The sequence below is a fragment of the Emys orbicularis genome, chromosome 7 (assembly GCF_028017835.1).
Source record: "Emys orbicularis isolate rEmyOrb1 chromosome 7, rEmyOrb1.hap1, whole genome shotgun sequence".
Classification (NCBI taxonomy): domain Eukaryota; kingdom Metazoa; phylum Chordata; order Testudines; family Emydidae; genus Emys; species Emys orbicularis.
This window is the reverse complement of record NC_088689.1, coordinates 60,722,198-60,794,286: the sequence shown is the minus strand read 5'-3', so window position 1 is coordinate 60,794,286 and position 72,089 is coordinate 60,722,198. Positions and strand designations below refer to the sequence as shown.

The 72,089-nt window shown below is 42.2% G+C and overlaps 1 protein-coding gene across 1 annotated transcript; it reads left to right on the top strand.

Moving 5' to 3' along the window:
- The first annotated feature begins 23,823 nt into the window (after positions 1-23,823).
- BMS1 (BMS1 ribosome biogenesis factor) lies at positions 23,824-65,374 on the top strand. Its single transcript, XM_065407712.1, has 23 exons — positions 23,824-23,876; positions 25,669-25,912; positions 26,334-26,524; positions 29,622-29,701; positions 32,885-33,073; positions 33,939-34,081; positions 35,787-35,908; positions 36,566-36,762; positions 37,474-37,613; positions 40,853-41,670; positions 42,644-42,745; positions 44,129-44,283; positions 45,593-45,674; positions 46,718-46,779; positions 50,665-50,847; positions 54,256-54,444; positions 55,389-55,569; positions 56,171-56,229; positions 60,189-60,311; positions 61,502-61,649; positions 62,670-62,845; positions 63,810-63,971; positions 65,015-65,374. Exons 2-23 carry the CDS (start codon positions 25,737-25,739, stop codon positions 65,243-65,245), a joined length of 3,909 nt encoding a protein of 1,302 aa, XP_065263784.1. The 5' UTR covers positions 23,824-23,876; positions 25,669-25,736; the 3' UTR covers positions 65,246-65,374.
- Positions 65,375-72,089: the final 6,715 nt, after the last annotated feature.

The following is a 72,089-nucleotide window of genomic DNA, read 5'->3' as shown; positions in this document are numbered from 1 at the left end:
GGCCTCCTGGGGATTACCGGGTTTGCAGGGGTGAGTCCCAAAGCCTATTCCATGATGATGGAGAGATGCAAATCCACAGCACCAGCAGATGTGAGGGAATCCTCATTGAGGTTTTCTCCCACATAGCCTCCTACTACAGGTTTTTCCACAAAAGGGGATGAGATGGGCCCATTCTTGAGATTTATACCCTTCAAATACCCGGTATAGGATTACCACTTTAGCCATCCCTTAGTCTAGCAATACAGCTAACCACAATCTTATGAGCAGCCATTTAGCTACTCCTTTCTAATCCAAATTTTAAAAACAATACAGAGATGGCAGTGGCTTACCTAAAGCTCTGGGTTTTCAAATATTCTAAAATAGTCCTTAAAGACCTTTGCAAAACTGGGGTCATCATTAGCTCCTTTAATTGCCTCACAAGTCAATTCACCCAGTCCTTTAATTATTTTTGCTTCCCTTCTCTTTATTTCATCCAGTTTATCTAAATCTTTCTGCTGGTGGCTGTCTGGAAGAAACCTGGAACTACATTCAGATCTCTTTAGAAGTGACTCTGAAATTCAGAGGATTTATATCTATCTCTATAGGTATTTGATCAGTTTACTGAATAACCATTTGATTTATTTCCCCCCACCACTGAATTGGCTTAATACTAGATGAAGTGTGTGAAATACTGTGTGCTGTTGCTGCAAACTGACACAGTGGTACATGTAGGAAAACAGCTTGTATTAGCTGTTGCTGATATCTATCACAGTCCATGGAAGAAAATCAGCTGTAGGAATGATAGCTGACAAAAATGGGAAATCTTTTCTCCAGTTGGGGAGCAGAGGCCAGCCCTTGAGCCCTTCCACTTCCAAATATCAACTAGGGAATGGAGTGTGCCCTGTGACAGGCTGCCCTTTGTTGAAGTTCTCTTCTATAGCTCAGTGGTTTGAGCATTGGCCTGCTAAACCCAGGGTTGTGAATTCAATCCTTAAGGAGGCAATTTAGGGATCTGGGGCAAAAATCTGTCTGGGGATTGGTCCTGCTTTGAGCAGGGGCTTAGACTACATGATGATCTGAGGTCCCTTCCAACCCTGATATTCTATTCTATGATTCTACAGTTAGGAGGTGTAGATCCTTGGATTCTCCCCCAAAAGATTGTTCTAAGGCTGTCTTTGCTGGCCAAAAAGATGTGTTTTTACAGTGGGATAATTAAAGTGAGTTACAGAGTAGCAGCCGTGTTAGTCTGTATCCGCAAAAAGAACAGGAGTACTTGTGGCACCTTAATTTGTTAGTCTCTAAGGTGCCACAAGTACTCCTGTTTTTTTAAAGTGAGTTAGTTATCCCACTGTGAATTTTAGCAGAGACCAGCCTCAGTAGTTCTTACAGCGATGCAGCTATGTGATGTCAATTATGGGTATAGTGTTGACCTTGCCTGGATATAAAACTGAACTGAACTACCACAAAAACTACATGTGCCTTGTCTCCGCTAGGTTTTTATAGCAAGATAGCTAACGTGTGTTAGTCATCTCGTTAACAAAATCACCTTTTTTGGCAGAGAAGACATAGTCTGAATGTGTGTTGGCCTTAGAAAATTAAAGGAGAAAGCAATCTTTAGAGACTGGAGAGGGGGGGAAATGTGTCTCCATTGCTATATAATGCACAGTAACTGTTTTATCTTTCGTTCTTCAATAACATTTAATCTGCAGTTCATATTTACGGAAGTAGATAAAATTTAAGGCTAGAATGGATCATTTGGCAAGATCAACACAGAGTATAACTCACCCTGAACAAGACTGCAAAGACAGAACACCCACTCTAAAACCTGCTTCCATTGAGAGGCCTCTGGGGTTGCAGGGCTCACAGGTACCAGTTTTCACAGCGACTGAGGTCATATCTACACTATGGTGACTATACTGGCATAACTAGGGTACTGTAGCTATGTCAGCATAACCCCATACTGTAGACAAGTTTACACCAGCAGAAGGATTTTTTTCTGTCATTGGAACACCACTTCCCCTAGTGAAGGTAGCTAGGTGGATCCAGACCAAAGCATTCTTCCATACACGTACGTGCATTTACACTGCAGTTAGGCTGACATAACTATGTTGCTTGGTGGTGTGGATTTTTCATACCCCGAGCAACATAGCTTGGTCAACCTAAATTTTAAGTTTAGACCAGGCCCAAGTTTAAAAGCTGATTGATGGGTTTGTCCCGCTGAAAGGCAGTTAAAGTATAGTAGATGGAGCAGTGCTGCTTCTACATTTCTGCTGCTCATTTCACACATTGTTTACAACATTAAATTAGTCTTTCAGATTTTAAATGCTAAAGCCATGTGTGTTGTTTCTAGTACAGTGGAAAACTTGTTCTCCCTCCAAGTTAGAGACATGGGTTTAGGACTATCTGGGAACAAAAGCTATTTGTCAGGCAGTCTGTCACTTGTATTTTGTGCTCTTGATAGATGCCAGAGACTAGATAGCAAGAGGCAGGGTTTCTTCTTTTGTGTCTTTTTTTTGGGGGGGGGGGAGGAGGAAGGGTTAGGGGGGAAAGGTTAGGTTTTAGGAGTTTGATTCCATCTAAAGAATTTTGAAACATGGTTTGGGCTAATCTGGGGTTTCAGGATTGGGCCCCATGTTAGGAAATTATTTAGCTGCCGCCAATTTTGAACTGAGTTGAAAGGCTAGTGTAGATGAGACAAAATATGTATTTATTCCGTGTAAGTTCTGTAAGGAGATGGACTTAACAAAAGATTTCTACTACTCGGAGTTAAATAACAAACAAGGCTGTAATGAGAGTGTTGCAAGCATTTCCGTACTATTAAACTAATTTACTATGCATTTTTAAAAAAATAACCTCCCTCACAATCTCATTCCTCTTACAAAAATATTTTTTTCTTTTAATTAATGGTTGGTTTAAAATGATCACTATTGCTTTTAAGTTCTAAGATGAGACCCAAACTAAGCAAAAACACTATCCTTTTTAATTTTCTGTCTTATAACTTCACAAAGATTTACAATACTATATATAATGGCCAAGATTTTCAACAATAGAAGCCCAATGTTACCTTCCTAAATCTATATTTAAGCAATTAAACATGTGGTCAAATTTTCAAATGTATTGAGAAATACATTAGACAGAAATAAATAGAAAAACGAAAGGGTGTTTTCTCCCTTCAATTTGTGGGTATGTCTACACTGCAAAAAAGGTGTGTTCTTAACTCAGGTTAGCTAACTAACTTGAGTTAGCAAACTTGGATTAAAATAGCAACGACTATATGGCAATTCAGCTTTGAACTCAGGTTAGCAAGTCAGGGCCGCCCAGAGGATTCAGGGGGCCCCCCGCCGCCGAATTGCCACCGAAGACCCGGCACTTCGGCGGCAGGTCCCGGGGCAGAAGGACCTCCCGCCGCGGGTCTTCAGGGCACTTCGGCGGCGCGTCCCGGAGCGGAAGGATTCCCCCGCCGCGGAATTGCCGCCGAAGACCCGGAGTGGAAGAAGCTCCGGGGGCCCGGGCCCCACGAGAGTTTTCCGGGGCCCCCGGTGCGAGTGAAGGACCCCGCTCCAGGGGCCCCGAAAAACTCTCGTGGGGGCTCCTGCGGGGCCCGGGGCCTGGGGCAAATTGCCCCACTTGCCCCCCCCCCCGGGCACCCCTGTAGCAAGTCAAGCTAAAGTCTACAGGAGACCTTGAGGGTTGAACTCCAGCTGTCTAACCTGACTGAGTTCAATGGGTAATTGCCATGTGTTTACTTCCATTTTAACCCAAAATAGCTAATCCAAGTTAGGAACACATCTTTTTTTGCAGTGTATGGAAGTTCTTCGTACAAAGAGAATGATAGCTATATATTTGTCATACATAAATTATTAATGTATTAAAATGTGCTGGAAAATTAAACTATTGTAGTTGTTTGGGATCACATTTTGAACAATGATTGTAGGGGCACAATTCATGGCTTGGATCTCATTAGCTATATCAGCCTCAGTCATATGTCATCTTTACAAACATTTAGGATTAAATTCTTCCCTTAAGCATATAAATGTAGAAACCCCATTGATTTCAAAAGAAATTGAGTATGTACATAGGAGAGCAGCATTTGGCTTTTAATTTGTGCCGAAGTCCCATATGCTTAACATATGCTGTATACCATCTCACTGACTAGACATGCAATTATCATCATGGGCTTTTTATTTGAAAAGGAAAAGGGAAAGGAAAAGAAAGATAAACACAAAGAATCCCAGTCACAATTCATTGCCTCTGATATTTGCATGTTCTATTAATTATTAAGCCCTTGCTTACAGTAGAATGACTTAGGAGAACTGGCTACAACATGGTTCCAGTTTGCAGTGTAGACAGGATTTTAAAAATGGTTTGTAATTGGGATTTGCTGATGTATGATGGAAACCTGATTAGTGCTGCCAATTCACTTCTAGTGAATACATTTTGTGTTTCTGTCTCTAAGAATAGACTCAGGGTTTGATTACACTTCAAGCTGGAGCTGTAATTTGCATCCTGGGTAGACATATACACCCTAGCTTTGATTGAGCTAGCATGCTAAAAATAGCAGGGTAGCCCCTACAGCACTACACTTCTATTTGTAGTGCACAAGCTTAATCCAACCTAGCTCACGCACATCTACCTGAGCTGGAAATTTCACTGCCAGCTTGAAGTGTACACATACCCTGAGTCTATCCTGTTATTGTTTTTTAATGCATTGCAGTTTTTTTTAAAAAAAAAGCAAAATAGTAACAAGCAGTTTTATATACACATATATAAAACAACTTTCATCTGACAATCTCCAAGCTCTTTACAAAGATAAATTACACCCAGATATATGGCACATCAAGATGAAGTTGCTTGCCCAGCGTTGTGCAATCAGTGAGTCATGAAACAATCAAAAGGTAAAGGAATGAGTGGGTGATAAAACTACTGGTGAGCTTCCTGACTGCCAGTTTCTTGCTCTAATCACTAGCCTGATTACCTGTACCATTGGTATCCCCAATAAATGACTTCCTGGTCCTGATATAATTTCTTTCATTTTCTAAATGCTGGCTTGCTACCTTGCAGCCCTCCTTTTTGCTGGCCCTTAACCCTTAAGGCAAGATGTTTAACGGGTTGGAGACTGTCCAGATTTTAAAAGCTTGGTGCTGGACACTGGAGAGTATAGTGTTGTGAAAGAGGAAAGGTTTTTGATCACTGAGAGATGGATGCTAGAGTTAACTGCAACCAGCTAGCACATTTTAAGCATGACTGCCCATGAAGGGCAAAATCATGTTCACTAACACGTTTTTCTAATATAATGCATTTTCCCAGTGGGTGTTACATGAATCATGGAGAGAAGGCAGAGTGAGGTGAGGAAAAACAACAACATGGGCCTAGCAACAGAGGCCATTGGTGGAGTAAGATGGATGGGTAGCATGTTCCAGCAGGGGTAGAGCGTATTGCTTTTAAGAAGGGCGAAAACAACAGTGAAAATAAAGGTAGGGCGTCTGCTGTGGGGACAGAGAGGAGAGGAGACTCCAGACGATTTGTCTCCAGTTCCTGTGGAAAAAGCCTTGAGGCCAAGTTTACTTCTCTTCAGGGGCCTAAAGGTTTGTAATCAGGTTTGGCAGACTATGCTGTTGTCTTCCTTAGTATTTCTATAGCATTATGTGAGGGTGTGGTATTTTACAGAAATCAAAGAAAGTCCTACAACACTTGCAGCTTACTATTGTAAGGTGCTGCTGAGGGCCCTCATGTGCCATTGAAGTAACTCTGAGTTGAAAGTGTTGATTGATCATGTTGTAAGATCTATGGCAACAAAAAATCTGTGATAAGGAGAGGGGAGATGGGGGGAAAAGATTACAATAAAGCAATGCAAATTAAGGCTTGCCCATACTGGGGATTTCAGAAGTTAGTGGCCAGATACAGTGCAGCTGTACCAGACCCACTGGCTTCAGTGGAACTGCTGTGTGTGTGTAGGGCTTGTAGAACTGAGCTGCCAATGAAACACATGCAATATGGATCAGATATATATAGGGGAAGAACCCATCTGCACGTGGGGAGGATATTTCGGGGGAAAGCTTGATAGACAAAGTGTTTCTTGGGAAGGGAAGTTGGTTGGTTCCCAAGAGAGGGTTTCACTTTCAGGTAAAAGGTGTTGCATGGAAGACAACATGAAGGCAGTGCTGGATTTGACAATCCTGAACTGCAGGTACACCCGAGTTGGAGCCCCTTTCATGGCCCTGCCCCACCCCTGCACTGAGGTGCTCTCTTGTGCTGGGGCCCTACCCCACCTTGAGCCATCTGGTGGACTGGTGGGTGGCCACCCTCCCTCGTCGTTGGGAAGGCTGAGCATCTCCAATCCCCAGGCCATTGCTCCTTGTCTTCAGGTGGGATCTGTCCCAAAAGAGAGATGTGTATTGGGACGCCTGCTAGCGCTGCCCCAGGAGAGCCATAATTGTCCAGTGGCAGCCAGTCCTCTGCTGAGATGGTGTCAGCATCCTTTCTCATCAAAGCAGAGAGTTTCAGAGTAACTGACCCATAGAGATGAATGGTGTAGCCTACACCTCTCAGAACTATTGTTTCAGGCTGTCTGCAGACTCGGGCACTGCATCAGTTCCACACAGGTCATGTTTTCCTGCCCTTTCTTTCTTTCTTTCTTTCTTTCTTTCTTTCTTTCTTTCTTTCTTTCTTTCTTTCTTTCTTTCACCAGGAAAGCTAGATTTTTAAGAAAACTGTGCTTTGGACATCAGCACATGACTTTGGGAGCCTAGGTACTCGGCAGCAGGCAGGGAAGAGAAAAAGGCCAGCTGTTTTTTCAAACAGCACTCTTTTAGATAACTAATTTCAGGGCTGACCAGAGCCAGGTTTCAGGGATTTACAAGCAATAGAAAGAGGGATTTTAAGGGTTCAGTAAATATAACAGTTAAGGGTGAGATTTTGCCTGAATTCTGTGTGCATTGAAATCAATTGTACAACTCCCTCAGGGGGAGCAGAATTAGTCCAACATTGAACACATCTGAAATTTTAGGGCTGTACATTTTTTTATGTGATCCTGCTCTTATTGACATGGATGCGGAGGAAGTCTGGGCTGCCTGTCAATTATCTGATGTTGGAAAATTCACTTCAGAAGCAGGAACAGAACGCTCCTTGGACACAATGGCACTCTCTACTACACTAAAGGTAAAACTCATATGTGCAAGAGGCTGATCTTCCGCAAGGGTTGGTCCAAGACTCTGGAATGTACTCACCCAGAAACTAAGGATCATAACAAACCTCACTACCTTTCACTCCAAGAGCAAGGTGTACTTCTCCAACATGTCATGGCCTTCTCTAAAAAAACAAGGAGTCTGGTGGCACCTTAAAGACTAACAGTTTTATTTGGGCATAAGCTTTCGTGGGTAAAAACCTCTCCATGTGTCAGTATATAATGCCTGCATCTGTAACTTTCACTCTATGCATCTGAAGAAGTGAGGTTTTTACCCACGAAAGCTTATGCCCCAATAAATCTGTTAGTCTTTAAGGTGCCACCAGACTCCTTGTTGTTTTTGTAGATACAGACTAACACGGCTACCCTCTGATACATGGCCTTCTCTGACATATATACATAACAAAAAAAAGGGGGGGGGGAACTATTAAAATAAGACATTCCCCTGCCCACACTTTTCTCCCTGGAGGGAGGACAAGCAAACAAACAACATGTCAGATGTTAGTAAAGCTGCTTAATGTACTTCTTGAAGGCACTGAGATACTATGGTAATGAGTGTGGCATAAGAACCTATATAGAATAGAATGGACCCATTACAAACACATTATATTAGACTACATTATTACAATACACTTTAATGTGACATCTTTTAGAACACTTCAGACGTCCTTTGACATTTTTATTTCAGTGGCATAAGCTCTCCCTTCTATTGCTGTCTGCATTGGTGTCAAGCCCAGAATCAAAGTGGTGTTGATTAGTAAATAATGGGCTGCAAAATTTTACACCAACAAGATAACGAGGTGTTTCAGATAAGCAGGCATGAGATGAGCCGCTCTTTTATGATGTGTAAATGTCTGAGGGCAAAGTTGTACCACTGATTTTTTAACACAACTCCCTACTGGATGCAATGGAAAGTTCTGCTTACTAACATCTGACACATGTTGGTTGTTACTGGTTCGCTTGTCCTCCCCCCAGGGAGAGAAGTGTGGGCAGTGGAATGTCTTGTTTTAGTAGGTTTTTTACATATTGTTATGTATACAGAATGTGGTGCTCAGACACATTCTGTGCTCTACAACTCAGGACTCCCCTTTGCACCTCCCAGAATCTGAGCTCTTCTGGTGGCTGATGCAGCCCATGGCATAAATTAGAGCAGATGCAGAGCCTTCTCCCCTCAGTTTCCCCACAGCTGCCAATGGGCTGCTCTGTACAGTACTATGATATATTTTACTTTCTGCCACCAACATTCTGTATAACTTTTTTCATGAGTAATGTACCCAATGGATGCTAAATATCTAAACTGTATTCTTAAATTCATTCACCTAAATTTGGGTTATTGCTGATTATGCACTATATGTATCTTATGACTTTAAAAAGCAAAGTTTGTATTTGTGGATAACCTAAGCACTATATCCAGATGTACAGACAGTCTTTTCTCAACCTATGTATTATATAATTTTTTTAACATTAGCTTTAATAAATATTTTTTATCTGTTCCTTGTTAGCTGTTACTGCCACCCAGCATGTCGCTAAGCCTATGCTGCCCCTGTGCTGTAAATATTTTCTGGGTATTTCCTGTCTGTTTCTGCCCTCTCTTAGGCTCCTTTATACCAGCAGACTGGCCTCCCTGAAATCAATGGCAAAAATAGTTTTCAGTGGGACCCTGATTTAGTCCCAGATACCTGAAATCACGGCTCATTTTAGGCCAGGTCACATTGGATCAGTGGTGACCTGTTGTGGTGTTTTTGCAGGGGTGGGAGAGGGAGGAGAGGGACCTTTGAAACTACCATCTTGCTTTCTGGGATCTCACTTTTTTGTTTTTTAAATAAAACTTAAATCTCTAGCCATTAGCATTGCAAAGAAAACCTTGGAAACATGGAAGTGTAAAGAGTCCGCTTGACAATGTGTCTGAAACAATAGCTCTAGGAAGTGTGAACCGCCCTATTCATCTGGATGGTGTGCTAACCAAGGCCTTCTCTTGCTCTGAGTCATCCTCAGTTAATGGCTAGTCACTGCACCAGTTTTGTTGCGAGGCCCAACTGTAGACAAGGAATCCCCTTCCCCTTCTCTCCCCTCTTCCAAAGCAGCAGATATGTAGGCCTGGTCTATACTAATAAATTAGGTTAACATGACTACGTCACTCAGGGGTGTGAAAAATCCACACCCCTGAGCAGCATAGTTAAGCCAAACTAAGTCCCCGTATAGATCAGGCCAGCTATGCTGAGATCACATTGTCAAGCATTTCTTGGCAGCTATGAGGGCTAGAAACATAACTTAAAAATGAAAGTTTCTATTCAGACATCCTCACATCACTGGGAGCTGAAGCTCTATGCACATGCTTATTGTGCCTATGCCTTAATCCAGACCTGCCCCTGGGCATATCTACACCCCAGTAAGGGGGAGCCAAAGCAAGAACACAGATGATCATATTTTAAACATCTGCACAAGATTTCATGAGTACAGTCTCACATGGGGAGAGTGTGGCTTGTGGGCAAAGTTTGGGAGATTATTGCTGTGTTTCCCCCTTCCCCACAATCTGAGCCCTACCTAAAATGTATTTATTTATCATTTGAATGGAAAGGAAAGTCTTCCAGACAGTCCAGAGAGTTGGTGATTGAAGATGGCTTGCATGAAGAAGATTGCATGGAATCGATGTGTGCCATAACTGCCCAAGTTATGGAAGTGATAGGGTAAAAGAAAACAAACATAACAAAACAAAAATCACGCAGGACAGGGACGGGGGTAAGGAGTGGATCATGGAGGGATTGGTCCATTCCATTAGTGCAGAATTGTTGTCTACACAAAATCCACAAATGTTTTTTCTACACTATCATATATGCAGATTCTATTGGATAGTGCATTTGCCTTCTTTTCTAAACTACTATGGTATTGCTGTGTGTTTAAGTTGTTGTGTTGTGACCCAGAGGTGGTTGCACTTCAGTGGTGGGTGATGTGAGCTCTGTGTATACAGCTTTAGGACTTCAAATTTGTACCCGTTGGCTTCTATGTAAGCAGAAACAGACCCCAGATTTTGCAAAATGTTTGGGGACAGTTTGGAACAAAAACCATATACAATAATTATGTTGTTACTCTTGAAACCTCCCCCGTGATAGTCTTCAATGGCCTCTATTGACAAATTATTACACAAACTAATTGACCCACTACTGTAGTAATAATTATTTCCTACTATATAACCCAATATTGAATTTCATATTCGTGCTCCTTGTTAGTTCATATATATATATTTATCATTAACCACTTTAAATAATTCTGATTTCTCTTTTGAGTTAATACTTCAGTCATGATTGTTATATCCCACCTTAGGCCCAGTTCTGTAATCCTTACTAATAGGAACCGTCCCTTGACTTCCTTTAAACTACTCATGTGAGTTTCAGACTCAGGCCCCATATTCCACAGGTTACTTGGTTGAATGAGGAGTATGAGCAGGATTTGGCCATAAACAGATGAAACAATATCCCATTTTTGGGCTCAGTAGGGCAGTGCTTAATCAGAAGACAACACTGTGTGAGTTTTGCTACAGTAAGGGCTATAGGCTGTGGCCGTTAATGTGACTGAAGTATTCATGTTCCACTGTATGTTTTTGATTTTAATACATGTTTGGTAGAACCACTGGCATTTTACCTAACTGATTTCCTTCATATCAATGGTAAAACTCCCCAGATGGAAATAGAACTGAACTAACAGTTCTAAATAGTTAAAATTTATTTTTTTTTTTTTAAAAGAGAAGCAGGAAAAACAAGTATTTATATTATAAAAACAGTAAAATCTGGATTTGTTTTTGTTCTAAAGGAATAAATCCACAGCTGGAAGCCCATCATCATAATTAGAGCTCTACTAATGTTTAACGGAGACCTGGCTTTGCAGAAACAAACAATGCCGGTTTGGTTGGAGCAGGAGACCTGCTCTGCTCACCTTGAATCTGGAAGCAAGGGGAATTTTGTTTGGAGAAGCTACAAGGCCTTCTTTTCTCTGCCCCCTCCCCTGCCCCCATAAAATGTTATATAAGAGGGGGAAATTGTACCCTTGAACGTTTGGAAAAACTTTTCCCAGTTGCCAGCACTGGCTTTATAAAGGCCCCAGTCAGAGACACTTTGGCTACTTCTCAGGGGACAAGAGCTAATTGTGTGTATTTTGGTGATTTGATTACAATAGAGGTGTGGGACACCTTTCTGAGTCAGACTTTAACTTAAAAAAAAGGGGGGCAGCCCAACAGAAACCTACAGCTCAGTTTTCTTTTTAAATCGGTAACAAAATAGGATATGATAAAGCACTTTGTCCCCATTGGATGCAGCAGAGGCAGGGGGAGGGTTGCTAACTGCTGGGGTGAAGGGGACTATAAAACTAAAGGATCCAGTGTTACTCAAACGAGGAGCCTGCTGCTAAGTTAAAACGGGTGGGGCCTTATCAGTCTCCCGGAGTGAAGATTTAAAAACAAAGCTGACAATTTTTGCAAATTAGCAAGCTCCTAGCCCAAAGATGGAAGCTGCCAAAGTGAAAAACAGCATTACAGGTAATTATGATATTCAGAAATGTCCCCAAAGTTTGATTAAAATTAAATGGTGGCCCAAGTGTGGATGTTATTGGTTTGCAGCTGTGTGGATCCTATCTATTGTTAACTTCAAACGCTTTATTTCTATAACGAAGTAAGTTTATAATTGAAGATCACCCAGATCTCCTTCTTAAGCCCTTCCCACAAATCTTACCTTAAATTAGTTTTGGCTGAGTCAAGATTGTAAAATCAGTTGGTTTTTTGCTATTTCAAGGGCTGGCTCAAATCGAGAAACGTGTGGCACATTGGGGCCAATGCCATTAGAATTTTCTCTTCTTGTTCTACTAGCGGAAAAAGTTTAATGGTTCTTTATAGCCGCTATTGTGCGTTGTTAAAGGTTTTAATACTTTATTTCTCAAATACCTCCTGTTCTTGTCTTACCTATTTTTTTTAAATACAGAACAAGTCACGCAATGCCCCGTTATTTCCAATACGCCGAAAGAAGGAGGCAGGAGGAAACGGACCACGTTTAGCAAAACCCAGCTGGACCTCTTGGTTAAGACGTTTGAAAGGGATCCCTACCCTGGCATCACAGTGCGGGAGAGGCTATCCAGCCTGACGGAGATACCTGAGTCTAGGATTCAGGTAAGCGCTTTGGTCATTTGTTACAACGTCTGTTCAACACCCTGTCTTCTGGTTAACGAGGCTTTTCGGATTACCGATGTTATGCCACTCTGTAAACAAACCACCCCAGAGCTAACTCTTAGGTGCCCCTTGATTGCCTCTGCCCCAAGAACGGGCCCTGGCACTCTTTTCCGGGGACGTTCACAACAAGCAAGGCCCCGATATGTGGCGGAGCTCAGAGCAAAAACCCTGGCCTCGAACGACTAAGGCCATCCCGTCGCTTCCATAGTAGGGTTCTTCTGCCACGGGGCGTACGGCTCCCGGAGTGCCGGCTTGTTGTGAATGGCACTGCAATAGTGACATGATATGGCTCTTGTAACGTCGGGATCCGAATCCCGCTATACCGGCTCCAAGGAAACTGGTATTGGAGGCTGTGGGAGGGTGGGTGGTGGTGGTTAAAGACTGGGGCACGTTTTCCCAAGGGGAATACCTGGAATATACGTTTTTCCTTTTGCTGGCTCAGCGTTTAGAGAGGCGCCCAGTGAAATGGTGCTCTGCCCTCTCCTTGCTTCCCCTTTCTTTGGTGACTGGTCAGGGTCTGGAGCTCTTCAGCTGGCCGGTGGCAACAACACGCGTTCGGTTGTGCCATGTAAAGGGATACTGGAGGTTCTGGATCGAGAAGTGTTTCCAGCAAGAGCAACGCGCTGCTGTCCTCCCAGATGAGCTGAGACTCGAGCGGTCTGGAGAGCGCTCCCCCCCCCCCATGTCCCGTTTCGTTTTGGCTCCTCTCCTGAGTTAATGGCTTTGGTGCACTCTTGGGGCCCGATCCTGCAACTAGATGTTGGCGGAATTCGGAGATCTGTTCCCTTCCCGCGATTGTAACCGCTGTCAGGAAGGTCCCGTTGAGGCCCGAATCTGCATTGATCTCCATGGGAGTTGAAACCCGAGAGAGGGCACGGGGCTCCAGCGTGACCTTCCCTGAAATTGTTAGAATTTGCCGAGTACTGATCTCCAGATTCCAGTATTTATTTGGGGGGTGGGAAATACCTGCCACCACTCACTGGAAATGTTTGCTTGTTTAAAAAACTACTGTAGTGCCTCCAAAACCCACTGTCGTAAACAACCCCAAGCAGCCTTTTGCTTGCAAACCTTATTCCCATAGCTGTGGGGCCATCAGAGATGCAGCAAAATTAATAAAGCTTTGATTTAGAGTCCAGTTGTGGAGTCACTATTCAAACTGAGCTCTCACTCAGGCAAATAATTCCACAGATGTCAGTTAGACCAGTGGTTCTCAACCAGGGGTACACAAACATCTTCTATGGGGGTACATCAATTCAGCTAGATATTTGCCTAGTTTTACAACACACTATGTTAAAAAGCACCAGCCAAGTCAATACAAACTAAAATTTCATACAGACAATGACTTTATACTTCTCTATAAACTATACATTGAAATGTAAGTACAATATTTATATTTGAATTTATTTTATAATTGTATGTTAAGAGAAAGTAAGCAATTTTACAGTACTAGTATGCTGTGACACTCTTTTTGTAAGCAAGTAGTTTTTTAAGTGAGGTGAAACTTGGGGTACACAAGACAAATCAGACTCCTGAAAGGGGTACAGTAGTCTGGAAAGGTTGAGGACTACTGAGTTAGACTACTGGGGAGAGCAAGCCCTCGCCAACATAAGGGGGAGCACAATGTGGCCCTTACTAGGGAGCTATAACTTGAATCTGGATTGTAAATAAATTTAAAACAAAAACCCCTCTGAGCTTAGCTCCTTACAAGGACAGGGGAAATAGAAACATTGAGGCCTGATTGATCTCTGCTACTCCCATTGAGGGCAGAGGGGTTCAATTGGATCATGGGTGGGGCCCATTATTTGCCAAGTAACAGGGCCAAACCCCTATTTTCCAACTGGGTGGAAAAGGGAAACAAAGTAAGGTTTGAATTTTGTTGTTGACTAAAGCTGGTAGTCAACAAGAGTTATTTTTAACTCTTGAAACTTTGACAAGTTAAGTTACAATTGAATCCTTCCCCACGATTCACTCATTTCAACCAGCCCCAGTAGTGACTTAGTTGCAAATTCCTCAAACAGCTGGCAAGAACCTGATCAAACTCCCACTAAAATGAATAGGAGCCTTTCCATTGACTCTTATGGGAACTGAATGGGGCTTCTACCCTCTAAAGGGTGTTACAGTTTTCCTTAGCAAAATATTTCAGAGTGAGAGGGACATAAATACCTGGCAATTCAAATAGTTAAAGAAACCAACTCTAAACTGGAAAGGGGGGGCAGGGCAAACTGGGGCCAAATTCTGCACTCTTGCACACTGTGAACTCCACTGAAGTAGTGCATTGACTCCAGACTTACACTGGTGTAACTGAGGAGAATTTGACCTTGTAGATTTGTGTGTGCGTGGGCTTATATCAATAAATTCACCCGCAAAGACTCCTCTCATGGCTTCTTACTTTCTGTTAATTTCCTCCCAGGTTTGGTTTCAAAACAGAAGAGCCAGGCAGCTGAACCAAAAGAAGACCGAAGCCCCCACCTTTCCCAAACCTGATTATGGCAACAAGAAGCTGACCCACTTCAGTGTCAATCTTCCAAACAGGCCAAGAATCACACAGAGTCTTGCATCTGGTCAGAGTCAACTCAATCTACAGTCATGTCTGCCAGGAGGGAATCAAAATATTCCTAGTCAGCCCATGCAGTATTCAGAGCAACAACTTCCTAGGTTAGATGGTCATTTCAAGGGCTTGGACAGCACTTTTAGAACAGGGACCCAAATCCAGACCCCATCAACTCATTTAAGCTCTGCTTACGTGTCAAGAGAAAACCAGTTCAGTTTAGGAGCCACGGGGAGTCCTTCCCAGATTCAGCACCCTGTGCAGCCTCTACAGCAACATCCATACTATCCGATATCTTTCCCTGAAAACTACTACTCAGATACAAATCTATTCCAGGCCGCTTCCCCCTTAAAACTGGGGGGGCAGCAGTGTGGTCAAGGTCCTCAATATCAAGCAGCCAAAGAAAACATACACAGGATGCCTGTCACTATCAACTACTTAAACTCTAGCCAAGGAGTGATCAATGAGGACTGTTCATATGTCAAGGCAAGCACTTCTCATCTTAGTAAGAGTCCAGTTTTAGGTCATGTTGGAGGAGACCCACAAGTAAAAATGGAGCCTGCTCAAGCTGAGTGTAACATTTATTCACCTGTTTCTTCTAGCATTACTCTTCCCCCTTCAACATTTGCAAACTGTCAGGTAACATCTCAGAGGATGTTGACTCCGCTGGTTCCTTTGTTTGGGCAACAACTGAAAGAAATGATAGATGAATTTGATCCTCGTTGGTCATACATGAGAAATGAAGTCTTAGGTACTGGTCTAGATTTGCTATTTGAAAGTGAACAAAATGTAGAGCAAAGTGGTGGTAGTAGAAGTTACCCCTTCACCTCTGGTGACCAGAGTTCAAGCTGCCACTTAGGTCATACCTGAAAATGAGCTTGGTGGATATGTTCACACCTTATAAATTTGCATGATTGTCAGGGTGAAAGAGGGAAGAGGCTGAGGAGTGTTGCTGGCCAGTGTGTTTAGGGTTTGTTATGAGAGCTGTGTGAGAGTCAGTAAGGGGGGGCAGGGGGGAGGCAAGCATGTAGAAGTTGGAAGGTGGTTGCTAGAAATGAGTGAATAACTTCATCACTGAGTGTTTTCTGTTTGAGCATTGTCAACAAGTTGCTTGCAGTGATCTTGTATTAGTCTATAATTAGCTACCAGATAACTTTACTGGTCACGGACAGTTCACTGAGTATTTATTTATTTAGTCTCTGGTAGTCATACTGGGTTGGTTAGCTTTGACTGGAGGTATGGGGTTATGGGAAAAGTTTTAGGGGATTATGTCTGTCTCTTCATGGGAAGAATGTACTACATATCTGGTGTGCCTACTCATGTTTAAAATTCACTTTCTATTCAGTATACTCCGTTTCTTTCACTGAAAGCTAACACAAGAGGCACAAACACAAAAAAAGCAAATAGCTTTTTTAAAAATGAAAACTTAAGTGGAAATTGCAGGGAGGTGGGGTGGTATTTTTCCTACTTAATATGTGCCTTTAGTTAAAGTCGCTAGTATCCCCTCTTTCAAAAGTACTTAATGTACTCTTTTTTTTTTTTTTTTTTTTTTTTTTAGTGAACAAAATGTGTAGTCCTTAAAAGGCAATGTTTTGTAAAAATTGGTGGTATTCTAATTGAATTGCATGAATTCTGCCATAAGAAAGGGTTTTTCAAAATCTTACGTTCTTTACCATTTCTCTTTCTCATAGTCCTCAACCTCTAAGAAAAAGATGGATTAACAATATCCCGATTAAGTGGGCTGTAACAGGACTTGAAGGAAAGCATCCTTTTGAGCTGCACTCTGAATACTATACTGTAGGGCTTGATCCTGAAGAGACTGGGACCCAGCTCCTCAAAGGTATTTAGGTGCTTAAATCCCATTGATCTTGGACATCAATGAGTGTTAGACACCAAAAGACCTTTAAGAAACTGTGCCTAGAGCTCAAAGTGCCTAGAGGCTACTGAATGGGCATCCCCCTGTTTTTGCATGCGGTTTGACTGAAGTCAATGAACTCAGTGGGGTTCTGCCCAAGCTCATGCAGTTGCAGGAGTGTGGCCAGGATGTCTTAATATATGTCTGTCTTAAATATTTGTATAATGCTCAAAAAATGGCTGTGGATTCTTTTTAAATGTTGGCTTCAAACTAAGATAATTTTTAAAAAAATCAATTTCATTGTTCGTTTTATAAAATAAGACAAATATAAGCTAAGTGTTTTTTTTTTACATTGATGTAGCTACAGAGAGGTAGTCCAGTGGCTTGCATATGGATTGAGAATTAACAAGTCCAGAGTTGTAGTCCTGGCTTTTACAATGATTCCATCTGTGGCCTTGGACAAATCACTTAGCCTCTCTGCCTTCATCATCCCTATATTTAAAATGGAAAGAATACTTAACTACCTCATAGGGGTCTTACAAAGTACAATAGGCTAATATCTATAAGCGTTTTGCACACAAAAGGCACCATGTGAGTGCTAAGTATTGTATTTATTATCAAATGATTTGTACTGATTTTTGTGATTGAATTGCCTCAGTAAACTTGGTTTCTAAAATGTATTCAGTAATGGTTATTTATTGTTTGTCACTTTAATCTCTTGATCTTCGGGGGGAAAACCTCTCTCAAGCATCTTCTAAAAACTTTGCTGGCTTGGGACACGAGTTCTGATGCTAATGTGTTAAAACCACTTTCAGTCCTACTGGTTGCAATAGATTACTCACACTTAAATATGTGATGAAAGGTTAATTGGGGTCTAAAGGCTAAAATTTTATTCCCCTAATTATTTAAGTAGCCTAGTGTGGCACAAGGTGGTTTCTGTCAGGCTAGAAGTGGAAAAGAATCCTCTCAAATTTGTCTGCTGAACAGATTCAGAGCCACTTTTATAGTAGTCCTGAGGCTGCTGTTAATGAATTCACATAGCACTGGAGCTGAGCTCTGGAAATCATGGCTCCTTTGAAGTCAATGGGAGTTTTTTGCCATTGACTTGAACAGGGCCAGGATATCACACTTGTGCTTTCTGTGTGGACTCCCCGAACCGGCTTCTACTTCATCCCTGTACTGCAGAGGTGCAGAGGTTCAGTGGTTCCACAACACCTGGAATCATCCCCCGGCTGATTCTAGAGCAGTCGGCAGTCTGTGCTCATAAAAACCAGTCGGGAGAGCTTTGCCATGACTTTCAGAGTGAGCACCCAGAACTCCAGTTGAAGTCAGAGCAGCTGTGGGGTACTTGGCCTTTCTGAAAATTGGGCCTGTCTTCAAAGTGGCTCTTGGCGGGGGGGGGGGGGGGGGGGGCATTGTGTTGTCTTAAAGACACTTCTATGCAACAGTGTGAATTACAAGATTTAAAACTTCAGATGCAGGAATTTTCTCAAAGTTTTCAGTTTTGTTCAATGAAACAAATGTCAAGGGGAAATTGTACTTCTGTTCTTAAAAGTATCATTTTGCCCTTTTTTTTTTTTTTTTTTTTTTTTTAAAGGCGGGGGGGGGGGAGCTAAAGGTTCCATTGGAACATAATTATAAGAGTAAATTTAGAGACAAGATGGATGAGGTAATATTTTTATTAGATCAGCTTATGTCTTGTGCCTCTCCCAACAGGGCTACAATACTGCAGATAAGAGTAATTGTGTCAGGAGCCATGCCCCTTTCATTTGTATTTGTTATGGGGGTTAAGTGGGGCAACTATTACTGAATCTGACCCTATGTCCCCAATAATTTTGTAACACCTTCTGAATGGCTACTAACAGGCTCTTGGGACCTGCTCCATGCGGGTTGGAGAGACTGAGGCTACATCCCCTTACAGCCACCTTAGCTAATAGAATCATAGGAGTGGAAGGGACCTCGAGAGGTCATCTAGTCTAGTCCAGTCCCCTTCCTTCTTGGCGGGACTAAGTATTATCTAGACCATCCCTGACAGGTGTCTGTCTAACCTGCTCTTAAAAATCTCCAATGATGGAGATTCCACAAGCTCCCTAAGCAATTTTATTCCAGTGCTTAACCATCCTAACAATTAGGAAGTTTTTTCCTAATGTCCAACCTAAACCTCCCTTGCTGCTTGTCTTATCTCAGAGGTTAAGAACAACATTCCCCTCCTCTTCTCTCTTTTCTCCCCCCCCCTCCGGTAACAGTTTTCAAGTACATAATCATGTCCCCTCTCAGTCTTCTCTTTTGCAGACTAAACAAACCCAATTTTTTTCAATCTTCCTTCAGAGGTCATGTTTCCTAGACCTTTCAAATTATTTTCAAAAACAAAAATGATTAAAGAAAACACAACAGCATCCACCACTACACTCTGAATTTTTTAATTTGAGAGAAGTAGCACATGTTGCGTGTGGTGTTTCCAAAACTCATCAGGTTCATTACAGCTGTTGGCAAGGGCTCCTGTGGCTGAGCTCCCATTAGTTTGAGAGTCCTTTGCTTAGTAAGGACTTCAAGCGTGGAACCTTACAGTCTGACCACTCTTCTCTGCTGTGGCCAAGGAGGGGCTACTGTGGAAAAGGGGAGCAAGACAGGGGAATCCTGCAGAAAGTCTGAACTCCGCATGCACTAAGTGCTTGCTGTGTCCCAGCAAGCACAGATTTTGGGGGAATGGATAGCTAGTAGCAAAGACTTAATTTTCTAGGGTAAACTAGGCCTAAGTCAGCTTAACTACATTGCTCTGGGGTGTGAAAACTCCACATGCTTGAGCAGCGAAGTTAAGCCAGCCTAACCGCTGGTGTAGGCAGCAGTAAATTGACAGAGGCATTCTTCCCTTAACTACTGCCTCTCAGGGAGGTGGATTACCTATGCCCACAGGAGATGCCCTTCCTGTTGGTGTAGGTTATCTACAGTGAAGTATGGCAGTGGTGAACCTATGTTGCTGTAGCATTTTAAGTGTAGACCTACACTAGCTAAGGGTATATTCAACTAGGCAAATCCAAAAGCCACTGTCTGCAGAGAAAGGAATTGCACCAATAGTGTGGGCTACTGCAGCCTCAGGCCTTCAAAGTTGGAGTTGTGCCTGCAAAAGGTTCTGTAGCTTGAAGGGCTGAATCTTTCTGTCCATGCATAGAGTGACATGCTGGGACTATCACACACTGGTTCCAGAAGTCTTTCCATTGATAAGCTTTGCATCAGCCTTCAAAGACTAATGGCATCTCTACTTCTGAGAGACTTTAGCTGACAGCTACACCACCACGTCTGAAGAGAATCTATTTCGGGAGACAAATTATTAGGATGAGATTCTCAAGGACTTTTTTTTCTTTTTTTCTTCAAGCGGCAGCGATTGATGAAATCATCGCCTCTCCTTGCACGCACTGAGGGCATGAAAAGCACAATAAGTAATAGGTGAAAATGGCCACTGAGTAGGAGGTTGGTGGATAGAAGCCTAAGCAGCATTGTGCACCTCTCAATGTGCAGTAGCCCTGCTCTATAAGGAGAAGGTATAGTTGGGGGCAGGGGGAAGGAAGAGAAGTACTGCACATGATATTTTCTCCTGTGCTACAAAAGAACACATAGGCTAATACTGAGTGTGTGTGACAGTACACCGAGCACCGTGGTCTCTTGTCGGAGCTGGTTATTTACTTTGATCTTCCAGCTGCCTCTACCCCTCAGATAGGCGTAGAGCCTGCAGAACTGCTCCATGGCCAATGTGAGGTAGCTACACTAGCTTTTTTTTTTTCTTGGAGAAACACAGGCTGCTCCCATTTAGTATCCCTTTGTGATTGGCACAGTAATATCGGGCTGCAGGGCTTGTGTTCTGTGTATATACTGTATACAGGGAATTGCTTTCTTCTCATTGATCAGTCCTGTAGTTTAAATATGAAAGCAGAGTCTATTATGGTTACTTCTCACAGGCATGCATTATCTCAAGGCCAAATAGAATACATGTTTTTCCACACACAGAACATTTAGTAGCAAATATCCATGGCACACTTCAGTGCTCTATCCAAATGAGCTGATAATCTAGTGTGAATTATTTGTCCTCTCCCTTTGTTGCAAATTGCATTTATCTTAAACTGTCATGTCTAGCATGAATTTCATGATAAGGAAATCTGCCCAGACTTGTTTAATACCAACTCTCTCATTTCTTATGCCATTTTAAAGACTTTCCACAATCTCTTTTTAGAAGATTTTTATTGAATTACATTTATTGCTTGCAGAACTCAGAGCTTTGGAGACTAAAGTCTTATGGTTGTTGTTTACAGAGCAGGTGCAGTATAGGCACTGACATTACAAGCTTCCCCCAGGTTTGTATGCCCAAAGTGCCAGAGCTCTGCTCTTCAGGGACTAGCTCAAAATAAGAGTGGGTAGATTCTGAGACTGCCAAGAAAGATGCCAGTTAATGCCATTTTTGGTAGTGGTTTTGGTGTAGTGAATGTCTTGTCTACTGGAAGCTTGATTAAGATGGGTAATATCTTTTATTGGACCAACTTCCGTTGGTGAGAGAGACAAGCTTTTGAGCCACAGAGAGCTCTTCTCCAGTTCACAAAGGTCTTTTCACATAGGTCACTGAAAAAGAATTAAATGGTAACAAAAGCTTTATTCACTTACTAACTTGGCATGGATTCAAACTGGTAAATTAAAGGTAAAGATTCTGTAACCTGCTGTCAAATTTCTGAGCCATTCAGTCTCTCATTTTCCACATTTAACATACATTCTTGTCTTCTCAGAAATGTCATTGAGCACAATGACACCAACTGGAAGCTTGAGGACCCTTATCCCATGCAATCTCTAATACGAGCCACCCACCCTAATCTTCAGCAGCAGGACCAGAGGGACACAACCAACCTCTTGCTCACTCCTTCTGGTAGCAGCATCACAGGGAAAATAAATTCATGGCCTGAACAGCTTTTTAGCAGCTCTCCTTCCTGTAGTGTTTGGCATAAGGCCATTCCTGCATTTTCTTGTTGCAAATTACTTCAAAGAACAGCTGTCTTCATTTAATAAATCAGGGCCCCAGCCTGAATGTTCAGATCTCTGATAAACAACTATTTCTTACTACTCCCAAGATATTTGAAATCAGATGCCACATCTTACTCTCATGTATTTAAGGTATGTTGGATTTTGTCCCTATATGACACACAATTATTTCAGTGTATAGTTTTAAAAAAACCCTGCTGGTTTTCATTAAAGATTTTCTATACTCCTTGGAAACATAAACAATATATAGTTGTTTGTGGCAAGGATTATTTGAAAATAAGGGAGGGGGGCATTGGGCAGATTTCATATTTATTTGCAGAAACCCAGAAAAGATTCCTCAGGGGTTGACACATTCAAACACAAAAGTCTGCAGGATCTAGATATAAATTGGCAGTTTCCAATTATTATTTCATGTATTTGTATTTCACTAATATCTAGTGGCCCCAACTAAGATCAGGAACCCATTGTGCTGGGTGCTGTATCTGAAGAGCTTACAGGTAAGGCCTTGATTCCACAAACAAGCATGTACTTAACTTTATTCCATTGATTTCAATAGGACTACTCAGAATTGTAAAAATTAAGCATGCTTACAAATGTCTGCAGGATTGGGGCCTAAATAGACAGGACAGACAAAAGGTGGGAAGGGAAGTAGTGGGCATATCAGATAAATAGTATGTAGCTGGAGAGAAATGGGGCTTTAAACTTTTCCTTGTTCTACTATAATAGAAAATGTGGCACTTCACAGTGTGATTAAAATGGTGCTATAATCAGACTACAGAGAAACACTACTATCCTACGCCATACTTTTTCTGAGTCTTCCCTGCTAGTCCTGCAGATTCAATACAGAAGAAAGCTGGGTTCAATGGTGCTTCAAGTGTCATTAACAAAATTGTCAACTTAACTGATTGCACAATCTTCACACCTGACACCACATTTACAGCTTTATCACCAAATCCGAAGTGGAGTTTGCAGGACTTTTGGTCAAGGAACTCTGACATAGATTTACTAAGAGAATAAATATGGAAAATCATACCATTTTTACAGAATCACTTTTCTGACTGCTGTATCTCACTTTTAACAGCTACTGTGAAAGTAATAAACATTCCCTCTGGGAATCTTCAGCACATATTTAAATGAAAATACATTTTGTTTACAGGTCCCTTAATTTAAGTCCCATTCCTGAAGCCTTAAACACCTGCTTACCCTTCCCTCTCCCCCGCCCCGTGAATAGCTGTGATTACCTCAGTGGGACTATTCACATTGCATAAAGTTAAGCACGTGCATAATTATTTGCAGCACGAGGGCCTTAACTGTTGAATCTCAGAGCATAACATGAACGAGATTTGCCACGTGCCCTTTTTACGAGTCAACTTACAAGTCACGTTTTGTCTGAAAATGTCCAGCTACTGTGTTGTTACGTTAGTGCGGTTACAATAGCAGGCGTGCTAAAAAGGAAAGAAACTGGAAAACAACCCCCCAAACAATTCTAGATTTTGCCGGTGTGTTAACTTTGGGCGCTCAGCTCCCCTGCCTACGCGGGTGCATCTCTGGTTTCTTGGAGCCGTGCACACAGCCACAAGCGAGCAGAGCAGGCAGACTGTCGGCAGGACAATGCAAACCTGCAGTCACTGGGGCGGGGGGGAGCTCAGGGGCCGCATCCCAAACGCCCTGGCTGTGGCTGGCACTGACGGACCCCCAGGCGGGAACGGACACACACCAGCCGCGGGTCCGGACGTGACCAGCCTGCGGCCCAGCTGCCAGAGGCAGAGCCAGGGAGCCGGTGGGGAAACACCAGCACCGGGGCGCTGTCCCGGGTCCCAAGCGGGTTTTGGGTGGGGGCTGCAGCTGCTCCCAGCGCAGTCAATGGCAACACCCTCCGGTAAGGAGGGGGCGGGGTCAGCTCCTCGCCTAGCTCAGTCAGGGGGCGCCCCCCTCCGCTCCCTGCCTGGTGTCACCGCAATACCCGCCCCCCGCCCGGCCGAGCCGGCCAGCCGCTGTTTCCGGGCGGGAGGAGTTGGGTAGGACGCACTTCCGGCCGCGGCGCCCATGCGGAGTTGCTGGAGGCACCGGAGCGGCGGGGGTAGGTGGGACCGCCACTCGCTGAGCCCCTCCGCGCGGGGGGTGGGCCGGGCTGCGAGTCTCCCTTCTCCGGCGGGTGGGTACCTGGGGCCGGATCCTGCTCCGAGGGAAATCAGTGGCTAATTTCCTGGCTGTGGGGGCGGGGATTTGGGGCTGACCCCAACCCCTCCCCCCCGCTCTTTTTTTCCTATGTGTGAAGTAACCTGCCTCAAACTAGGGGGAGGGGAGGGAGCTGTTGGTCGCGTGGCGATAGCCCCCAGGGCGCTGAGAGCGGGGTCCCTGTCGGGACCCTCAGGCGCCAGCCCCTCCGCTGTCAGCCCTGGCCAGTCAGACCCCATCCTTTGCCAACCTCCCCTGCCCGTGCGGGAGCTGCTGCGGGGGTCTCTGCGTGGGTGGTCTGGTCTCCCAGACAGCCCCGCTCCTGCAATGAGCTCAGTGAACCTTTGTGCCCACGTAGGGCCTTGTTGTCTGTGTTGGGACTCCCCGCTGGCAGAGAGGCAGAGGGCTTGTATCGGAGGCCACCCCAGCAGATCCTGTGATAGGATTGGGGCCTAACTGTTAAACATGCATTTTATCAGTGACTATTGCAGTACTAACTGTAAGCTTGGCAGCAGTATTTTGCTACATATGGACTAGTAGAAATAAAGTTAAACATTTGCTGTGTGTCTGGAATGAGAGAGTGCTACTACTGCTGTTTAGCAGGGCTGTGGAGCGGAGCAGTGGAGCTGCAGGTTTTTGCCTGGAGCTGGAGTGGAGCCGGAGCACAGCTCCAAAGCCCTGCGTTTAGTTAACTGGTTTTAATGGAGCCCAGTAATTGCAACTTTTTATGTTAACCAGGGAGTTGAAGCTGCGTAAAGAAATCTTTATTCCTGATACACTTCACAATTCATGCAGCTTATAGGGCACTGATGATCTTGTGGTTAAAATACAGGACTAGGAGTCTGATCATCTAATGAAATCTGTGGATTTTTTTTCAAAGGCATGTATTTTCATAGTAGCTAAGCACTGGCCTTAATAGACAATTCTTCTTGCTTTGTGTGTGTGTTTTGATCATTTTCTTTCCGTTCCTCAGTTGTCTTAGTAGGATGCTGTTTCTCAGGGGATGACTTATTGACAATGTAGGGCTTGCATTTAGACCTGAACACTGTTAGGGTTAGTGTCAGTTTAATGAAAAGAGTTCCACAGCTGAAGTCTTCCTACTGAAAATATGTTGTCCCTTGAACCACATCTGGAAGATCTGAACATTTATCCAACATCACTTAGTCCAAGAACTAAGCCTACTTCCCAGACTTAACTGTGCCTGTCAGTGCCCCAGGCCTTGAGTCTCACCACTTCCTGCCTGGTCTCCCACTTATTGAATTCTACCCTCAATTAGCGTAGGGCCCTACTCCCCTTCCCCCCACCAATACTTACTTGAATAATGTTGCTCCATATAAATTAATGAATCTTGAGTCACTCCTAAATAAAACTGCTGTTGCAGTCCATCCAATGATAAATTAATGCTGGGCAACTCCACTTCTCCCAAAATCAATTTATACCATCCTCACCCATAGATTTCTGTGGAGATGATGAGCCTTCCATGAACAAGGCCCTCTTCCACAATCATCAAAGAAATATTCAAGTGGCAACTTCATCTGTCAGAACTCACTTGAGTTTCCTTTCTCTTAGATAGGCATGACCCTCCTAGAGGAAAATTCAGCCTTTTATGTCTTAGGTGAAAAACAGGTATATAAATAATGCTGCTTCTCTTTTCTGTGTATGTTGCGTAATACGTGTTTTTTTCCATATGCCAGCTATGCTCTGTATCATTGGCAAAAGCAATCCATTTGACACTGGTGACAGGTGATCCCTGAGAAAAGAGATGGAGGAAAAGGACAGGAAGAAGCACCATAAGAAGCACAGTGGGCCAAAGGCTGACAAAAAAAGGAACCGTCATCTGAATGATCTAGGACTTGGAGATGATGAGGATGCTCGGAAGAGAAACCCAAAGGCCTTTGCGGTCCAGTCTGCTGTGCGGATGGCCAGAACCTTCCACAGGTATGGAGTCTTTTAGAGCATGATGGATGGGCTTGATGGATTTTTTTGTTTTGTTTTCCCCACTAAACTCATTTTTAGGTGCTGCTAGAACTGTGTTTTGTGAATTAGGCTCTGACATGCTCATTCAGCTAACATGGTTTACCACATCCACACAGCAATATATTTATTCTCTGTTATAAATGGGGCAATAGTGTGGGCCTAACTGGGTCTATCATGCTGCACTACTGTGTTTGTCTGCATTATGGGAAAATCTGTTTAGCTCCTTAGTCAATGGGAGTTGTGCATCTCTATGTGAATAGCTGAGTCCTTAATGATTACACCTATGTGAATGAGTCTCTGAAACGCGTAGCACCTTAAAACAAGTGTTCTTGCTTTTTTATAACTTCACATTAAACTTTTTTATGAATTTCTTCATAAATAGGACTCAGGATTTGAAGACGAAAAAACATCACATTCCGGTAGTTGACCGAACTCCCTTAGAGCCTCCTCCTGTGGTGGTGGTTGTAGTTGGCCCTCCAAAAGTTGGGAAGAGCACTTTAATAAAATGTCTAATTAGGAACTTCACGAGGCAAAAACTCATTGAAATACGAGGTCCTGTAACGATTGTATCAGGTGAGGAAAAAAAAAGAAAAAAGAAACAAACTTTTGTTTGATACACAACATGTAGGATTTGGATAAATAGTGATAAATAGAAGGGTGACTTGATCTTCGCACATGTACATGTTCTCACACACATAATACATTTTGTTGTGAGTTCGCATATTTAAGGTATTGCAAACAGGCAGTATATATTGATACAATAATCTAAGGAAACTCAATTTGAAAATATCTTTTAAAAAAATGAGTTAGAAGTCATTTAAGGTACTACTCCCCTTACTCATTTTTGTAGTTTTATAATCCGATTTCTTTTTAAAACATTTGTCTCTCTCTGTTGCTGTGTGGACAAACACAAGCAAATGTGAGAAATTGACAAACTATTCACAAAGTGATGTGATATATACACGACGTAAGCAAATATTTTTCTCTTGTTTTTCAATTGCAGTAATTTTAAATGTTGTTTGTAACAACAGCAGGTAAATATTTTCTAACAGATGTCTGGCTTTCTTGTGCCTTAAGAAAATAAGATACTTTCTTTGTCATAAATTTTTAACAAATTTCATCTATACATTACACATACAAAAACTGTTATGATATAATTAAAGTTGCAAAATCAAGCATGCAAATGTTAGGAAATGCCATAATTAAAGTTGTCCAACCTTTGTGCATATTAATTATGATACAGTCTTTAATTATATGATCATATACTAATTTTTCCACAGGACCCCATTTCATTCAGCACACAGATGGTGCTCAGTTAATGATCAGCTAATCAGTATTTTGTTTTCTTCTCATTCAATGTGTGGTACCAGGCCTTATTTACTACATGCTATTCAAACCCTGCTCTGAAGACAGAATCTTTAATTTCTTCATGGACATTTCTGTGGCACTCATCACTCTAGTATCTGAAGCCTTCACAAATATTATTGAGTTTATTTTCACAAAACCCCTGTGAGGTGAGGGGAACAAGGTGGTATCGTCTACGGCACAGATTAAGGTCAAAAGTGTCTATTGATTTTGGGTGCCCAATTTGAAATTTGGTTGATCTAATTTTTTGAAGTACTTTGTGCTTTGAACATGTAAAATCCTAAACCCATTGTCTTCAGTTGCAGCTGAGTTCTCCACACTTTTGCAAGTGCGGAACCCCTGGTCTCCAGTCAGGCCCCCTAAAGTGAGGAACAAACAATTAATGACTACTTGTGAATAGTTTGGTTTAAGTGGCTTGATTAGCATTTCATAGGAACTCTGTGGTAGAAGTGGGGATAGAACCCAGTTCTCTGGGGCAGCATTCAACTGCCTTAAACATTATCCTGTCTTTGTAATCTCCGTCAAAGTCAATACATACCTGCTTTCTTTAAAAATGAAACAGGGATCCTATAGATAAGGCTGTGAGTCTGTCACGGAGGTCACAGGTTCCGTGACCCCTGTGACTTTTGCAGTGGCTGGTGCTGGCTCAGGGGCTGCTTGAGCCCGGCAGCCCCTGGGCCAGCAGCAGCAGTTTGGGTGTGTGGGAGGGGGCTGGGGTTGGGGAGTGCGGGGGGGGGCTCCCCTGCAGCTCCTAGGTGGCGGAGGGGCCAAGGGGGGCCCTCTGCGCCGCACACTGCCTGTGCCTGCAGGCCCTGCCCCCGCAGCTCCCATTGGCTGTGGTTCCCAGCCAGTGGGAACTGCGGCAGCCAGTGCTTGTGGCGGAAGCAGCGGAGCTCCTGTCCTGGCCCCTGCCTCCACCGTGTAGGAGCTGCAGGGACGCGGAGCCGGGTAGGAAGGCCCTGCCTACTGGCCCCGCCAAGGCCCCCTCCCCCACCCTCATCACCAGCGGGGGTCCCGGGCCATGTGCCACAGCCCAGTCCCCTCTCCCCCAGTACCAGCGGGGGTCTCAGGTCACATCCCCCAGCACCCATGGCACCCCGGATTGCCCCCCCAAACCCTCTCACCCCCCCGAAAAGAACCTGCGGCTCCCCGCCCAAGTTTTAGTCAGGGTGGGTATTTTTAGTAAAAGTCACAGGCCCATGAATTTTTGTTTACGGCCCGTGACCTGTCCATGACTTTTACTAAAAATACCCGTGACTAAAACGTAGCCTTACCTATAGATAACTCTCGTCTTCATTACTCAGTCCTGCTTCATCTCTAGAACAGGACTAGCCTGTGCACCAAGTGAGGCAGAAGGCCTGTGGAAAAAATAGTATATGATCATGTAACAGACTGTCATAATAGAACCTTGCAACCTGATCTGAACCCGTCAGAACCAGATTACAAGTGCCTGCCTCGGGCCTGGTCAGATATGACTTTCCTGAACATTTGAACTTGGGTCTCCTATATTGCAGGACAGTGCCCTGACCACTGGGTTATGGGATATTCTGGGGCAGGTGTCCCTCACCTCTCCTCTTTTACTTTTTTATAAATAATTAGTCATTGGAACAGGGACTAGAACTTGGATCTACCACATCCCAGGGGAGTGCCTTAATCACCAGGCTAGAGAGCCATTCTCACTTTTTTCCTGGCCAAATGACTGCTGATTGTCATTATGAATTACTGTGATTTACCACTGTGGATGACATTGAATAATCATGGAAAATTTCAGCCCAAGTGGTTAAAGTTTGGCAAAGTTACAAGCAACTGAAAAATGAGTCTTATAAAATGGGGAATATCAGCCAACCAGAAGAACCAGGGGGTGCTCCCAGCCCTCCCCCCCCATCATTAGGAGTTTAAGAAGTTTGAACTGCAAAGAAAACGTTGGCTAATCTAGTCCATCCCCTCTATTATGGGAGAGCAACCTGTAATCCAGGAGAACAGCTGCACAATAAATCAGCACAAAGCCAACAGGAATTTAAAATTCTGCCGTCTTTGTGCGTTTAATCTCCCTGGCGGCTCTTCTGTTGGATATTTTTTATAGAGAAATAAATTTATCTATCAAAGGTGGCATTACTTGGTTTGATCACTAACAATAAATAAATTTGAGTAGCATTCCAACATGTAAGCATGGCTAATTAGGGAAGTCAACTGTATCAACACAGTATTGTAGCAGAATTGATGAAATAGCTGAGACCGTTGAGGTTATATAAAATATCTTTAGTTGGTTCACTTGTTTTTCCTTAAATTTGCGTTTTCTTCACAGGTAAAAGGCGTAGGCTAACCATTATTGAATGTGGATGTGACATTAACACAATGATTGATCTGGCTAAAGTTGCAGATTTGGTAAGTCAGCAATTGTGGAAATAATACCTTTGCCTAGATCACACCTACAGATCATTGGCCTGATCTTTACTCCCATTGCAGTCACTGGTAAAACTCCCTTTGGCTTCAGTGGGAGCAGGATGGGTCCCTAAAAGGCCTAATTTTCTGGAGCAGTCACTGGAACTAGACCAGATGTAACGGGAGGGAAACTGCTTTTGAATGTCTACGTGACCCTATGTTGCCCATTCTACTTCTGAACCTTAATGAAAAATCTCTTAACAAACCAAAAATGGAACAGCAATTTTACGCTAAACAAATTCCAATTCATCCCTATTGATGTTTGAAATGGTTTGTTAAAACATAAGAACATAAGAATGGCTATAGAGGGTCAGACCAATAGTCCATGTAGCCCAGTATCCTGTCTTCCGACAGTGGCCAATGCCAGGTGCTTCAGAGGGAATCAACAGACCAAGCAATCATCAAGTGATCCATCCCATCACCCACTTCCAGCTTCTGGTAAACAGAAGCTAACGATACACAGAGGATGGTGTTGCATTGATAGACTACCCACCATGAACTTACCTAGTTCTTTTTTGAACCCTATTATAGTTTTGGCCTTCACAACATCCCCTGGCAAAGAGTTACTCAGGTTGACTGTGTTGTGTGAAGTACTTTTTAATCTCTCCTTATATGGAAGCTGTTCCATACCCCAATAATTTTTGTTGCCCTTCTTTGTACATTTTCCAGTTCCAATCTTTTTTTTTTGAGATGGGGCGACCAGATCTGTATACGGTATTCAAGATATGAGTGTACCATGGATATATATAGAGTCATTATATTATTTTCTGTCTTATCTAGCCCTTTCCTAATGGTTCCTAACATTCTGTTAGCTTTTTTTGACTGCTGCTGCATATTGAACGGATGTTTTCAGTGAACTATCCACAATGACTCCAAGATTGCTTTCTTGAGTAGTAATAGCTAATTTAGACTCCATCATTTTGTATATATAGTTGAGATTGTTTTCCAATTTGCATTACTTTGCATTTATCTACTTTGAATTTCATCTGCCTTTTTGTTGCCAAGTCACCCAGTTTTGTGAGATCCCTTTGTAACTCTTCGCAGTCTATTTTGGACTTCACTATCTTGAGTAATTGTGTATCGTCACCTCACTGTCAAATTTTGCTATCTCACTGTTTGCCCCTTTTTCTAAATCCTTTATGAATATGTTGAACAGCACTGGTCCGAGTACAGACCCCTGGGGGACACCACTATTTACCTCTCTCTCTTCTGAAAACTGAACATTTATTCCTATCCTTGGTTTCCTGTCTTTTAACCAGTTACTGATCCATGTCTCTTATCCCATGTCTGCTTAATTTGCTTAAGAGCCTTTGGTAAGGGACCTTGTCAAAGCTTTCTGAAAGGCTAAATACACTATATCCACTGGATCACCCATGTCCACATGTTTGTTGACCCCCTCAAAGAACTCTAATAGAAAAAAATCTTCAATGATCAGATTGTTCACTGTGTGGAAATGGAAACATACTGCTACATCATTTGGGTTCATCTGATGCGTTCTAGCTGGTGAACCTTGGATTCGAAGGTTTGAGTGCTGCAGTCAGTGTTTTCAGATGAGAGTCTCAGTTCTGTAATTTACCTCCATCTTTGGTCTAGCATATCTGAGTCTGTTGATCTTCAGGACAGGGTGCAAAGCTGACTAGTCTACTCAAATTTTTTGGCTGAGCTGGTGGATATGGAATATATTTTCGCTGATAGTTGATTGTGGGGTTATTTTTGGCCATTGCTGAAATTGACCAGCTAATCTCACTAGTCTTCTACTGTACACATGTTCTCTGAGACAATGAGATGCATTTAAAACATAAATAATAGATATGGTATATGCCTGAAGTTATGAATGTGTGTGATGGTGTGAAGCGCTATACCGATTTGGTTGTCACAAGGTTAGGAGGACTTAATTACTGATGGAGCCATAAATCATTAATCCCTTTGCATCTGAGGGCTTGTCTACACTTACGATTTAGTGGGTCTGAAGACTGAAGACCCACTAAATCAGGTGCCGATCGCTTTCCCCTCGACTCCTGTACTCCACCTGATCGAGAAGAGTAAGGGGAGTGGACGGGAGAGCGTCTCTCGTCGACGTCGCGTAGTGTGGACCCCGCGGTAAGTAGATGTAACCTACGTCAATTTGAGTTATGCTATTCACGTAACTTAAATTGCGTAGCTTAGATCGACTTTTCCCTTTAGTGTAGACAAGCCCTTAGGCTCCTTGTTGCTGAGGAGCTAATTGGCTTTGCCTCATGTTCATGTGACTACAGGAGACGATTATCCTATGTCAATGTTCTGCTCGGTTATCATCTCTCAGTGACACATTACAGTAATTGCAACATATGAAGGAAGTTTGTTTATCTCACTTGTACCAAAGATCTGTTTATGATCTTAGATGCTCTAGTCCCTTAAGGCATTAAAGCAGTAGTCTCTTGAGGTAACCTAATCTTTGGTTGCATTTTTCAGATACCCAAAACAATCAAGGCCTTTATCTTTACTAATTTAATCAGACATTCCTGCAAATATTGATAAAAGCTCAATCTTGCATGTTTTAAGAGGGGACAAAGTTTGTTAGTTGAGGAGGGCCAGATTCCGATACTCTTACTCCTGTTCAGTATTATCTTGCTCCTCAAAGAGCCTCATTACTGTTTGAGCAGTAAGAGGCTACTTAACTAAATAAGGATCTGTCCCTCCTTGCTGGGACTAACACTTTTTGGGGGAGGGCGGGGGAGGGAGGGAAGTGGTGATTGTGCAGAAGGAGACTTTTGTTCTGACTCTTGTCTGCGGGTGGCTTTTTTTCTTTTTTGGTCCTGTAATTTTCCTGGAGAGAGGGAAGCAAAGTGAAGAAAAATTTATAAATGTCTATAGATTTAGGAGAGGGGGTTTGATTTCTTAGCCTTTTCTAAAGTAAGAAGGGCTTAAAACACAACTTTTAATTTAAAAGGCCACAATTGGCTCTCTAGGTTGTGTAAAAATCCTTGGGAAGACTGCCTGACTCCTTGAGATTAAAAATTTATCAAAGCCAACACAGATTGGATGAAGAGATGGATCCTGTTTAAAAGCATGACTATTAAATTAGTTGAAGATGCTGATGAGGGCATCTCAATAGCACCAGAGTAAATTGTTTTCATTCACTTTCAGGTTCTTATGCTCATTGATGCCAGCTTTGGATTTGAGATGGAAACCTTTGAATTCTTGAACATCTGCCAAGTACATGGCTTTCCCAAAATCATGGGTGTCCTTACCCACCTGGATACCTTCAAGAACAACAAACAGTTAAAGAAGACCAAAAAGAGATTAAAACACAGATTCTGGACAGAAGTGTATCCGGTATAATACCAAATAGTTATTTTTCATAAATGTTTGAACTGTGGAAATTGATTTAGGGGTGGGGAAAATATTCAGGTATTTAAATACATGGGAGGGATAGCTCAGTGGTTTGAGCATTGGCCTGCTAAACCCAGGGTTGTGAGTTCAAGCCTGGAGGGGGCCATTTAGGGACCTGGGACAAAAATGTGTTTGGGGCTTGGTCCTGCTTTGAGCAGCAGGTTGGACTAGATGACCTCCTGAGGTCCCTTCTAACCCTGATATTCTGTGATTTGCATTTGTTCACAAATGTTACTGAAAGAGAAGACTGCTAATGTACCATTTAGTATTGAGACTCAGATTATACAATCTTTCTTTCTCTTTCTTGAAAATTGACTTGTGTAATTGAGCTCTACCACCAAACAATAGGTCTGTTACAGCACTAGAGCCCAATAGTCATTCACACAAGTAATAATGTGGGTAAGGGGTTGCAGGATCAAATCCTAGATTCATAAAAGGCAGATGGTGTTGCTTTGCAGACTTTAATGTGGTGTCTAGCAATGCTAATGTTGTGTAGCTTCTGTATTTGTGTTGTGCCTGCTGCTAAAAGAAGAAAAAAGGCCTGGTTTCTGTGAAACATACATCTGCCTTTTAACAGATGCAAAAGCAAGTCTTTGCTGCTGTTGTGAGCCTTGCACACCTGGTGCCAAATTGTTGGGGATAATTTTTTGCCTTGATGAAGGGGAGATAATTAACAGAAGTTAACTCAAATCTGTTGGGGGTAATTGTAGCTTGTTGAATGGAGTCTCTTGCTTTAGTTTTAATGAGGTAGGAATTTAATTGGGGTAAGTTTTTTGTTAAACTTTTAATATAAATTTGATTGATTTAGGGTGCCAAACTGTTTTATCTCTCTGGGATGGTACACGGAGAGTACCAAAAGCAGGAAATTCATAATCTGGGACGCTTTATCTCTGTTATGAAATTCCGTCCACTTACATGGCAGACATCTCACCCATATGTCCTAGCAGACAGGTACGTGGTTTTCTTTTTTCCTCAATTCTCTGTTTGTCCTCTGCACTCCCACCCCCATGTTCTGTTTTTATAAGAATTTAACAGCCAGTCAGTTGAGAGTGTGCCAGAGATTTGATAATGGCTAAGTTAAAGTTTAATCTCTTTTTTATTACTGACATAAATGAGGGGAAATCAGTGGTGTAAGAGGTGTATTTTCAATCCTCTGCATGTAAGTTTAGCCACGCAGCTCCATTCATGTCAGTATGAGGGAATGGTGTAATTCTGTTCCTGTACACTTCTGAAAAAAGGTATTTTAATAGCACAGTTATGTAACTGTTGGGCATGCAAATGACCAATTTATTGTCTAGCTAGAATTTTATGGAGTTACCCATTACTGTGGCAGCTGGTGCATGGTATTGGTTGCTCAAAATGAGTGCAACCCCACTGATTTAAAAATCAGTTATAATAATTTGCAATCTGACTTCCGTGGAGCTGAGGCCACTTAAGTCAGTGGTAAACTTGGCCTGGTGACTTCAGTGTAAGCTTGATTTGTTCACAGACTTGTAGGATGAGGCACTAAATGCATATTTAGAATGTTACAGGATACTTGAACACTGTCCATAAAACATTTAAACAAAATTGCTGCTTGATTATGGTGAACTTCTCTGAAAGCACAGCATCCCAATAGCTTAGCAGCAGACAGTGAACATATCACCCTGATCTCTAATCACTGGAATGGCTCCCCATTGAATACAGAGTCTACTTCAAGGTCTCTATCCTGAATTTCAAAGCTCTCCATGGGATTGGCTCTAGCCACCTGAGAGATTGTCTCTCATTCTGTGTCCATGATCTCACTCAGCAGTTAGGTTCCATTGGAACAATGAATCTGTCTACCAAAATGGGGAGGGGAAGCTTGTGAGTTCTGAAGACTGAACTTTCAGAGGAGCTGGACCTAGCTTGCTCTTGGAAGAGATTAACCAAAATCAATAAAAAAACCAACAACCTTTCTTCTTTCAAAGTCCCATTCACGCATAAATGAGTGGGGAAAAATACCTATGAACTGATCAGAATATTTTTCTTGCAATTTGGGAAAGAAGTAAAAAACAGACATTTTGTTTTTTGCTTTTAAATACAGGGGCAATGCTCAAGTGATGTGGCCGGAGAAATACTTAGAAAGCTGATACACAAAGTTCTCTGAAATGCACAGAGCACATTTGGGGAAACGAATAAAAAATATTCTCGAAATCTTCCAGTTCCAGTTTTAGGTGTTTGCTTAACATTATTGTACATGAGAGCCTAAAAGTGAAATTGGCTAGAAAGTGACTATAAACAAAAATGAAACTGACTCAGCTGTTTTCCCTGTCTGCCCCCAGAGAAAGGAGAAATGCCCCAAATGAACACACATTTAATCTTTCAGAGGTGTAATATTAGATGAAATGTTATACATTTAAAAATAAAATTATCGTCTAAAATATTCAACACATAAGAATCTTTTTTTTTTTAAAAAATGACTTTAACATGACAGTGTGCCTTACTGTGTTCCTATTATCAAACACTGAAATTTTCAAATAATGAGATTATACAATGTTTGTGATTTTTTTTTTTTTTAAATAAAGCTGCAATAATAGTTTAATGTAGCAAGTGCAACAATTTGCTTCAGTACTTTCTTTATGGAAGATGATAGTTGAGAAAATATATTTCTAATATTTCTTCTGATATTCCCTAGAATGGAAGACTTGACAAACCCAGAAGATGTTCGAGTCAATCCAAAGTGTGACAGAAAGGTGTCACTTTATGGCTACTTAAGAGGGGCATACCTAAAAAACAAAAGCCAAATTCACATGCCAGGTAATATATCCAATCTCTTAAAATTCTTATTATTTTGCTGATTTATAGCTTGTAATGCTATTACTGTTAAAGGGATAGTTTACATCTGTAAAAGACCACCATGCTGTAGTTAATATTTTAATATTAATATTTTGTAAAACTTTTAATTGAGAAATCTTCTTGCAGTGTTAAATCTAAACACAATAACAATGTACTAGCATCGAAAACCAGAAAATGAAATTGATCAGTGTAGATCTCTAGGATGATTGAAATGCAAAAAAGGTAGTGTCAATAGTGAAAAGTAAGTTAGGTTTATTTAAAATGAAAAGTTTTACATAGTGTAATAAATGAATACTAATTAATAACTTAATGATTTAAGTTATTTTCTTTTTAACAATGCTGAGATGATGTTAGTAATGAAGGCAAGTGTATATTTAAAGGAGTGTGTTGCCAGTGATTTATAGTCCACTAGTTGATTAACTTGTAGAATGTTTTCCAGACTTAGTGGTAGGTCTTAAAAGTATTGCATGTGGTTTATCTATGCAGTGTACCATTGATGTTAAATCACTGCATGCCACAATAGAGCCCCTTTACCTCTTTATGGTGAATTGTACAGGTTTTTTTTTTTAAAAATCAGAGCTTTGTCAAAATCCTTTTCTTCCTTGTCCCTCACCCCAGGTGTAGGGGACTTTACTGTGAGCGATGTGAGTTTCTTGCCAGACCCCTGTGCACTTCCTGAACAGCAGAAGAAGCGTTCCTTAAATGAGAAGGATAAACTTATTTATGCCCCACTGTCAGGAGTTGGAGGTGTAGTGTATGACAAAGATGCTGTTTATATTGACCTTGGTGGAAGTCATGCTCATCAAGATGAAGAGGTGAGGAGAAAGTCTGTTTGTTTGAGTTCTCTGTTCTCCAGTAGAATATAGTTTCTGCCTAAAGAGCTAAAGAGGCAAAGCAACGGTGCTTGGAAACAGTTTGTTTTGGTTTGGTTTAGATTTTTTTTTTTTAAAGAAACATCATCAACCCAAATGATATGCAAACATATCCTTATCCTTAAATATCTTATTTAACAACCTTCCTTACTACAGTGATTGAGAAACAAAATAGTTTTTGTTTGTTTTTTCCCAATTTCCCTCTCTCAAAAGCTGTGGAAAACAGCTAAGGAAGTAATTAATAATAAATACTTACATAGTTAATGCTCGGAAAGTATCTGAAGAGAAATGAGCTAAGGGTCATGCCATCCCTGAGAGCAGGGCCCATGTATTTAGTCTCGTTTTGCAGGTGAGGAAATTGAGGGAGAGTGGTTGTATGTCATCCAAGGAAGTTGCTCTCCGAGGCAGAGCTTGAACTTTTTCTGTCTTGTACTCAGACTATTTCAAATATTATGGTGCATGAGTTAAAATAATATTAAGTGTACAATATGTTTGTTACACACTGGTAAGGAGCCCATCTCTATAATTTGCATGGTTTAATATTGAGTCTGTTCCTGTTGCCCATTTTTAGGCAGTTTTAACAATTTGTTGATTGTTCAATAGATATTTGCATAATTGATCTGTTAAACAGAAAAAAATCTTTTGGTTTGTCAGGAAGAAGTGAGACCAAATCATGAACTAGTCCAGAGCCTCATCTCCACACATTCCACCATCGATGTTAAGATGGCTTCAAGCAAAGTGTCTCTTTTCATGGACTCCAAACCATTAGGTTCAGAAGATGTGGAAAACCAAGAGTAAGTTTTGAATTTTACCAAGCAGTGGGAGACAGAACAACTTGACTAGAAGAGGCATAACACAGGCAACAGCTTTGGCCACTTGTGTATCTTAATTAATAGCTGTTTCAGTGGGCTGATATTAAAGGTGTGTGGCTTGCTTGCATGGCAGATGCACAGAAAGAGTTTGGGAGAGGTTTATTATAGAAGAGAAACGGGAGTACGGAGCTCTGAAACTTGAAGCAGACCTGTTTAAACTTCATGACTCTGTTCCCACACCTTCATTAGAACCAGATTAAGATGAGATCATCACACTTATTTTCAGTAGTGATTTTATCAGGGTTTGAACTTGTCTTCTGAGTTAAAAAGCACGGTTTCAGAGTTTCCTACTCTTTTCTGTAGCAGTCCTCCCCTAAACATGGAAAACATAATTCAACCTCAACTAAAAAATAGGTAGGCGTGGGAGTAAGGATGCTTCAGGATGTGGACGTGGATGTTTATAGGAGAAATAATTGTAGGACAGGAGTATATTTGCTTTCACCTTCAGACATGCATCTAGTTTTTCTTTTTTTCTTGGACATTTCTATTTTTGGGCACAGTAAATTATGATTATCCATTAGGTATTAACTTTTCAGAATGGAATAATCAGTACAAGGTTCTCCTTTTGTCAGGTCTTAAGAGGAAAAGAAATCCAAGCTTTATTTGCACTTTCTCTGGTTAGTGTTGTTTCTTCTGGAAGATAAGTAATCATAGTTGTAAATATCTCTGGTCTTTGTGTGAGCAACTCTGGGATTGCGGACTTCAAAGTGATGTTCAGAATCTGCTGCAGGAGTATATTTCTAATTATAGAAGAAGTTAGTAATGCCACCCTACAGATAGATTGCTTACCACTTCCCATTATAAGACAGTTTTCTGTTGCTTATAACTCTATTTAACTGTTCAGGCTGAAATTTTCCATGCTGGATGTCCACCTTCGGCTAATTATTTTTATTATTTTTTTAAACTTTTGCTTAAACAGCTAAGCTGTTTCTGAGAAGAAGATTAAGGGAAAAACATGTCTTGCTCCTGTTTTAAAAAAAAAAAAAAATCTTAACATTTCATAAAGATATCCTTTAGGTACCTCTATGTTTTCTTTTAATGAAGTTTTTTGGATGTAATTTCTACATAGCTGCTGATGACTGATACATGTCTGTGATGTTTTTGATCAGTTTTTTGTTTTGTTTTTAGAGACAAGGTGGGAGAGGTAATATCTGTTATTTGACCAACTTCTGTTGATGAGAGACACAAACTTGCAAGCTTACACAGAGCTCTTTTTCAGGTTTGGGAAACGTACTCAGGGCAGGTCTACAGTTAAAATGCTGCATTGGTGCAGCTGCGTCACTATAGTGCTTTAATGAAGACACTCTGAGCCGACAAGAGAGCTTCTCCTGTTGGTTTAGGGCATGTTTACACGTACAGCAGTGCAGCTGCATTGTGTCTGGTGAAGATGCACTATGCCGACTGGAGAAGCTCTCCCACCGACATAGCGCTGTCCATACTGGCACTTAGGTCAGTGTAACTACACCGCTCAGGGGTGGAGTGTAGACCCAGGGCTCAGAGTGTCACAGCTAAATACAAGGTAGAACAGATTGCTTAGGATAAGTAGTTAACACACATTTCAAGGGACCATTCAAGAAGAAGTGGCCTGTTAACACCCTTCTGGTGGGAGGAAAGGAAGGTGGGGAAGCAGCAATATAGGGGATTGCTGGTGGGTTGTAGATTATTGTAAAAAGCCATACATCCAATGTCTCTCTTCAGTCCGTGATGTTTAGTGTCTAGCAAAGTTATGAAGTTAAGCTTCCAGACTCGCCTTTTGAAAGTGTGCAAGTTTCCTTTAGGGAATAGAACTGATAGGTCAGATAAAGAGTTTTCACTTTGTGAAAAGTGTTCACCCATAGGTGATGTGGTGTTTTTGTCTTTCATCATTTTCCTGTGTGAGTTCATTTGAAAGCATAGTAATTGTCTGGTTTCACCTTGACACAGTTGCTATTGGGGCATTTAATTCACTGGATGAGGTACATCATATGTTGTGATAGGCATGTGTAGGCCCAGGGATCTTGAAAAGTGTGTTGTGCTGGGTGTCGATCATTGTAGCAATGGAAATACGTTTGCAGGTTTTGCATCTATTGTTCTGGCAGGGTCTGGTGCCGCTTTGAGTTATATCCTGGTCTAAGGGGAGCTTGCTTCTGATGATGAGCGTGGATTTTTAGTCTTGCTAGACTCTAAAACTCATGGACTGAATAGACACACTGGATTTTAAGGCTTCTTACAACAATCTATAACCTGCTACCCCGTATTCTCCCTCTCCTCCCCCCGCATCATAGAATATCAGGGTTGGAAGGGGCCTCCGGAGGTCATCTAGTCCAACCCCCTGCTCAAAGCAGGACCAAGCCCCAGACAGATTTTTGTTCCAGATCCCTAAATGGCCCCCTCAAGGCTTGAACTTACAACTCTAGGTTTAGCAAGCCAATGATCAAACCACTGAGCTATCCCTGAAATTGGTGTGATTATATTGTGGTATTTTGACAAATAAAATATGCAGAATTTTAAAATGTGCACAGAATTTTTAATTTTTTGATGCAGATTTCCCCCAAGAGTAAAGTGTGTCGGGTAGATCTAGCCTAAGCTTTAAAGCGTCTCTCACCAACAGAAGTTAGTCCAATCAAAGCTATTACCTCACCCATCTTCTCTGTCTAATATCCTGGGACGGACATGGCTACAACAGCATTGCATACAACAATATTTTTTTTTTTTCCATTTATTTCTCCATATAAAACAGTATTTATCCCCAAGTTAGAAAGGATTGAGACTCCATCACCATTGAACACAGTCCATTTTTCCTTCCCTTTTTTTTTTTAAATAATTCACTGGCATAGCAACATGTGATACATTTTTGGTTTTTGTGAGGGTCCTGGGAGCACGGCAATCATAATCTTCAGTAAAAACAAACAAACAACTTTAGTGCAGGCACTCAGTCTAAACTAGTGGACAACAGTGAAGAATCACTAATTTAGTTGTGACATTACCACAATGAGGCTTCTTGAACTAAGAGATTTCTTTAAGTCAGACAGTGTTGCCACTTGTTTTAATGGCACAGGTAGCCATGCTTCTGCTGTTGAGGTCACACCACCAAAATGTTCTACAGTATTTGTTTGTGACATCAAATGTTTAATTAAAGCCAATTGCATTTTTTTTTATCTTGTTCTCCATTGGGAAAGCAGATTTGTGATGCCAAAAGAAGAAAAACAAATTGATTTGAAGACTGGGAGAGTACGTCGGAAGGCAGTGTTTGAAGAAGAAAATGATGATGGAGCAAGTGATGAAGAGGAGGGTCAAAATGAAGAAATGTCTGGGGACGAGATGGATGGAAGTGAAGATGGTGATGGTGATGATGATGTTGAGGGAGAAAGTGACAAAGAGGTACCAGGGCAAGAGCTAGGTCTCAGGAGTGCCAAGCGTCTGAAAAGAGAGGAGACTACAGAAGAAACTGCAGTGGAACTGCCAGCATTTGCTGATAGTGATGATGATCTTGAGATGAGTTCAGGGGAAGAAGGGGAAACTGACCTTGATGAAAGCAAGGAAGAAGCAGAAGACCATGGAGATGAAGAAGAGAGTGACGAAAAGGAAAGTTCAGACAGCGATTCTGAATCTTCGAGCAGACAAATAAGTAAATTCACACCCTGTGAATTAGGCAGGAAAGATAAAGAACGAAGAGAGAATCATAACCTAGATCACCGCTTGGGTAAAAAAGTGGTTCCCACTACAGATTCTGGAAACTGCACAGCTGAAGAGGCATCTGAATCTGAGGCTGAAGGATCCTCCCTGGAAGAGGAGGAAGAAGAAGGATTAAATGATGACTCAGAAGCTGAAGAGTCAGATAGGAAAGGGATTCAGAATGCTCCAGAGAAGAATGTAGATGGTGTTGAATGGGCTGAATCGAAGGCTGTAGAAGATGAGGATGGTGGTGATGATGTTGAAAATCTACTGAAAGAGGAAGAGGAGTATGGAGAAGAAAATGACTTTTCTGCAGACACAGCAGGTAAATGTTCAATTTCTCATTTTCCTTTACTGTGCATTTGGCATCATGTTCATTGCTGGAGGCAGAGTCTTTTTTTTTCCCCCTTGGGAAGCAGTGTTGTCCAGTAGCTAGAGCAGGAAACTGCATCTCAGGAGACCTGGGTTATATTCCTCTGTAAACCATTGATTGTCTGCTTAAGCCTCAGTTTCCCGGACAGTAAAATTGATAATACCTAGCTTTTATAGAGTTCTCTGATCAAAGGCCCTAAAGACATGCAAAATTGTTATCTTTACTGTGATAAGTTTTCAAAAAAGTGAAACTTCTGTATTGTATTTGGAAAAAGTAAACCACCTTTCAGTGATTTTATTAACAGATGTAATCAGTGTCAGTGGTGAATTGATGATGATAATAGTCTAGTTTAGTCTGCAGGCTCTGGTCTTAATCCTTCTTTTACCCTTTTATTCCTTCAAAAGTTAGGAACCATCTACACTGCAAAACCAACCAAATCACCGGAGCGTGTTACAATACAGGATGAAAAATTAGAGCCGTCCATGTATATCTGTGTCACATAACGAGGTTAAAGTCCTGATCCTATCTACCAATTTTAAGTGTATTGTAATTGACTCCCTATTTAAGTTTTCTCCCTAGTGCAGATGGTCCCTTAGGGTACGTCTATACTTACCTCCGGGTCCGGCGGTAAGCAATCGATCTTCTGGGATCGATCCCGGAAGTGCTCGCCGTCGACGCCGGTACTCCTGCTCCGCGAGAGGAGTACGCGGAGTCGACGGGGGAGCCTGCCTGCCACGTCTGGACCCGCGGTAAGTTCGAACTAAGGTATTTCGACTTCAGCTACGTTATTAACGTAGCTGAAGTTGCGTATCTTAGTTCGAAGTGGGGGGTTAGTGTGGACCAGGCCTTAGTCTAATACATTGCCAGCGGAGGAAGGAATTTACAGTGTTCTTCTGTCTCTCTCTCTCCCCCCCACCCCCTTCAGGTGCACTTAAGTGGAAGGAAGACCTTACCCAAAAGGCAGCCGAGGCTTTTCTGAGACAACAACAGTCGGCTCCCAACCTTCGCAAACTTGTTTATGGAACAGGTAAAAATCCCATGTGTATAAGTGTAAGTTTCTCTCCCAGCATCATGATGCTATTGCTCTGATCCCTGTATAGGCTTTTAATCATAGCCATATCAGTTAGCCATAGCCTTTGGAGTCTACTCTTCCATGGGTGCATGAGGAAATAATGGATTTAACTCTCCTTATTGGTAACAGGAGTTCACATTTAGTTTTCCTATATAAAAAGAGAATTTTGTTCTCCTAATTAAACATATCTTAGGCTAGTTTGACCTAGTATTCATCCAGAGGCTTGCTAAACATATATTTGTTGGGTCCTTCCTTTTTGAGATACAGCAATATTTTTCCAGGTGGATAGAAAGAGCGTTAAGTTCCCTTTGGTATATAGTATTTTCTCAAAACATTTAAGCTCAGCTTTTTAAAAATAAAAAAAAATCTAGTAGTAGATGCTGTGCACATACCACCTATTTTGGCAACTGGCTATTTATGATCTATCTAATCAGGTGAGATTTTTGCTGTCCTCAATGAATTTTGTCTAAAATTAACCAAGCCTTCCTTGAAAGGTGAGGAAAGTGTTCATTCAGAATATGAATGAAGTTACATTTATGATGTCTGTTATAAAGTGTATTTTTTAAGATAATGATGGTAATTTGTCAAGAATCAGGCAGTTAGTTTAAAGTGAAGATAAAGCTGTCATTTACATGATGTATGCACCCTGTTTAATTCATAAACTGATACATTTCCAAGCAAGAGACTGGCCCCTAAACATGTACAACTCCGGTTGATGTTACTGGGAGTTCTGCATACTAAGATTTGCAGTATAATGCCCTAAGAAAGTACCAATAAATTAACAAACCCAGTGTTAGCAGTTTGCAGACTGGTACAAAACAAATGGGATTTGATTTTGGAGAAATAGACAGCCTTTTTCTAATAGGTTGGGTTTTGTTTTGTTTTATTAATTTTGTGTTACGTATGGTGTTGAACAAAGACATCACAATTGCTTAATCAAAGAACAGATTTTTCAGATAAATCCAATCATCCACAAGGCACCTGATTTTTCCGTTAAAGTATGTGAAATTTTACATGTGGAATATATTTTTCCCACCGTCATGTCCCGTCTAATTAGCTCTCCAACTAAAGACCTGCCTTTGGGTTCTGATCTTAATATAGAATAATTCACTTGCTGCTGCTTTCTCTATAAGGGAATCAAACAATGTATTAGTTTTTCTGCTTAATACAAGTTGAAACACTGGTCTCCTTACTAATACACCACTTTTATGATTTAATTCCTCTTTCCTCAAACTACATCAGGCATTTAAAGATTTATGGAGCAAGAGAAGTTTTTGATTAATCTAATAAATACATATGATTTACAGATGATGCTTTTAACTATGGCATTTTATTTAGTGGCTGAGGATGCCGATGAAGAAGATGATGCTGATGAAGAGCTTGGAGGGCTGTTCCACGTCAGCCGTCCTGACAAAGAATCCAAACAAAAGGCTAATGCCCTTGACTGCTCCAAATTTCCAGTGGAAACCCCCCAGGATTGGGATTTAGATGAGGTACTGCTTTTGGAGTGACAGCTCTTACATTCTGTATCCTTAGGAGCACGTCCAGTATGTATCCACTTACACCAGTCTTGAATTACCCTAATAAAGAACTACTGATATGTCATGGAGACATGAAACTAACTCATATGAATTGCAGACAGTTCTGCCTATGTGTCGTCTTCAGAAATTCTCATCTCCTCTTTATCCTCACCAGAGACATTTACACACAAACAGGATCTTAGGTTTTTTGCTTTTAAATAGGAAGGGGAAGTTAAAGTAAGTAAACTTAATGCTAGTGAAAGATGCTGGATGGATTGCTGTGATGACTGATGTCATCTTATTTATTCACTAAATGGTTACCCCAGAGGCACTGTAAACTTCTGTGCGGACTCACGTTAATGAGCTTTTGCTTTTTTCTGGCAGAATGATTTCTGGGGGTAGGGAGAGGTTAATTCAGTCTCCTCCACCTCTCTGTGGAGGTGGCCAGGAAGACAGTTTTGATAGTTGTGTTACGATGTGGATAGCATAGGGGTGGGCAAACTTTTTGTCCCGAGGGCCACATCTGGGTATGAAAATGATATGGCGGGCCATGAATGCTCACAAAATTGGGGGGTTGGAGTGCGGGAGGGGGTGGGCTGGGCGTCCAGGCTCTGGGGTGGGGATAGGTATGAGGGGTTGGGGGTACAGGAGGGTGGTCTGGGCTGGGACCGAGGGGTTCAGAGGGTGGGAGGGGGATCAGGGCTGGGGCAGAGGGTTGGGGCACAGGAGGGGGTCAGGGGTGCAGGCTCCAGGCGGCGCTAACCACAAGCAGTTCCCGGAAGCAGCGGCATGTCCCCCCTCTGGCTCCTACGCGGCGGCGTGGCTAGGTGGCTCTGTGTGCTGCCCCATCTGCAGGTACCGCCCCCGCAGCTCCCATTGGCTGGGAACTGAGGCCAATGGGAGCCGCGGGGGCGGTGCTTAAGGCAGAGGCAGCGTGCGGAGACCCCTAGCTGCCCCTAAGTGTAGGAGCTGGAGGCGGGGACATGCCGCTGCTTCCAGGAGCCACAGAGCAGGGCAAGCCCCTGACCCTGCTCCCTGGCTGGAGCGTCAGAGCAGGGCAAGCCCTGGACCCCCCTACCCAGTGGGAGCTCAAGGGTCAGATTAAAATATCTGAAGGGCCGGATGTGTCCCCCAGGCCGTAGTTTGCCCACCCCTGGGATAGCAAATGGGCTGAGAGCAAGCCATCTCTCTAAGCCAGAACAAGTATTACAGACAAAGTGTGTCAGCTGTTGAAGTGCTTTGTAGTCGTGAGAAGTGTACAAGTAACACTTTCATTTTACAGGTTATGAACAGTATTCGAGACTGCTTTGTAACAGGAAAGTGGGAAGCAGATAAAGATGCAGCAAAACTGCTGGAGGAAGATGGTAGGTTTGATGCGCTTAGAATATGACTAACGGAGGAAGAGCTTCTAGTGAATGCTGTGACTTAATATTTAACCCAAAACTCTGTTACGTATTTAAAAACATTTTACATTAGTAACATCCTTGCCAAGTTCTCTACCTGTTTTACATATCTGAAGCACTATGCAAGCATTAACTGATTTTATTACGATAGCTGGTATCCGTCTGTGCACAAAGAGGAGATAAATAGCAGATTGAGATAGGGAACAGTTTACACTCTTTGAATATAGAATCTGTCTATCATATAGAATAGAAAATAGAATCCCCACTCAAGGCTGGTTGGCTTACACTTAGAGATAATTGGCTTTCAGTTTTGTAGGTGAGCTTAGCTGTTCCTTTTGAACAGATGGGATTGAAATGAACAGAAATCCTATTTGCAGAAAGTAAGTCTTGTCTCTTTGCCTTGCTGAAAAGTTGGAATTTTAGTGTTGGAGAATTTATGGAGATACTTTTTTTTTTTTTAATTTCAAATATAATTATATTATCTCCAAAGCGAAGTGTTTGACTATTGATAACTTTTGTAGAGCAAACTTCCATTTTTTAAAACCTTTTTGAAATTACTGGATCCATTTTAGATTTTTACTCTCCCTGCAGTCTCTGCCTCCACATCCTGATGGAAGCTGGAGGCTCAGGTCTCTTTGCTGATAACTTAGCGGGCAGTGTTTAAGCAGAGATAATGATAGGGTGGCTTCCAATTGTGTGGCTTTCACTTTGAGAGATGCAGAACTTCACTTGAATTTTGAGGAGCTGGAGATGTGTGAAGAAGGTTGCTGATGGTGCATTTCCAAAAGGAAAAAGGAAGAGCTACTGAAAAGCTGGGTTGCCGCTCACTTTCTACAGAATGTGGAAAAGTGGTGGGAAGAAAATGTGATAAATCTGTACAGCAACCAAAATGTGAAATATTAGTGAGAAATAAATATACACAAAATAACAAAGGGCTTAGAAGTGTTACAGAGCAGTGCAAAAATGTTGCTAACTTACGGATTTCTTGGCTGCTGTATTTACAGAAGAACTGTATGGTGATTTTGAAGACCTTGAAACAGGGGTTGTGCACAAAGGAAAACCAGCAGCAGAAGGAGATGAGGTATGATCTCTAGCTTGATTGCTCATCAACTGCTCACATTTAATGTGTGTTTCTCTGCATGGTGGGTTGTTCTGTTTAGAACATCCTTCAGCTTCGTAGCCCAACTGGAAAGTCGCTCGTAAATCAGTAGAAACAAGGCTGCTGTAATGAAGAGAACATTTTGGTATCTGAGGGACTGGAATGAAATAGATACAGTCTCCTTTCTTTTATTTTCATTAGGATCAGATGTGCTTTTAATTTCAGGGGATCAAATAAACTATATTATTCCTTACATGGAGCTCATAATTGTAGGGGAGCAGAAATCAATTTACCATAGTTAACAGTAGAGGGCAGGCTTAATCAACTTGCTGGGTCTGAAAATCAAGTTTGTGGGTGATGGATGGTACAAGTCGAACATGATCCTGATTGCTAATACCTTGTATTTTCATGTTATTTTTTCCTAAGTAGTGTCATAAAATAGTGGAAAACAAATGGAAGATTAGGGTGGATCACAGACAAAAGATGTCAAAGTGAATTTATGCTGTAGTGTTAAATGCTGCTATGTAACATGCCCTAGTCTATGGGCTTGTCTACACCATGCTCCAGAGGCACAGCTGTGCCACTGCAGCGCTTCAGTGTAGACGCTACCTACACCTTCTGTCGATCTAGCACTATCTGCACTGGGGTTAGGTTGGTTTAAATACTCAAGTCTGATGTGTGGATTTTTCACACCCCTGAATGACGTAGTTGAGCTGACTTAATTTTCTAGGGTAGATCAGGCCTACATGCTTTGAGATCAGTATTGTGCAATATACATTTTATGGGAAAGGGCACGGTTCTAAACTTGGTCTCGTAATAATGATGGGGAAATATTTGTTTTATGTTAGTGCTATGTTGCTTTTAACTTTGTCATCATTAGGGCTTTCTAATTTTGCAAGGCATAGTAATATAGAGTGTACCTTTGTATTGGTGACATTCACCTTTTTACAGAAAGCCAGCCCTTTTTTGAGGGCTAATGTGGCACCTAATTGGTGATGAGGCCTTGCGCTAGCCCCAGGAGGATGAATTTCACCCAGTGTTTGATCTTTCATGGAATCATAGTTTTTTCCTTCCAATTTCTAATTTCTATTTGGCCCACCTAACCCTGACTGATACAGGATTGTTCCCTGCAGTATATTCTCTGGTGACTTCAAACAATGGGCTTCCACCATTTCTCTGGAGGGACTATTCCACTGTCTCATAGATCTCACTGTTACATATATATTTTCTGATATTCAATCTAATTTGTTCTTTGCTTAATTTCATCCTATTACTTCTGTTTAAACCTGCCTGAGTAGTTCTTTGTTGAGCAGTATATATAGAGAGATACTGGGAAATGCACCTTGCTATTATATTGAAGCAATAGCTCCACAATGGGTAAGGATGAGACTAGTTTATTGTTTAAAATGTGATTTTTCTAAGTACTCTGAAATCTACATACTTATTTGCAAATTACTGTGCCTCATGGTGTGTCCAGGGTAGGATTAGTGGTTCTAATTTGAGGTTGTTTGAACAAGGGGTTTCTGAGATGCAGCTCCCTTAAAAAATGCATGACATGAAAATATTACAGTTCTTATAATTTTTTCTGTACACACTTGGGCCTCAAACTATGGCTCTGATCCTTCCCAAACTGGTATCATCTGCTCAGGATTGATTTCAGATAAAGAGCTGACTGCAGTAATGAAATTTTTCTAAAGCTTACCTGCAAAGTAAAATTGTCTGGTAAATTGGTATTCCACAACAGGAACTGAGATAGACTTTGAGAGAGGGGAGAGGAGAAGGTACTTTAAGATGAATGGGTCAGTCTGACAGGAGCGCTAAGAGCTATTATATCAGCTTCTGTTCATCTTCCTGGGGTAGTGTTATTGATTTGAGAACATCCCACTGAGATGACTGAACCACTTCATATCTCTGCCACCCTCCTATGCTGCTGAGGGTTGTGCAGAGCTCCTTCCCTCTGAAGAGGAGTCTGGGGCTCCCTCCACTCCGTTTTGCCGCCTCCTGCTGGTAGACATGCTCTTCCTAGCCCATCAGTCACCATCTTCTCTCTTTTTCTCATGGCTTCTCCAACACTACTGGAAGGGACAGGAGTAGGGTTACCATATTTCAGCAAGCAAAAAAGAGGACGTGAGGAGCCCCGCCCCAGTCCTGCCCCGCCACTGCCCCTTCCACTCCCTCCCACTTCCCGCCCCCCTCAGGACCCCCAACCCTCCCCCTGCTCCTTGTCCCCTGACTGCCCCCTCCTGGGACCCCTGCCCCTAACTGCCCCCCAGGACTCCACCCCCTACCTAAGCCTCCCTGCTCCTTGTTCCCTGACTGCCCCCTCCTGAGACCCTCCCCCACCCTAACTGCCCCCCCTAGGATCCTACCCCCTACCTGTACCCTGACTGCCCAAAACCTTATCCACACCCCCACTCCCAGAAAGCCCCCCCCGAACGCCCGCCCCCCCCTGTCTCTTGACTGCTCCCTCCAGAACCTCCCTGCCCCTTCTCCGACCCCCTGGCCCCCTTACCCTGCCGCTCAGACCAGCGTGCCGGGGAGGAGGAGCAGGGGGAGGAGCTCCAGACTGCCGGTGCGAACGGCCGGCTGGTGATCTGTGAATGCAGGGAGGGAGGGAGGGAGTGCTCTCAGTTGCAGGGCAGAGGAGGGGGAAGCGGAGGAGGGGCTCTCTCTGGCTGTCGGAGCCCCATGTAAGTGGCACCATCCGGCCGGCTGCCCTGTCAGCAGCGCATGCTCTGCAGGGGGGGCGGAAGTCCGGACATTTACAAATTCCCCCCCGGACGCTATTTTTAACTCTAAAAGCCGGACATGTCCGGGGGAATCCGGACGAATGGTAACCCTAGACAGGAGACAGGCACAGCTGGTAGCTGAGTGGGAGTAAGGTTCCAAGGAAGCCTTCTTGTGCCCTTCCCACTCCCACAATCATGGTCCTCTCCTTATCACCGCCTACTAAAAAAAAAACCAAGGAAAATTCACTGCCCCAAAACTTTGTTAGTGGAGAATTAAGGTTCACTGGCAGTGCCTTGTACCCTTCCAGAGCACAGAGAGTCTATCCTTAGACCTCTGAAAACCAGGAAATAAAAAGTTAAGAGGATTAAGTATAGGCGCATTCAATGTTCTGGAAGAGTACGTGAATTCAGTTGACAATGGGATCATGAGCTAATCTGTAGTAATAGGGACCAAATTTATTTAGGGCAAATAAATGTTGAAGATATAGAAAATATTGCAAATTTTAGATTTTTTTTTTTTAATTGAAGATTTTTTTTTGCTTATTTGCGAAATTATTGCTAATGTCCAAACTTCCCCCAGTCCTCCATCTCTGGCACAGTACCTCACTCCTGATGGGCAATACTTGTGTATTATTCAAGTCCTGATACACGTTCTTTTTTATTAATATGTTTATTTTAACTTAAGAATGATAAATTATGCCAATTCCAAGCTCTAAGCACTCTTGGCATACATTAAAAATGCAATCCATAGCAATAAAAATACCATTTATTTTAATATTCGTTTGAAAAGCTTTCTGATGAGGACAAAAGGAATGAGAGACCATGGAAACACATTTCCACTTCTTATTGAAGACATTCTTCTCCATCTGGTGAATTTATTATTAAATAGTTTATCATTTTAGGATGAAAAGCTGTGGTTATGACCGTTTGCATTATTAAATAGACCCTGGTCTACACTTGAAATTTAGATTGACCTACCTGTGGCGCATGGGTGTGTGTGACCTAGCCATTGTTGTAGATGTAGTTAAGGTCAATGCAAGAACTCTTCTTTCAATTTAGCTACCACAGCTTAGGGAGGTGGATTGCCTACATTGATGGAAAACCGTCTTCTCTTTCTTGCTAGGCTGGAAGTGAAGGAGAAGAAGAGGATAAAGAAGGAAAAGAACCCAAAGCAGGAGAGGAGGAGGAGAAGAAAAAGCGCATGGACAAGAAACGCAAATTGAAGGAGATTTTTGATGCTGAATATGATGAAGGGGATGCCACATACTTCGATGATCTCAAAGGGGAAATGCAGAAACAAGCTCAGGTACAAGCTGTCAACTTGGCTATTTGTCTGACTATGAAGCTTCTTAAGTACCACACACTCTTTCTCTGGGGGACTCTTAGGGCACGTCTTCACTGGCAACAGCAGTGCTTTAACGTGGCTTGTGTAGTCGCAGCAGAGCGCTGGGAGAGAGGTCTGCCAGCGCTCTAAAAAAACCACCTTCACCAGGGGAATAGCTCCCAGTGCTGGTGACTTTACTGGAGTGACTTTAAGCTCGGCTCCCAGGGCTGGTGCACTGTCTACACTGGCACTTGACAGCGCTGAAACTTGCAGCGCTCAGGGGTGTTTTTTCACACCCCGAGCGAGAAAGTTGCAGCGCTGTAAAGTGCTAGTGTAGACAAGCCCTTAGATTCAGCAACCACTGATAGCTTTTCAGCATTTATGTGCAAAACCCCATACGTTTAGAGGGATGTTTTTAATGGGTGAATAGTGTGATTCCATTACCATTTTTTAAAAAACAAAATACTAAGTCTTTTGAAGCTCTTCCTTTTAATTGACTTATTGAGTCATTATTGCTACTAAAACGTGGCACTCACCTAAAGCTACCATGTAAATGTTAGCTGTTTAGGGGTTCCCAAGCTGTGGTCCGTGGAACACTTAATGGTGGTTTGCAGAGAGCTAGCTAGTCACATGGTAGGTGTTTTCAATGGAAAGAAATATCAGCTGGGAAGGGGATATGGAATTAAAAGCAAGTGTAGTCTGTGATTTACCTTTAAAGAGATCAAAATCTTTATTGTACTGACTACAGCTAAAAATACAAAAATACTTTGCTAATAATTACTTACTCTTTTAAGCAATTGCTGTGGTTGCCATATGGATATTAAGGCATCACAAGCAAGTAAGTAGGTGTCCACAAGGCAAAATGTACATCAGAATGTATTCCACACTTGAAAAATGTGAGAACCCCTGTTCCAGATGTGTGATGAGAATTTTCAAGGACATTTGAGAGACAATTTGAACTGGTAACTCTGCTGCAATGTTTAGTTGTTAAATGAAACCCTGAATGTAGTTTTTAACATAGCTTTTTGTATTGCACTGACATCTTTCTGAAGAACCTTGCCGATTTATATCATAGTGTAAGGTTATTTTAAAAAAAAAAAAAAAAAAAGAGACCCATAGTGTACACCATCTTATCTAACAAAATCTTGTTCAGATTAGCCATTAACTCAGTTGTACCAGTTTGCATTAGTCTCTGACATAAGTACCAAACAACTAGACCTTGTATTCTAATGTGCTTGCATAAGAACACTTAAAATGTAAACAAGCCTCTTCCAGTAAAAGAACGAGTCAATTTAGAGCTCCTGCACTTAAGGCCTGTTAGGGAAACGTATTCTAGTGATCCTCAAGCAGTGTATTGTCAACACAAGCCAGAGAGAGAGCCCAAGTATACTGGAGAAATCCAAAGACTTCAGAAATGTACTTGAACCACAGGATTTATCCTATATGTTAGACTCCAACATCTGCACAAACAGCATCCAGAACAATCGGTAGTGGCATAGCAAAATATAGATGTTCCTAGCAGTACAAAAACAGAGGGAAAGAACCCTCCTGTTAGTTTCAAGGATCTTTTGTTAATTACATAGAATCTTAGGTACACATAGCATCTCGCAGATAAAGACAGGCCCTCAAATAGGGCACAAGTGCTTAGATGATTTAGGAGCTCACATCCCATTTTCATAACTGATTATGGTGCCCAGATCATTTAGAATCATAGAAGATTAGGGTTGGAAGAGACCTCAGGAGGTCATCTAGTCCAACCCCCTGCTCAAAGCAGGACCAATTCCCAACTAAATCATCCCAGCCAGGGCTTTGTCAAGCCGGGCCTTAAAAACCTCTAAGGATGGAGATTCCACCACCTCCCTAGATAACCAATTCCAGTGCTTCACCACCCTCCTAGTGAAATAGTGTTTCCTAATATCCAACCTACACCTCCCCCTCTGCAACTTGAGACCATTGCTCCTTGTTCTGTCATCTGCCACCACTGAGAACAGCCGAGCTCCATCCTCTTTGGAACCCCCCTTCAGGTAGTTGAAGGCTGCTATCAAATCCCCCCTTACTCTTCTCTTCTGCAGACTAAACAAGCCCAGTTCCCTCAGCCTCTCCTCATAAGTCATGTGCCCCAGCCCCTTGATCATTTTCATTGCCCTCCGCTGGGCTCTCTCCAATTTGTCCACATCCTTTCTGTAGTGGGGGGCCCAAAACTGGACGCAATACTCCAGATGTGGCCTCACCAGTGCCGAATAGAGGGGAATAATCACTTCCCTCGATCTGCTGGCAGTGCTCCTACTAATGCAGCCCAATATGCCGTTAGCCTTCTTGGCAACGAGGGCACACTGCTGACTCATATCCAGCTTCTCATCCACTGTAATCCCTAGGTCCTTTTCTGCAGAACTGCTGCTTAGCCAGTCGGTCCCCAGCCTGTAGCGGTGCATGGGATTCTTCCTTCCTAAGTGCAGGACTCTGCACTTGTCTTTGTTGAACCTCATCAGATTTCTTTTGGCCCAATCCTCCAATTTGTCTAGGTCACTCTGTATCCTATCCCTACCCTCCAGCGTATCTACTTCTCCCCCCAGCTTAGTGTCATCTGCGAACTTGCTGAGGATGCAATCCATCCATCATCCAGATCATTAATGAAGATGTTGAATAAAACCAGCCCCAGGACCGATCCCTGCGGCACTCCGCTTGATACCGGCTGCCAACTAGACATCGAGCTGTTGATCGCTACCTGTTGAACCCAACAATCTAGCCAGCTTTCTATCCACCTTATAGTCCATCCATCCAATACATACTTTTTTAACTTGCTGGCAAGAATACTGTGGGAGAAGGTATCAAAAGCTTTGCTAAAGTCAAAATATATCATGTCCACCGCTTTCCCCATATCCAGAGAGCCAGTTATCTCATCATAGAAGGCAATCAGGTTGGTCAGGCATGACTTGCCCTTGGTGAATCCATGTTGACTGTTCCTGATCACCTTCCTCTCCTCCAAGTGCTTTATTTAGGCACTTTTTTTAGGCACTTTAGGCATTTTTTGAAATTTTACCCTAAATTCAGTATTCTAAGGATCTGTCCAGAAAGTCACTTGTTTCTTCTGGGCACTGTACTCAGGGTAGAGCAACATGCCCAGATGTGTTTCAGACTTTCCTATGTAAAGCTGGATCTGCTGTTTCCTAAAGGGAGCTGCAAAGGAAAGGATTTGTGGTGGCAGACATCTGTTACTCTGAAGTAAGTTACTAGAACTATTAGGGCTATCCAGACAGATACCACATAAATTAGAGTTAATTTGCTTTTCAAGTAAAACTGAAACCTTCTGCACAAGCCTTGTTCATACATGATTTTTCATGTTCCATTTTCTACCCATTAAAACTTTTCCTCTTCATCTTTCTCACATAGCTTAATCGGGCTGAATTTGAAGACCAGGATGATGAATCCAGAGTTCAGTACGAGGGCTTCCGTCCTGGGATGTATGTTCGAATAGAGATTGAGAATATCCCATGTGAATTTGTGCTTAATTTTGACCCTCACTATCCAATCATCCTGGGTGGTTTAGGCAACAGCGAAGGAAATGTGGGATATGTACAGGTATGGAGCCAAAGCTGTGTGTGCTGTGGATAGTGGTACAGCTGTGATTCAGTAGGCATGGTATTGCTGTTTATTTTTATTTCCTATTTGGCAAATGTAATTAATAGCTAAAAAAATTGAGATAGATCCTTCATCTGAGGTCCTTATGCTGAAAAAAGAAAGAGCTTTTGGCATGGTTAATTTAAAAGTCCAACGTTTGAGATTGTAACTTGGCTGCTATCCTGTTTTAATACTGGTTTGATGGTCAGAAGGAAAACGTTATCATTATTGTTATTTTGGTATTTATATTACATTAGCACAAGGAGGCCCCTCCACCCATTGTCCTAGTTGCTGAACAAGCTCATGCAAACACATTTGCAGTTCTCTAGGGTCTATAATCTAAGGCTTTGTCTATGCTACAGACCTTACAGCGGCACAGCTGTAAGGTCTCCCGTGTAGCTGCTCTATACCAGAGGGAGAGAACTCTTCCGCTGGCATAATTAAACCACCCCTGACTAGCAGCGGTAGCCATGTAGGTGGGAGAGCATCTCCCGTCGACATAGCGCTGTCCACACCAGTGCTTTTGTCAGTGAAACTTTTGTCGCTCAGTGGGGTGTTTTTTCACCCACTGACTAACAAAAGTTTTACCGACAAAAGTGCTAGTTTAGACAAAGTCTAAATAAGGCAAATTACAATCAAAGGTTTGGGAAAAGGGATAGATAGATGTGTATGTATGTAATCTGTGTGTGTATTGTATACACACAGTTTTAAAAATTTTTAAATAGATGAAATGCCAGCTGTCTTAGTTTAAGTCACCCTGACCATCATGAATAGACGTGTTTTTAAAAAATAAAGTTCTTTGGTGGTTAAACAAGCATTTAGGAAGGATGGAAATTGCTTCAATAATCACTGATATTAGGGCTAATTCTGTGCTTTTAATATTGTTAATCTTTTCTTTTAACTAGTTACGTCTGAAAAAACATCGTTGGTATAAGAAGATACTTAAAACACGGGACCCTATAATCTTCTCCTTGGGGTGGAGGCGATTTCAGACTATCCCTATGTACTACATTGAAGATCATAACGGGCGTCATAGGCTTCTTAAGTATTCACCACAACATATGCATTGTGGAGCAACGTTTTGGGGTAATGATTACTTTGATTTACAATCTACAGCCATGTGGTAAACTGCAAAACTCCCTAGCCTTAGAGGAGGCATTAGGATTTTCCTATACAAATAACCATCTGATAACTTTGGGGAAAGGAAGAATCACTTAAAACAAATGTTTATTCCCCACAGGATATAAAATAATACTAAGAATTAGCAAATATGCAGTATGGTTAAGAGAGAGAAGGGAGGTCGAGAGGGAACTATCTAACTCCTTCATGCAGGGCTCTAGTCAAATTCTGATCAGCCTGCTGGGATATTGCATCAAGGGGGAACTGGTGACTACATGTCCAGAAAGAGAGAGCATGTTAAGGGCCCAGTCCTGCAAACACTTGCTCATGGGAGTTATTTCACTCACACAAGTAATTCCATTCACTTCAAAGTGGGACTACTTATGTGAGTAATGTGCTGAATGACTAGTTTAACCTGTCTTTTTTTTTTTTTTTTGGTGTGGGATATAGAATATATCATTCTAAACACGCTAATATTATTTCATCATTCTGAGACTACCTTTAAACAATAGCCAGTTCTTGTCTAGCCAAACAGGTCATAATTTGTTTTATTCAATTTTGGTTTTAGGCCCCATCACTCCCCAAGGGACAGGATTTTTGGCAATTCAGTCAGTCAGTGGCACAACGGTAGGTTTATTATCACAAAATGTTACTTTGCTCTTTCTGTAGATCATTGTATCAAACAGTGAATTTTATTGGAAAGCGTACTTATGCTAAAACAAGGATATGACAGGATCTTAGAGGATCTTTTAAAATTTGTAAGGCACTCAGATACTGTGATGAGCATGGGATGAAGACATAGAGAAGAAGCTAGATAGATACTTCATTTGGTAAGGGTTTGAATGGAGTGATATATTCCTACTCCTGCTGGGCTGATGTTCCAAGTGTATAGGATAACCTCATTATAGTGAGATCAGATTAACTGAAGGGCAGTGACATATCTGACACAAGAGTTTCTTTCCTGCACTGTGATTGATCTGAAACCCTATTTGCCAGAAATATTACAGGTGTCTCTTCAACATTGTTGATCAATGGTGGTGTGCATACTATATTAAAGTATGCTTTTGGTTGTGTATACATTTAGGCTATGTGTAACACTTAGAGCACTGATTTCCAACTGTGGGTCGCACCATCAGCAGCTGGATTTGGAGGTCCAGGGGATCAGTTTCAGCCTGCAAGACGATGTCATCTTCCCCCGAACGTGTCCGGACCTGTTTCACAGACACTTCACCAGAGGACTGCCATTTTGTAGATCAGATGCCTCCTGGTTTGGCATTTGTGGAGCAGGTCTGGACACATTGCCTATGTGGAGGTGGCTGTGCAGATGCCAATTTGGGCATTTACACCATCCAGCTGTGCAAGCATCCAGCTGAGGGACTTGAATGCAGAAGATCCTTATCTGTGGGCAGCAGCCTCATCAACAGAGCATCCTTTCTACTTAAGCTGGTAGGAGCCTGCGCTAGCCTTTTCTGACATGGAAATCGGCAGTGGCTTGTATGGGCCCTACCTTAGGGGGTTTATCTTCTTTTATGCCACTCTGAGTACCCTGTTGGCACTCAAGGGTAAAGAATCATTGCAAGTCACTGTCTCTGTGCTGCCCTAGTTTCACCACATGTGGCTTTCCTGAGTCCTGACCTCATGTGCTCAACAGTGAATTCCTCTTTCTGCTTTGTGATAAGAGGCACAATGGACTCATTTTTATGCATAGTATCTGCTTCAGCCTCCAGTAGAGAGTCTACTGATGCAGTTATGAACAAAAAACAAGAGTCCAAGAAACGTGCTCACAAATGATGAGGCTTTCTTTAATTATGGCTTCATCAGAAAATAAGAATAGCCCTACTGGGTCAGGCCAAAGGTCCATCTAGCCCAGTATGCTGTCTTCCGACAGTGGCCAGTGCCAGCTGCCCCAGAGGGCATGAACAGAACAGGTAATCATCAAGTGATCCATCCCCTGTCACTTATTTCCAGCTTCTGGCAGTGTTTTAGTCAAGAACGAAGAAAGGCCAAAATGCCTGCTATGTCACACACTGTTATCTTGTGAAAGCATGAAGCCTAATAAACTTAAACGACACTTGGAAACCCTTCACAAGGACCACATAGGAAAAACAAGGTCACTTGTCCAGCTCCAGAAAGAACTTTCCCATCAACATTTGCAATTCGAGAGAGCCATGTCTGTCTCTGACCAAGCTCAAAAGGCATTTGAGGGGAGTTACCACATCACACAGACCAAGAAGCCTCTCACAATTGGAGAGACTTTGATTTTGCGAGCTGCAATCAATATGGTGAACATAATGTGCAAAGAAAACAAGGCAAACAATCTCAGAGCCATACCACTCTCCAATCCTTCGCTTCAGTGTGCTTTTGAAGTAATAGCAGCAGATCAGGAAAACACAGTGGGTGGAGCGTCTGGAAAACATGGATGCTTTTGCTCTTCAAGTTGACGTGAGCACTGAGTGCCACGATGCAAATTTCTTGGCTTTTGAGGGCCATGAACTACAGTGTTTGATGTGCTACATGCAAGACAAAAATATACCATGTGATCGCATGGTGGGCTTTTTCACAGATGGAGCTCCAGCTATGGCAGGCCACAAAGCAGGTCTGCGTGCTTCAGTAAAGAAAGTTGCTCTGTCTCCTGTGTGGATTCATTGCATACTTCACAGAGACCAACCGGCATCTAAAACTCTGAGTCCAGAGCTAGGTGAAGTTTTGCAGCAGGTCTCATCTATTGTGAACTACATCAAGGTTCGCATCTCTGCAAAACTGTATGAAGAAATAGGGTCTGATCATGACGTGCTGTTGTTCCACACTGAAGTTTATGGTTCTCGAGAGGAAAAGTACTGGGATGATTTTTTTTCAGCTGAGAGACTAGCTGCATGCCCTGCAGTAGACTGCAAAAAGAGTGAATTCTTTGATTTTCTTTGTGACCAAAGGGAGATGTGCCTTCTTGCCTATGTCACAGATACATTTGGGAAATTTGAATGAATTGAAAACAGGTCTGCAAGGAAAGAACACCCACATCCTTCAGCTGAGTGATAGAATCCCAGGATTCATAAAGAAAATTGTTTTCTGGAAGAATAATCTATTGAAGACAAACTATGAATTCTTCCCGCAGCTTTGCAAGTTCCTACTTGACAATGAAATTTTTCTGCCTCCCACACAGGTGATGGCTGAGCATCACAGCCAGCTGGAGGAACGGTTTTCATCCTTTTTCCACAACTTGGATGTGACAAAGTATAATTGGATGTGACACTCCTTTCAGTGTAAGCCTGATGCCATGGACTTGCCAGCAGCTGAAATCAAATAGCTCATCGAAATTTCCTGTGATTGATTCTTGTGAGGAACATATGTCCAACTTTCTCTCCTGGTGTTCTTGTTCACTGTCTAGAATGAATATCCTGTACTCTCAAACATGCACTGTGAAACTGACGGTGCCATTCACAAGCACATATTTGTGTGAAGCTGGGTTCAGCACACTTGTGTCCATCGGCTGATATCAATCTACCGTTGATGTCACATTGGAGATTAGAGGTGCAATTTCCACCATGCCACCAGACTTTGAGAAGCTGTGTTGCAACACGCAAGCCCATGTGTCACTTGAGAGATCATTAAATAAGATGCTTAATGTGTAAATTCCTTGGATTCTTTGGCTGCTGTGTTGCTGCCTGGGGTTATAGGAAAGAGTAAGTTTTAAAACGGGGTCACGCAGGCAAAAGATTTGGGAACCCCTGATTTAGAACTAGAGTTGTAATTCCCAGCACACGCAGATGTACATGTGCTAGCTGTTGTTGAGCTAGCATGCTAAAAATTAGTAGTGTAGCTGCAGTGAGTGACAGCACAGGAACTTAGCAGGGGATTCAGGCGAGTTTGTTCTAGGCACGGCTAGCCTATGTTGCTATTTTTAGCATGCTAGCTCCATGAGAGCTCGTGCAAGTAAGTCTGTGTGAGGTGGGAATCACAACCCTAGCTCCAAGTGTAAGTATGCCTTTATTGTACGTACACTTGTATGCACTTACACCACATATTAAGGAATTCAGATAGCTCCCTGGCGAGCCCAGTAGTAACTCTTGAGGCGTTGTTTTGTTAACCCAGCCCTGAGAGAAGGGCATGTGTGTCTTCTTTTATATTGCCTTTCTGTTTGGTTTTTAAATATTTAAAGGATATCTTCATAATATCTCAACAAGAGAGGTATGATTGTTATTACAATACACAAAGTCCCTTTGCTCTGAGCCCTTCTGCATGTGTGTGCGTGTAAAATTCTTTTTCATGAAGAAACAGAGTGCAGAGTACAGTAGAAAATGGGGAAAAAATCTTAAAGATGACTTTAAAATTCATTTGAATAGCCATTCTGAATAGCTCATGAATGGGTGCTAGGGATGTGACATTGGCAGTAACTCAACCAGTTTTCATGAAGTTGATTTTAGTTTGCCATGCTGCAGTGCTACTGTTGAAGTTGTAAAGTCTGTGAACTCTGGTTATGACATGTCATGAAATAGTACCTGTCAAGTGAGTTCTTCAGTCGCTGCAGTAGGATTGTTGTTATACACATTTAATGATCTATCAATCATCCATACTGTTGTATATTTCAGCCTGATTTCCGGATAGCTGCCACAGGAGTCGTGCTTGATTTAGATAAATCCATAACAGTCGTGAAGAAATTAAAGCTGACTGGTTTCCCATTTAAAATTTACAAAAACACATCATTTATTAAGGTATGTGTGTATACTGTAATCCTGCTAGAACGAAGGTCGGAAGGAAATGCAACTTCGGGCTCTGTTCATCAGTCTTTTTTCAGGCAGAAGTCTCAAAGTAATGGGAATTTTGCTGAGTTAGGGATGTTGAATAGGGTTTTTGGCCTTGTAATTTTTTTTTTAAAAGCATATTCAATACATTTTGTAAAAGTATCTTACAGGGAATATAAATTATTATGACTACCTCCATTAGCCAAACCTCACTCTTCTAAACTCTGTTGTGCCAAATACAGTACTGTCTTCAAGAGGGTTTCGTAAAAGTGGGGTGTGGATAAACAGTTGGCCAGCTTCCCCAGTGCCTGCCATCTCAGCAGAATATTAACCCAGTCTGTTCCTTCTCCAGCAGGGTTTGGTCCTATAGCATTTACAAACTGCAGGACGGAAGCTGAGCTCCTGCAAAAATTAAGACTTCCTGTACAGTTGTGGAACTGGCTGGGGGAGGAGGTGGTGTAAGACTGAGTCTCCAAGGAGCCAAACTGCTTTGGTGAAGCCTGCAGGCTACCCTAAATCAGGGAAACAGAGCTTCAGGTTAGGGGACTTGGGGCTTGAGCCTGCAAGTTGCTGAGCGCTCTGCACCCAGTCTAACAAAGCACTCAATCGCTCACTTAACTTTAAGCCCATGAGTAGTCCCATTGACTTGTTGTATTTTATAAATGCAGAAACTCATGTCCTAGAATGCTGCATTATATTAGGTACTCCCCCCTCCCTACCCTACCCCCCCGCCCCCCCCAGTAATTTAAGGCAGTTACATCTTACAAGACATCTGCCAAATGTTATGTTATGGCAAACAAATCTTCAAATGAGAAATGGGAAGATGCTTTCTAACATGTTCATGGTTGAGATGGGTGGGTGCAAAGGTGAAAACCTGAATTTATTGTTAAGAAATTTTACCTCTATTTATATGGTGTAAATTAGATGACTATCTTAGAAGAAAAAAATAATCACTATCATAGATTCTTAATGTGATCAGTGACCGTATAAATTTAAGAACAACATTTTATGATCCCAATTTCCTGTTTATGATAAACTGCTTGGGGATGATTGTGTTTTTGTGGCCTACACAAGTCTGTATAGAGAGTGGTAGGATTGTATTTTATTCATAATAAACATGCCATCTTTAATAAATGGTCTATAATCTTTGTGTTTCACAGGGAATGTTCAATTCTCCATTGGAAGTGGCTAAATTTGAAGGGGCGGCCATTCGCACTGTGAGTGGTATTCGAGGACAGATCAAAAAGGCTCTTAGAAAACCTGAAGGAGCGTTCAGGGCAACATTCGAAGACAAGCTGCTGATGAGTGGTGAGTAGCACTCCCCAAATAAGAGATCATCATCCCATGCCTTTCCTCCTCCTTCCCCAAGTATGGAAGCACCATTTGTATTCTTGACTCTCTAATAACCTAAATGTGAATTCAGAGAGAACAGAATCTTTTGATTATTTATCACGTGTTGATGAATGTGTGTGTGACAAAGAGTTGGAAAAAAATCACTTACGTTTGGTTCTTTTCAATGATGCTATTACTGAGAATAATAGGAGATACAGATGAAGAAGGTCTATTAGGTGACCTATTTCTGCCCTCAGTGTTAGTTTGTTTTGTAAACTATATTCTGGAGAATTTAGAACTCTGTTTGCCTAGAGAACTCAAGCATATGCTGTATATAGCGGTGTGAGTGCTAGAAAGGGATTTTTATTATGAATCAGGGGAGAGTTGATAGCCCTTAATCAGAAGCTTTTCTCTCGTCTGATGTGTGATTACAAAGCAGATGTTTAATTTTTTAGTGATCTGCTGGGGATTCCCTACTTGACTGCAGTCGGATGATATGTGCATCAGGTCACTGTGCCCTATGCTCTGTTCTCATATGATTGTAGTTGCACCATATTGAATTTGTGCTAGTGGAAAATTATAGCAGCATATAGTTTGGCTTTGAAAAACATGTAGAGGGAAGACTAATTTGGATATGCTGCTGTTGATAGGCACAGACTATATGTGACCTCCTTTGCTATAGATCATTATATGTTTTTTAATCGGGTAGGAATATCTAGTATAGTGATACTCAACTTGGGACTCTTCAGGAATATGCTTCTCTTTGTGTAACTTGTATGCAGGTTTTGAGGAGTCCAGAGGTATTAACACATGCATTGCTCTGCCTGATGTTCTAGAGACTGAGGATAAGAGGAGTGCTCCTCTTGTAAAATAGAAGTTAATTTAGTGTGTGGGTTGCAATTCAGTTGACTTCCTTATTCAAATAATGTTTATCTGTAGCGTGGATACAGTAAACCACATTGTCAAAAGCTAAGTGATCATGTTCTTTCCTTTCAGATATTGTCTTTATGCGGACTTGGTATCCTGTTTCCATCCCAGCCTTCTATAACCCAGTAACATCCTTGCTGAAGCCAGCAGGTGAGAAAGATACTTGGACAGGAATGAAGACAACTGGCCAACTGAGGCACGAACGGGGCATCAGACTGAAGCAAAACAAAGATTCCCTTTATAAGGTATCTTTTATATTCTTGCAATCTGTGAGTTAAAATATGTGTATGTGACCTCCTCTGTTCCTAAAATCAGTGTAAAATTAAGTGCAATGTACATACGTGTGTGTTTGTATGTGTACATCTCTTCACTCACAGAATAGTTGTCATGGCCCTTTTTGGGTGGTCTGCAGAGCAAGAACCAAATTGTGGGGGATCGAGGTGTTGAGTTGGATGGTGGATCAATGAGAATTTACAAAGTGACCCATGAAAAGTTGGAGAACCAGTGGGACATCCAGATAAAATGGCATTGAGGTTGATATAGGCAGACTTCTTAATTACCACAAAGACATTTGTCCTAGATGGCATAGCTAATATCCATAATCTCGTAAAACTACATCATAGGATTTTTTGAAGATACATAAGTGATAAGGGCTTTTGTTTTACATCTCATCCAAAAGATGTAATGAGAGACAGCGTCCCACAGCCTCCCGCAGTGGCAGGGAGTTGTGAGGTATCCCTGCCGCCTGAGGCAGCGAGCCATCATGGGCAGTGGGGTACCTCGCAACTCCCCGGCCCCCACGGTAGGGCAGAGGGGACCCCAGCTGCTCCCCAACCACCATGGCAGAGGCAGGGGGGCCCTGGAGCTCTGAGCCCCCCCATGGGTGGCGGGGACCCTGGAGCTCCCAGCTACCCCTCAGCTGCCCAGCCCCTTCCCATTTTATCATGGATATTTTTAGTAAAAGTCAGGGACAGGTCACGGGCTTCCATGAATTTTTCTTTATTGCCCATGACCTGTCGATGACTTTTACTAAAAATATCCATGACAAAATCTTAGCCTTAGGTTCACCTGTGTTATACTATGTCTATCATCCCTAGCCAAGGGCAAGAAAGACAGAGAACTAATTTTATTTGAAATGTAAAGTACTGTGCACAGGAAAAGTGTTATAGAAATATGACTCTTATGTGTGTGTGAAATTTGTTTTTTCAGCCAATAGTGAGGGAGAAGAAGCATTTCAATAAGCTCCACATTCCTAAAGCACTCCAGAAGGCACTGCCATTTAAGAACAAGCCTAAGAATCATGAGAAGAAAGCTAAGCCTACGAAGGACCAGTGGAGACCAGCGGTTATCAGGGAGCCTCATGAAAAGAAGGTAAATATGTTTTATTGTGAAATTAACACTTCCTGTTTAAGATGGTGTTGCTTGGATCATGTGTGACTCTTAGTTTAATTTTAGGATCACTGAAATGTGCAGCTATTGCCAAAAATTTGTTCCTGGGATTATATCTTGCCTCCAGCCATCATTCCATCTCTGTATACGGTACATACCAGAGCTCTGTGCTGAATTGGTCCTGAGCAGACTACAGAGCAGATAGTTGCTAGGAATTGTTGTAGTAGATCATGTATGGCAAAAGTATGTCTCCCCAATTCTCCTAGTACACCTCTACCTCGATATAACGCTGTCCTCGGGAGCCAAAAAATCTTACTGCATTATAGGTGAAACCACGTTATATCGAACTTGCTTTGATCCACCAGAGTGCACAGCCCCCCCCCCACCCCGAGCGCAGCTTTACTGTGTTATATCCGAATTCGTGTTATATTGGGTCGCGTTATATCGGGGTAGAGGTGTTTGTCCTAGTCCTCGTGTTCTCAAGATGTTTAGGTCAACGGTGTGCAGTTATCGCACTATATGGGAGTTTTAGGTATATAATTGCCTGCTTCTCTTTGCTCTTATGTTTGCCATCCAGTAATAGTAAAGAGAGGCTTTGAACACAAATTAAGAAATTGATGCAGGATTTGGGGAAAGGTAGAGGGTTTGTAAGAATGAGAGGATGTAAACCTCAATTTAGCCTTCCTGTAAAGTTAAATAATCTTATAATAATGATGATGCACAATACTTTTCAATAATACCTTCAATGCAAGGATCTCAAAATAGCTTCATAAATGATAATTAAGCCTCTTAATGTTCCTATGATTAGGCATGGTAATTATCCCCATTTTACAAAGGTGAAACAGAGTCACAGTGAGAGTAAGTGATTTGCCCAATGTCTCTGATCCTGACACTGTTCATTAAATAATATCTTTAACTCATGGTTTCCCAGGGGTTAAATTTGTTCTTTCTTTTGGGAGGCTGTTCTGTGGCTCACCCAAAATGTAACTATATCTATATTTAACTCTGTTTTCTGTTTCAATCAGATATCAGCCCTACTTACTGCTTTGGGTACCGTGCATAGTTACAAAATAAAGAAGGCCAAATTAAACCATCGTCAGCACCTTAAAGATTACCTCAAAAGGAAGGACAAGGAGGAGGAAGAGAAATTTAAGAGGCAAAAGGAAGCCAAGAAAAAACTCTTTCGAATTATGGGACAGAAGGAGAAAAAGAGACAGAAGTCAAGCTTGAAGGGATCTGGAGAGAGAGAGAAGTGAGTTTCTGGAGGTCTCATCAGATCTCAAATGGAACTGGAGGATAGTTATCTATGCAGTACCTACAAACATCAAATCAAAAGACAATATCTGAAACCATGCCTTGGAATAAATTGAACTTGCTATTGAGAAGATAAGGGGGAAAAAATACTAATACGACCTCTTATCATTTGGAAATGCATATAAATAAAAGATGTAAATTATTTTTTGGGGGGTGGGGGGGAATTCATATCTACTGGAGAACTGTCTCCTTTGTATTTCCGTGCAGTTACATCAATACTGCATGCTCTGCAAGCAACCATTAAACTATTTTAATGTTAATTATTGAATGTCATTCATTTATGAATGGACTACCTTGATTTCAATGGACTGCTCCCGGAGTAAGGTGCTACTTAATGTAAATAAGGGTGTCAGAATCTGTCTCTGGGTTGGTATTGCTCAGGCCTGGTCTACACTAGAAAATTAAGTCAGCATAACTACATGGCACGGGTGTGAAAAATCCACACCCTTGAGTGGCATTGTTAAGACAGTATAAGTACCTGTGTAGACAGCACTAGGTTGACAGAAGAATTCTTCCATCGACCTAGCTACCGCCTCTCAGGGAGGCGGACAGGAGAGGTCCTCCCATTGGCATAAGTATTGTCTACTTTGAAGTGCTGCAACGGCGCGGCCGTGCCTCTGTAGCGTTCTAAGTGTAAACAAGCCTTCAGTCTTTTCCTAATTCTGCCCTGCAGCAGAGCTACTGTGAAAAGGCAGGAAGCTCACTACTCTACAACAGCCACGTCCTGGAAAGGGCAGGGTGCATTATTTGGCTTTGGTTTTATAGTAAATGCCATGGAAGTAGTCACTTCCATATATCTGGGTCTTGCATTCCTGAACTTGAGCACCGCAGAAGTATTTCCCATATGCCTTCCGCTGTAGTTCAAAGCCAAGTGTTCAAAAGAAAAAATGATTCACCTGCATCCCGCTCCTGGTCAGTATTTGGGCAGTTCTTCATTGTCCACTTGGACTGTGGCTAGAACCGTGAATGCATACTCAGCAACTTGTGCAAGTACTTTGGGACTCTGTCTGCCTGGGAGCAAAAAGCTGTGGATTATCCTCCCCTTCTCCCCCCCCCCCCCCCCCGCAAGTTAGCATAACTGTTGAAAACACCCTTAACGCACCTTTTATAAGGCACATTGATATCTATGGATGAAAAGCAATACATAAAAACTAGGTATTTTTTTATTGAACTGGTGCAAAAGGCTGTATAGTCTCCCTTTACATCAATACAAACCCCTGGTTTATAATCAATTTAGCTTAAATTAGTTTAAACTACCCTGCAATAAATCATTCTTAAACTGACCTGTGTTTAAAAATAACTTTAAGTTAAACTGATGTAACATCTGTGTGTTAAATGTGTTTTTGGGGAGGGTAAGTTATATCCATGTGAAACAAAAAGGTAGAACTGCTTTAAGTGGAAAACTCAACTCCACCTTAACTATGAAAGTGTAACTTCCTCCATAATAGAGAAAAAACTATTTTGAAATCACCAGTAGAGCCTTTTTATTTTGGAAATTTATGAGGGGAAACATATTAAGTAACCATCAAGGCAGATTTTTTTTTCATTGTTTTGGACTTCAGGGGGCCCAGTATCCCCCACTTTTATGATGATAGAGAGTCTGGCCAGGTTCCAATACATTTGCTAATTGTTCCTGTGCTTTGATTTAGGATGCTCTAAGGTAGGTGCCTATAAATCCCTGCCTATAACATGAGGGAAGTGTGACACACAATGTATAGATTAAAATGACCATGGAAAATAATGGCTATAATACAGACTTTGCACAGCAGGGAGATCACATTAATACTTTATGTACCAAAAGTGAACAGAGTCTTGGTCGCATGCAGCTACATGGTTTTCATTGAGAAAGACTGGAAAATATTTGTTTTTAATAACAATAATGGCCTCTAATACACTTCTTTGGCCTGTTTTTCACATTCAAATGTTTTAGTTTTCTCTCCATGGAATAGGAAGGGGAAGTGGCTTGTTCTCAAACATCCTGTAATGCTAGAGTGGGGCTAAATTCTAAATGGGTCCCTGGTGCGACACCATTGATGCTGGTGGATTTGCAGCTGAGAGTGATTTGGCCCAGTTCTGTGAGAACACCTGGGAAGCTTTCTGAGATGAGCAAAACTGCTGGTCATTCTCTGGGTATGGAGAAATGAATGGCTTTGTGCGACACTGGAGTAACCCCCAAAGTGGAAGGGTAACGCCCAAGGTTTGTACATGGGGAGTTTATTCCAGATTCTCCAGGGGGTGGGGGGAAGGGTTGGTTTTGCTCCTGTTCAGAACGGGCACAGAGTTTGATATTTGAACACAGATGATCCTTGTGGAGACTTTGTGCTTCTGCACCTGCCCTTAGCTAATGTACTTTCCGCTAGCATACTGCCCTAGCTCCCCTGACCTCCGCTGTGCTGTCATAGCCTGGCGGGAGGTGCACAGACATGTTACTCCTCACTCAGCATTCACTCTCATTGGTTTTGCCCTTGGGCTTGAGAGGGGGGAAGGTGGCAAAGCCCAGCTAGCCCCCCGCTCCAGCCTGGCCTTTCCCAAATACAGAGCCTGAACGCCGTGAAACCCCTGCCACATGGGCTGGTGGGGGCATATCATGGAATAGTTGTTCCCCAACCTGTTCTGTGCCCTATGGGCCAGAATCCACAGGTCCAGGCTTCTCTTGGCTCCCTTGAGCAGAGGTGAGAACATTTGGCCCAAAATTAGTCAGCAAAAAATGGCCTTTTTATGGGGCTGTTTGACAAACTGACTCTATCTTTATCTAGCATGTTATCAAATATGGAGTATACCGGGTAGGGCAGGGTATTTGCAGATGTTTCCAGGAGGGTGTGGGGTAGGATCTGTCTTGGTGAACATCCCCTCTTTGCACTGTACTAGGTAACGAACAGAAGCTTGACCAGGCTCTGATCACATTTCACATTCAACTACCTGAAACAAGCCGCCTCCTCCGTGTCTCCAAAAATTGTTACAAGGTAAGCAGAGTAGAACTATCCCTGTCACAAGAATAATGTCTTGGTAATACTGTATATAGTGGGGAGAATACTATAACAAAGCCAGAGTTATCTGAGAGAATCATTGGCAATGTTCCTACAGGTGGCAGAACAAGGGTCCGCAGCTGTTCTTATCTTGAGTGAACATAGTGAATGCCACATGAGGTACAAATAACAAGCAATTTTGCTCATGTCTAATCCCCAGGCAAACTTAAAAACAACAACAATCCCTTTACACATTTTCCACATACAAATCTTCCAAGTCAATACACCATCCAGCTCTCCCTGAAGGAGGCTATACATAATAAACTGTACCCAAAGTATTTCACAGAGCTAATGATCACAAGATATTTGCCACCTTCAGCCACAGATTTCAGTGGAGTTACAACAGGGCTGATTCAGCCCACAATGTGACAATAAACATAATAGGTTTCAGAGTAGCAGCCGTGTTAGTCTGTATCCGCAAAAAGAACAGGAGTACTTGTGGCACCTTAGAGACTAACAAATTTATTAGAGCATAAGCATCCGAAGAAGTGGGTTGTAGCCCACGAAAGCTTATGCTCTAATAAATTTGTTAATCTCTAAGGTGCCACAAGTACTCCTGTTCTTTTTTCATAATAGCAGGGAGAGCCTGAAAACGAAGAGGATTGGGCAATGCATCATTTTGAATGAGAGATGAGAATGGATGGAGAGTAAATGAGGGAGCTAGATGTGGAAGGAGCAGGAGGAAGGCTGCAGTATATGGGGGTTGGAGGGGGGGCGGTTCTTGCCTCAGCAGTGATGGGAAGGTGAAAGGACAGTAGAGGCCTGTGCTAGATGAGGACAATAAGAGGAGGTAGCATTTTTAAAATGTTCTGGGAAGCAGAAGGTCAGCTGATGAAAGTTCTCTTCTACAAGGCAGATTTTCTAGTGGACAAATTGCAGCTAACTGCCCTTTGAGTCTTTTGAGAATCTCTCCCATTTGTCTTCCTTAGTATAAAAATGTCAAGTTGCTGCAGCTTACCACCATGACTTATTCACACTGAGGAAAAACTACTCTCTGGGAGATGGAATAAAATATGTGCAATCCATTTGTATTGATGCATCCAGCTATGTAAGTTTGGAGCCAAGAGGAGTCATTTCAGTTCCAACCAGCATTTGGGAGATTTTTATTTTATACCCATTATGTTTTTAAAATGGGAGAGCTACTCTGTAGTGACAAGAAATTATGAAATAAAAGCTCCATCCACATGGCAGAGCAAACCTAGTTAATGGATGCAGTATTTAAGCACAGTTCAGGGGTTTCCTGAAGAAACTACCTTGTTAGAAGACTGTTAAAACACAGTACCCTCCTGATGTAATTAAAGCATGGGTTGACCTTTTTCGTGTAGGAGTGTGAAAGAAACACCCCCCTGACACAAGTTTTGCCAGCATAAGTGGTAGTGTGCACAGCGCTACGTTGGCGGGAGAGCTTCTCTCACCAACATTGCTCCTGCTGCTCATGGAGGTGGTTTTATGTTGATGGCAGAGCTCTCTCCTGTCAGCATAGAGTGGCTGGCTACGCAAGCAATCTTACAGCAGCTAATAGTGTAGACATAGCCTTAAATATGTCTTAGCTGTGTCTCCAAACTAGGACAAGGTTCTGGTATAATTTGGGGATACAGTTAAAAACATGGGCCTGGTTTTCATAAAGACTGAGCACCCACAACTCCAAATGAAGTCTGGGGGAGCTGCAGGTATTCTACACTTCTAAAAATCAGGGCTATGGTTTGTTCCCATGTACACTGTACTGCGTTTTAAGATTCTTTGAGGGTGATAGTGTTGACAGCACCTATTGCAATTAGGCATATTGCTTTCTCTGGAACCAAGCTTAAAGTCCACCCTTGCTCTAGTTTTAAAGGTCACTGTTGATGGAGCCTTATATTCACAAACACCAGGCTTAATCATGTTGTCTGTTTTAATGTATTGTTCCCTAAATTATTGGGTTTTGAAAACCGAATCTATTAGGAAACTTAATGGAGCACCTCATTCCAATTATAAGAAATGCATTGGTGGCAGAAATTGAAATGCATAGAAGATGAATGTGTTAAATAGTTGCCTAAAATGAGGCAATAGCTTGAAATTAACCTTGTACACAGGAGTAGCTTGCTACAGGATGGTGCAAAAATGTGGTGTCACTTAAATTGCAGAGTAGAAGAAACAGTGGTTCAGTATGTAAATGGCTAGAAAAGTCAGATAACAAAAATATACCCACAACTTTTGCACAAGCCAAAATCCTTCTCCAGGATAGCGCTCACCGTGCTTTGGCCTTGGCTTTGTCTTGACTCTTACTACATTGGGCTACACCCTCGTATTTCGGCTTTTCCCTATCTCCTGACTGGAAGACTTTTGTATAGTAAATTGATATGGCAACAGATTCAATGACCCTAGTTCAGTGTATCCAGGACCTCTGGATTTAAAAGCAGGGGTTTCTACTGCTAAACAAGCAGGTCCATTAGCACCCATGGCAGTAGTGGACTCTCAAACCTCTGTGCATGGTCTAACCACTGGTGGGAAACAGAGCCATGCTCTGTTAACAGAGATTGCTCTAAATTCCTTGCACATTCAGTATGGAGGAAGGTTGTGCAAGAAGTTGCTAAGCTTTTTGGCAGGCATGTGCCTAGTAGATATTAGAGATGGAAAAGACAAGAGCTGGTGGATTAATCTGCATTATATAATTTATTTGATAAATCTCCCTCTCTGTTGTTGTTGTGCACCAATTATCCACAAACAATTGACATTTAATCATAATTTGCCATTTTATCATAATTTAATTAAAACTATTCATGGAATACTTTCTGTGAATTATTCCTGTTCTGTATGACATTCACAAGCAAGAAGGCTGTTTGTAGTCTGCCCACGAATTAGCAGGTGGAGTTAAAGACTATTTAAAGTTGGCAATACAGAACTTCCTTGTTTTTGTGAGGATTTTACCTCAAGTTAATATGCATTAAGAATACATGCTTTTCCGAGGGAAGACAAGGCCCCAAGAGGGAAATCCTGCCCTGCCCTTGAGGGCTTCAGGTATAATGCAGCTGAATTGGAAGAGGTCTGTGTTATAGATCTGAAGACTGCCAGGTCATTCCCTGCCAGTGAATGATGTAGGGGTGGGGGTGCAGGTGCTATGGGCCAGGAGTTACCTGAAGAAATGGCTGTGGACAGGGCCGGCTGCAGGCACCAGCGCAGGAAGCAGGTGCTTGGGGCGGCCAATGGAAAGGGGCGGCAAGTCGGTGGTGGGTCCCTCAGTCCCTCTCGGAGGAACAAACCGGCTGCCGAATTGCCACCGATCGCGGCTTTTCCCCCCCCCCCCCCTTCTCTTTGCCGCTTGCGGTGGCAAAAAAGCTGGAGCCGGCCCTGGCTATAGAGGCCATAAAGTGCTGGGTTGTGTTCTGTTTGTTAGAAATCCCCAGTCTTCCCTTGCCGCCTTCCCTACCACACCCAAAAGAAACAGAAAACAGCACCCATGCTGGAGATGACAGGAGCCTGGAGAGCACCTTTGAGTGTTTGATTCACAAATAATCCTAATAGGTTTAATTGGTTTTAATTTGGGCTTTGATCATATCTCCCCATTGACGTAAATGGAAGGGATGTTCATGGCTTTGCTACTGCGACTAATGTTAACTTGGAGACACTTTCCCTCTACCCCACCCAGCACAGAGCTCTCTTCTTTCAGCAAAGAAGGGGAGATAGAATTTGCCACAGGATGCCCCCTTTGCTGCTGAAGTGTACTCCAGGATCTAAGCTTTTCATTAAAAATGTGAATCCAGTGTAACCAATGCAACCTTAT

Bases quoted from the DNA above. Each gene is read 5' to 3' on its own strand.
- BMS1 (XM_065407712.1), top strand. From the start codon at position 25,737: ATGGAGGAAAAGGACAGGAAGAAGCACCATAAGAAGCACAGTGGGCCA. The intron at 54,445-55,388 runs GTATGGAGCCAA...TCTTTTAACTAG, and splicing joins GAAATGTGGGATATGTACAG to TTACGTCTGAAAAAACATCG. The intron at 63,972-65,014 runs GTAAATATGTTT...TGTTTCAATCAG, and splicing joins GGGAGCCTCATGAAAAGAAG to ATATCAGCCCTACTTACTGC.